Source organism: Monodelphis domestica, chromosome 1, assembly GCF_027887165.1.
Source record: "Monodelphis domestica isolate mMonDom1 chromosome 1, mMonDom1.pri, whole genome shotgun sequence".
Taxonomy (NCBI): domain Eukaryota; kingdom Metazoa; phylum Chordata; class Mammalia; order Didelphimorphia; family Didelphidae; genus Monodelphis; species Monodelphis domestica.
This window is the reverse complement of record NC_077227.1, coordinates 757,964,588-758,026,191: the sequence shown is the minus strand read 5'-3', so window position 1 is coordinate 758,026,191 and position 61,604 is coordinate 757,964,588. Positions and strand designations below refer to the sequence as shown.

General features: G+C 48.2%; 1 pseudogene; it reads right to left on the bottom strand.

Annotated features, from left to right (window-relative positions):
• Nucleotides 1–12,448: 12,448 nt before the first annotated feature.
• Nucleotides 12,449–33,776, bottom strand: LOC100619951 (WD repeat domain phosphoinositide-interacting protein 2-like; annotated as a pseudogene).
• Between the last annotated feature and the right edge of the window lie 27,828 nt (nucleotides 33,777–61,604).

Here is a 61,604-nt window from a genome sequence, read left to right as displayed (position 1 = left end):
CCATTTAAGCCATAAGTCACTGACAAAGCTGTGTCGAAGTCCAGGGCCATCCGGAGACCCCTGGGGTCTTCCATTGGAGACTTCTGTCCAAGCTGATATAAAACTACTAATAATGGCCAATTAGGACAAATCATTCAACAAGTTCTTATCCAACAAATTAGACTCATTTCTCACAATAGTAACCCAAGAGACGTGTCAGCTGCTTGATTAGAGCCTGGCATCCCCATGACCTGCCAGCCACAGCAGATTACAGAACAAGCAATGAAGTTAGCCCAACATGGCATGATTTTGATGGAGCCGTGATGGTGCTTTGTGACTGCTGCTTCCCTTTCTGGGCATTTGCTAATCAACCCTTTGATGATGGCTTCTAGGACGCTGCCCAAGATCTCTGGTCCGTTAGCCGCAGGACTCCTTCCTGGAAGTCAAGATGGTGTTGGCCTTTCTCCAGTCCTGGGGCACTGCTCCTGTCCATTGGTGGGCCAGGTAACTCGGCTCTCCCATGTTCCAGGTCTGTGGGGGGATTCCTCCTCCACGCCCGCTGCCTGAGGATGTAGCTCATCTCTGTCTAGTGGCAGGAACTCACTAAAGGCAGCCTGTGCTCTCTTACCATCTGCTGACTTCCCTTAGCTACCGGTCACCTATTTTCCATGATCCTTCTCTGCTCTCCAGCACAAGAGCAGAGCAGCTCTGTGCCCTTCCATGACGGGTCATCCCCCTCTAGGCACACCAAGCAGTGCCTCTTTGGCCGAAAATTCCGTCACTTCTCTTATCCGCTTCGGCTTGTAACCCCTTTAGCATGCCTGCTGCTATGGGCTTGCCTCTACCTTCTGGACCCGCCTTTTTGACGTCTGCACTGCTCATTGAGCTCCCCGGCGTCCCCATCAGCCTCTTGGGCTCGCTGGCCCCTTTCCTGCTTCTCAGAATTCTCTCTTTGTCTATCGGAAGTGCATTCCAGATGGCTTCCTCGCCTTCCTGGGCAGCCTCTCCTATGAGATGTCCATCAGCTTCTCAGGCATCGTTTCTCTGAGCCTTTGAAAGCTGCTCCCCCCAAATTCAGGGGCCAAGGCGGGTGAGGGCTGGCGCTCCTCTCCTTTCTGTCACAAGTGGGAGAGGGAGGGAACCCTTCTGCCTCCCCTTCATTTCCACTCTGGCACCCCATTCCTCCCTGTTGTCATAGGCAAAGGCAGAACAGCGTGTCACTCGCACTCGTAGCCTGTCGTTCACGTGAGCTAGAGGAAGCAGAGGCTGGCAGGAAGATAGGAACCAAAGTCGGGAGCTGTTTGTTCTCTTCCCAACTGACTCGTCTCAGACCGGCTCTGACATTCAGTCAGTTCCACTCCTCCGCATGGCTCAGGGTTCCAGCCTATAGAGGGAAAGGCTGGATCAAGGCGTCTGGCATGGGGTGAATTGAGCCTCCTGTCCAGGATTAATGCAGAGACCTGGGTCTGGGGCTTCATGGGCGATGGACGCTGGGGAAGCCAGGACAAGGACGAGTTTTATTGGGATGAGCCACAGCAACAGGGAACAACAAGAGCAGACGTACGCCATGTGGCAAGACAGACGGACGGAAGAAGTGCAGCCCCCCAGATGCAAAGAAACTCACCCACCTGAAGGGGTGGAGATGGGTGCAAGAGCAGCCCAGAGCTTGGGGAGACTCGAGAAGGGCGTTGAGTCAGAGAGGTTCTATGGCATGGAAAATGGGGAAACGAAGCCAGGTTGGAGGGGCATTCTGACACTGACCCGGCCTTGGGGAAGTTCTCCAGGCTCCCCACAATGCCCAGCTTTCAGAGTGAGTCTCTTTACTGGGGCCAGAAACTAGGTCGGGGTTTGAGCTGGCAACTGGAGAGCCCAGAGATGAGTACGGCTTACTGGAGTGGCAATCCAGCCAGGAGTCTCACCCATCAGAAGGGGCAGCTGGGCTACTGCTCGACGCGGGGTCAGAATGATCCTGTGGCTTATGGGTATCAGGAGCCCTTACCCAAAGGGGCTCCATATCATAACAACCGTCATGTCAAGCAACATCTGTCAAAGAACCCAATTATCAGGATACTAATACACTGTTGGTGGAATGACAATCCGCTCCAACCCTTCTGGAAAGGAATGTGGAGCTATGTTCAAAGGGCTCTAAAGCAGGACCTACCCTTTGCCCCATCAGTACCATTACTAGGGCTGTATCTCAAAGAAATTTTTTTTAAAAGTTGGGGGGCCAAATTCAGTTTAGATCAATATTTCATACCCTATATCAAGATAACATCCAAATGGGCATATGATTTCAACATAAAGAGTGCTGTTATAAGAAAATTAGGAGGGGGCAGCTGAGTAGCTCAGTGGATTGAGATCCAGGTCCAGAGATGGGAGGTCCTGGGTTCAAATCTGACCTCAGACACTTCCCAGCTGGGTGACCCTGGGCAAGTCACTTCACCCCCATTGCCTAGCCCTTAACACTCTTCTACCTTGGAACCAACACACAGAATTGATTCCAAGGCGGAAGGTGAGGGTTTAAAAATAAGTAAATTGGGAGAATATAGAATATGCTCAGATAGAATACCTGTCAGAGTTATGGAGAAGGGAAGAATTTAAGACCAAACAAGAGAGCAACAAGCTGGGAGGAAATTTTATAACAAATTTCTCTAAGAAAGGCCTCATTTGTCCAATTATAAAGAACTAAGTCCAATTTATAAGAATCGAAGTCATTTCCCAAGTTTTGAGTGGTCAGAGGATATGAATAGGCAGTTTTCTGATGAAGAAATCAAAGATATAAAAAATCATAGAAAAAATGTTCTAAATTCCCCTTAGAGATTAGATAAATCCACATCAAAACAACTCTGAGGTATCACCTCACACCTATCAGATTGGCCAATAGGACATGAAAGGAAAATGATAAATGCAGGAGAGCATGTGGCAAAATTGGGACACCAATACGCTGCTGGTGGAGTTGTGAACTGAGCCAACTGTTCTGGAAAGCAATTTGGAATCATGCCCAGAAGGCTATAAAACAATGCATCCCCTTTGATCCAATAAGACCACGACTAGGTCTATTTCCCAAAGAGTTTAAAAAATGGGAAAGTACCTGTTTATACAAACATATGTGTGTATGCATATATGTGTGTGTGTGTGTGTGTGTGTGTGTAGCTGCTCTTTTTGTGGTGGCAAAGAATTGGACACTAAAGGGGTGTCCGATTGGGGAATGACTGAACACATTGTGGTGTCTGATGGTGGTGGAATACTATTGTGCTAAAAGGAATGATGAACTGGAAAATTTCTTTGAGAACTGAAAAGACCTCCATGAACTGATGCAGAGTGAAAGGAGCAGAACCAGGAGAACATTGTATACAGAGACTGATACATTGTAGCACAATTGAATGTAACTGACTTTTCTACCAGCAGCAGTACAATGACCAGGACAATTCTGAGGGATTTATGAAAAGGAATGTTCTCCATCTCCAGGGAAAGAACTGTGGGAGCAGAAATGCAGATGAAAACATATAATTGATTACTTGTTTGTTTGGGAAATTGTTGTGGGGTTTTGGTTTTATGAGATTATTCACTTATAAAAATGAATCATAAAGAAGAAATTAAATTGTGAATTAGAAGATCATCCAACAAATAAAAAATAAATTAAAATGGGGGGGCAGGGAAGGAATCTGTTTCTACAAAAAGTATTTCTAGCAGCTATTTTTGTGGTAGCAAGAATTGGAAATCCGAGGTTGTCCATCAATTGGGGGGTAGCTGAACAAGTTGTGGTACATGATAGTAATAGAATTCTACTGTGCTATAGCATATGAAATATATAGAGAAATATAACATATAAGAAATGACAAGCAGGATAATTTTAGGAAAATCTGGAAAGACTTCCATGAATTGATGCAAAGTGAAGTGAGCAGAAACAGAAGAACTTTGTACACATGACAGCAATATTTCTTGATGAACTATGCACACCCTAATTATTTTCAGCAAGGCAGTGATCGAATGAACAATGCCATCTGTCCTCCAGGAAAGAACTGATGGAGTCTGAATGCAGACTGAAACATACTCTACTTCATTTTCTTCCTTCTCTTTTTTTTATTTGAGATCTCTTGCACAAAATGATGAATACAGAAAAGCATTTTACATGATTGAAAATGTAAAATCTATGTCAGATTGCTTACCATCTCAGGGAAGAGGGAGGGCAGGGAAGGAGTGATGAAGGGAAGGTCAGAAGAAGGGAGAGAACTGGAACTCAAGACTTTAAAAAATGAATGTTAAAAATTGTTTTTATATATAAGGGGAAAAATAAAGTACTATTTTAAAGTCCCAATTGTCACAGCAATCCTTCCTTTCTACATGTTAGGTGTGGTATAGGCAGGACTTTAGATGAGAATTAAGTCACTGGGTTGGTCAGTGAAAGCAACATGGAGAAAGTTGTGCCAGGACTGGGCACTGAAGGATGAGTCAGATTTCCAGAGACAATGAGAAAGTCAAGAGAGGATAGTACTGGTAGCAGCATAACCCCAAACCCATAGACAAAGAAACATAAGGGATGCTCAAGGGATGGAGACGACTAGCAAAGCTGGAATAGAGGAATTCTCTAGAAGAATGATAGTAGATGAGTGGGATGTGCTGGGATGTTAAAAGCAATAAGATCAGAAGTCCTGGGCTGGGTGGCCAAGTCTTCCCTCATCTTTGCTATTCTCCCCAAGCAGTGAAAGCTCACAAATTCACATAAATTCAGACTTTCTCTTTCTTTTCTTCTTTCTTTCTTTCTTTCTTTCTTTCTTTCTTTCTTTCTTTCTTTCTTTCTTTCTTTCTTTCTTTCTTTCTTTCCTTCCTTCCTTCCTCCTTTTCTTCCTTCCTTTCTTCTCTTTTTTCTCCTTCCTTTCTTTTTTTTCTTTCTCCATATGCTTCCTTACTTCCCTCTTTCTTTCCTTCTTAGTCCCCTTTCCATCTATCTCTCTCTTTCTTTTCCCCTTCTCCTTCCCTCTCCATCCTTTATCTGTAGCACCTCAGGGCTTGATGTAGTCAGTACAGTCATTCTCAACAAGAAGATCTGAAAAATGTCTCCTCCTCTCCATAGATTTTCCCCTTCCTTTCGGACCCTGCCTTGGACATGCTTTAGGACAGTAATAAACACTATCGGCCAGCTCACGTCTCCCTCTTTTTTGCCTTGACTAATATTAATGGTAAGAGGGACACTAAAACAAATTATCTTTATTGTTTCACCTTCCAAGCATTTGGGGTATCTCAGTGTAATGCCATGTTAGGCCACGAGCACTGGGCTTCTCACTTCTTACGCTTTCTCCGCGTTCTGTGATTCAGTTTTCACTAGGCTGCCCGGAGCCCCACTCTGCTTTGTGATCACAAGCATTCAACTGGATGCTGACTTAATTGGAGAGAGAGCCTTGGTTGGATGCTTGGGGTCCAAGGTGGCTGTTGGTGCACAAGTGACCATGTTTCCCATGGGGGCCTTTTTGCAAATACTCCCATCCTGGGAAATGATGGTTCTTGGATGCATATTAAACTTATCTCCATGAGCCTTTTTTCTCTTTCTCTCTCCAAGGGGTAGCTGGGAGCCAAGGCTCTCAGAGAGCAACAGCCCTCTTTTGGCTCCTAATTCCAATTTTAGCATGTGTCCAAGATGAATGTTATGCCATGTAGCTGCATGTCCCCTATGTGGGTCACCGGACAGGAGTCTCCCAGTTAATGAACCAGCTTATGTTCCAAGTGCTCCAAAAATGGTAGGATTTCTCTTCCTTTCAGTCCCCCTTTGCCACCATTCTGCCCCCATCCCTGCAGACAAGAGAGGCTTCATGACTGGAGGTTTTCGGTCTATGGGCAGGCAGCATGCTTCTGCCTTTCTCTCATCCCCACAACTTAGCACAATGCCTGGCACACAGGCACATGCCTCTTGGCTGACCGACTCTTCACATTTAGCTCAACTGGTCCCTGGAAAGCTGACTCAGTACCTTGATGGGTTCACACTTGACCAGCTTGGTCAAGGTTGGCTCCCACCCATAATGAGGCATTAGAGCAAAGCTTTGGGGTCACAGGTGTAAAATTTAAATGAATATCAATAACTTGAGGTTCTTATTTTTCATCAAGTTGGATTAATAATCACTAAAGATAGAGAAAGCAGATTAAAGCCTAATGTCACCTAAGTAACCACTGCCTGGCTCTCAGCCACGCTCCCCAGCTGCATTATGAGAACCAGAGAGAAGGGGTGGTCCCACACCAAAACCTTTATCCTCCTTCCATTCCCGCAGCATAAGCACCCAAATGGGATGCTGGGTAAGATGAGCTGGGTTGGATGAGCTTTGGGGAGAGAATTCTAAATACACGATCCCCCCTGTGATTCTTTGGGAGACGAGCCTGTTGAGATCTCCCAGATTTGCATGCCTCATCTCCTGGATCGCAGACAAGCCCCCAGCCAAAATCTCCAGAGAAAAGGCCCAGCTTTTATACTCCTCCTTCTCCATGTCACGTCCTTTTCCTGTGTGTTAGTCTAGCACATCTTAGGAACCTATCAGAGTCTCTCTGTTTGGAGAGTTCCAGCCAAGCCAATGGGCAGGTGAGGACGAGCAGAAAGTTCACCATCCTAGAGGAAGGGGTTCCCTTCACACACATGGAATGTCATCCATGTAAGTCACATGAAAGGTGCCCTCTTCTCCCCTTCTTCTGGATCTGTCACGCTGCACTCGTACCACTATCTCCCCCATGTAATGGGAAACTTCTTGGAATGTCGAATCACAGGAAGCTACAAGATTATCAGTGCTCCCCAGGCCTCCGGTTCCCAGAGCCAATGTCTTTCCACTTAGCTACAGACATCCTCTGTTCAAAGTCCTGAGCTGGCGAGGAGGGGGGAGGAAGAGGAACAGAAATGAACCTCATGGTCAAGGATAGCTACAATGTGAAATAGGATCATGCGGCCTCTGGCTTCCGAGCTAGAAGGGAAACTGAGGCTGAACAGGATGTAGAGACGCCCTCAGGACGACACAGTAAATCTCTAAGGGAGCCTCACTGAACTCGGGCTCCCTGTCTGAACTAGGTGCGTTGGAGAGAAGTAGCCGTGAGAACTGATTGGGTGGCGAGATGGCTTCTGCCTGCGGGAGTGACGACAGAGGGAAGATGTCATGGCGGAGACAGCGTGTGGGCTGGCCTGCAGACTCAAATGAGTGACCTCCGAATGGGCAGCCAGGACTGGCTAGCCAGAGCAGAGGACTCCGAGGGAGGCGGGGACACGAGGGTGGAGGATAAGCAAAGCCAACAGCATCCCGTGGCTTAATGCCGTTGGCCAGGGGTCAGGGTCCTGCCCTCCCCCTACAGGTGTCCACTCTTACACAGAGAGCAGAGCCAGCGCCTCGGCGGCGAGGAGCACACTTGGGCTCTTCTGGTGGAACGGCAGCCATGAAGGCTCCGAGGGCTGCCCCCGTGGGCACACGCCGGACTGGCTGAGGAAAGCTCAGTACCAAAGTGGCTGCAGGACTCTTGGGGACCCCACTGGGGACAACGGCCTGGAAAGCCAATGGTCAGCTCAGGGCAGAAGCCCATTTCCTTTGTCCAGGAGGAAGGCCTGCAGCCAGAAGCAAGCATCAGATCAGCAGAGACGCCTCCTAGGAAGGCTGCAGGGAGAGCAGCAGCAACGGCCCTCGGATGGCCACGTCAGAAGCCAGCTGCTGCCTGAGGAGCTCGAAAGGCCAGGCTTTGTGTGCGAGGATTCTTTTTCCACATGCCAGAAGACCCCAAGTGTCAGACCTGGAAAGGACCGAGCGCGCAGCCCCATTTTACAGAAGAGACACGTGAGGCCAGAGAGGGTGAAGCTGGCAGGAAGGACAGGGGCCAAGATCTGAGCCCAGCCCTTCTGGCCAGCGCCAGGAAGCTGTGTCTTGGGCTTCTGAGCGGGAGACTCTGTCCCCCCAGAAAGCGCTCTGCTCCTGAGAAGCTGAGCTGAGTCGCCCGGCCATCACCCAAGCCAGGAGCACCAGAAGCGGTCCTGCTATTCCCCCAGGCCTTGTGGGTGATTGTGGCCCCCGTCTGAGTGATGAAGAGCCCGAGGGTCCGAGGGCTACCTCTCTGCCCATGAGCACCCAGCCTAGAGCCAGAATTCAAACCCAGGGCTCCTTCGTCTGCCCGGGGCCCTCGGCTCCTTTCTGGAACAGCGGCTACACCTTCTAAGACGAGGGGCCCGGCCTGGCTTCACCCTGGGCCGCAGGCTGTGCAGGGGAGGAGCTTGGACGACTCCCCTGGAAGAAGGGGCAGGAGGTGGGCCACATGCCCGCTCCCTGCCCTGGGCCACCTTTCTTTCTCCCGGGATGCCTGAGGATCGGGCAACTAGGAACGCCCAGCCATCGCCCTTTGGCCAGGCGACCCTTTCTGGGGAGCCCCAGTAAGGCCTTCCACAGGCTCTGTCCGGCGAGGCCCATCCCTGGCGAGGCCCACTTCGCCCTTTTGGAAGGCCTCGGCAGCCCCCAGAAGCCCCCCTCGCCCCCCCACAGCCCTGGCACCAGTCTCTTCCAAGGCCTTTTCTGAGCCAAACGGGCCGGGGGGGGGGGGGGGGGGGGTGTTCGAGCACCGGCTGGGGAGAGAAAATGGTGCACACAGACAAGGCCGGACGTCAGCGAGGGCTCGGAGGGGCTGGACCGCCATCACCTACGGACGGCTGCCTCGTTAGCCAGGGGGAGGCTATTGGTCGGGGCCAGGAAGGCCAGGAAGCCGCCGCTCGGAGGAGCCTTCCTCGCTGGCCAGAGCCTGAGCAAAGGGCTCTGTTCCCAGAGGGGAAACCGCTGCCGCTGCTCATCTTCCCATGGCTGGGTCATCGCGCCTCTCTGCATAGATCCTTGGGCCGCTGGACGGCGGATTATTCCCCTGCGGCGCTCCTGGGCTGCGGCCAAGGAGGACCTCTGGAAGCGCCTAGAGGGGGCGTGCCTTGCCCAGCGGGCCACGCCCCAAAGCCTGTCCCCTGCCCTTTGATGACTTTTGCAGCTGTCTTGGCCTTGGGGTGGGTCTTCTTCCGGCCTGGAGCTCTTCCCAGAGTCCATCCCTGGCTCCGAGGCCCCCCACGCAGTGACTCAGTCTTGGAGTGCTGTTTGAGCTATTTATCGCATGTGAGGATGCCGGAGCTGAGCCGGAACCCCGGCAGCAGATTTTGGGGGGAAAGGCGGAGGCGTGTTATCATTACAGGATGCCGCAGGCCACGGACGAGGACCTCAGGGAGCATCCCAAGGCTAGCACGAATTCGGGACACCCCCAGAACTCTCCTCTCCCACCCAGCAGCTCCGGGATTGCTGCTGACTCTAATCTGCATTCATTCTTTGAGAGGCGGAGGAAGTGACTAAGAAGCGCTTTTCTGGACCTGATCCTGATCATCAAGGAGCCTTTCCTGGGATGGAAATCGATACAATGCAGCAGACATTTATTAAGCACCTGCTGTGTGCCAGAGCCTGTGCTCAGCCCTGGGAACTCAAAGACAAAACCAAATAGAATTGCCCTCAGATGGCCACAGGAGCCCAAGGTTAGATCAGACCAAGTTCTCTGGGAGAATCAGCATTTTCACCCTGGGGCAGGGGGAGTGGAGGGAGGAAAGGTTCACCACCAGAAGGTCTCCCCCTGCTCTACACACTGCCGGCTCCCTTGGCTGAAAATCAAGCTAATGTTCAAGACCTGTGTCCAGACAACAGCCCCAAAGAGTAGTGCTGGCGGGCTGGCTCCTCCATCCCGACCTCCTGTCTCCAAGGCCTGGGGGCTGCACAGTCCTGCCCCCTTCTCCACTGCGACAAAAATATGAAGGGGTGGGGTGGGGGCTCTAGAAAGCAAGGGGGCTGCAGCTGTGAGTCCCAGCCCTGCCCATGGGCATGCCTGAATGTGTGCATGTCTGCAGGAGCAGGGCACGGCTGGGGGTGGGAGGCACCCACTCCCCACATCACCGCGTCTGAGACACTTGAAGGAGCAGTGAGTTGGGAGCTGTGCCTGTAATGGCCTAAATTATCTTCCCTCTTACCATGAAATGATGGGAGAGGAGGGATGTCAATAAGCCGAGAGGAGTGTGATTCTCACATTTGCATCTCCCTTCTACCATCACAATGGAGCAGGAAGGGCCGTGGCTGCCTTCCCTGATTACCATATGACAGCTCCAGCTCCCATCTCACTCTGCCTGGTTGGCAATTTATTTATTCCATTTCGCTCTTCCAGGAGGAAGGAGAAGGGGCCTGGCCGTAAATGAAGTGAGACTGTAAATGACAAACATTTCTGAAAATGAGATTCCGGAAAACGAAGCCCCTTCCAGTCCTAATGGAAAAGGTGGGCTCACACCTGGGGGCTGACCCAGTTGACAAGCTTCTCCCTGAAACCCCCACCTCCACCCACCAGTCCTCAATCACTAGCCCTCCTTCAGGGTCTCCAGGTCCCGGCTCAGGCTCTGCCCCCACATTTTCAGGCTCCGTATCCCTCTGCCCTCCCAAATGCCTCCCATACTCCTTCACTCCACCTCAGCTGCCTGCAGGGATGGCTGCCATCCCCCATGACTGCACCCCGTCACTGCTGTCCTCCAGTCTCAATGTCACCCCAATCCCAATGGCCCTTCACTTCAATTACACAAATGCTGATTGTCTACCTGCTCTCTGCTGGGGCCTGAGGAGACCCAAGAAAATGGCGCTAGAATCAAGGCTCTTACAGGCCATGGAGAATCTATGAACGTAAACAGCTAACGTTAGGAGGCAGCCTTGAGGTGGCAAAATACTGGGTCTGCGGTCAGGAAGAGCTGGGTTTGAATCTGGCTATGGGATTCCGGGCAAGTGGCTCCACTACTCCGGACCTGCTTCCTCGTCTGTAAAATGAGCAGACTCAGTGGTCTTCAAGGTCCCTCCTAGCTTCCAATCGATGGTCCCGGGCCTGATAAGTCTATAGAGGAGGATGTTCTGGAGTAGAAAGAGCTCTGGATTTGGACTCAAGCTCCGTGAGGTCAAGAATGCTTTCGTTGTCGTCTCTGGACGCGCAGTGCCTGGCCTATCGCAAGCATTTCCCAAATGCCGGATCCTTAGAATGTTCCTCGACTGATTACATGGTTCATGCTCACTGCCACTGTGCCCATCTGAGCTCCTCCCCAGCCGGCTTCTCTCCCAGCCTTCCGGGCGGAGACCATCCTCCTCCATCATTTGCTTTTGTCTTGGAATCGAGAGCTTGGTCCTAACCAGAGAAGCTGCTCCATCTGACCCAGGCATCCATGGAGCAGTGGAGGCTGCTGTGTGCTGCGCTGGAAATGAGCAGAGAGTTCTCAGCCACGAGGGAGCCTAGGAGGAGCCCTGGGACAACAAGCATGGCCGCCAGCAAGGACAGGAGTGGGCTTCCTTCCTTCTGCCTGCCGGCACCTGGAGCACTTTGTGTTGCTCAAAGTGGGGAAGGGACTTTCCGAGCTGCCTGCCTCCGGGGCACCTGGGGACTTGGCTTCAGGCGGCCCCATGAAGGTCCGCATCCTCTTTGGTTCTGGAGAGATTTCTCCAAACAGCAGAGCCACCGAGGCTTTCAAAATAGCACCGACTCTCTTTTCTCTGGAACTTGCCGGCTTACAGATTCCTTTCCTCACCGTCAGAGGAGGACGGGAGGGAGGTCCAGAATGTCGAGTCATTTCCCCATTTTCCAGCTGAGAAGACTTGCGGTTAAGCGTTCAAGTGACCGATTCCCCACAGTCTGATGAAGGCCACACAGGTCTTGAGACTCCAAGTCCAGTCTTCTTTCCAGGGGGCCAATGATGAGATGCAAGAAGTCATCAGGAACCACCGAAGTTCAGTGTTGAAAAGCCCCAGCAACGCTCTCCCGCAGGAGGTTCTTGAACCCTCGCCTGTCTTAGAAACAGTATGAAGTGTCTGTTCAAAGGCAGAAGAGTGCTGAGGGCTAGGCAATGGGGGTGCAGTGACAAGGTCTCACTGCTGGGAACAGCCTGGGCCAGACTTGAATCCGGCCTCCAGATCTGGATCTCTAGCTACTGAGCAACCTAGCTGCCATCATGACGCTTCTTGATGCCTTACTCAGATGTTCAAGTGTTCATTCTTCTCTCTCTTACAGCTCGCTCCCATGGTGCAGCTCTCAGCCCACTTCTGCTTGGCCTCCTGGAGGACTCCAACTCGTGCCCTCCCACAAGTTCACCAGAGGAAAGGAGAGGGGAGGGGCGGGGAGGGGAGGGGAAAACAAAGCCAAATATAATATGTGATGATAATGAGAGCATCTACAATTTTCAGGATAGAAATTAGATCTATGATTCTCAAAAACATCTGTCCCACTGACTACAATCTGGTATTAGGAACGCCTGCTAGGAAAGGACTCCAACCCCTCCAGAACCCCACAGAATGACATTGTGTTCAGAATTATTCCCAGCCAGAGAGGGGGGCAAACTTTTAAGGAAGTAGAGTAAGAATATAATGGGGAGCCCAGCCAGTGAGTGTCCCATCCATGGTGCACATGCAGTATGTTTGTCTGGTGGTAATCACTGGGGAACCTGTTTCCAAGTATGTGATGTCAGCCCTTGTACTCTGGTCTTTTTGGACACGAACACATGGGCTGCTCCTCTTGGGTGGGTGTAGTTCATCCTGATCCTGAGTGAATTTGTGTTGTTGCCCAGCATGCCCTCCCCTCCTTCCTGCAGACCTAGCTTGCACATGCCTAAGTCCCCATCAGAAGCTCCCACTAGCTACTGGGGAAGCTTCCAAGTTGTGGCAAGTGAACAGACACCCTTGTGCCTGCAGAATGGCAATGGGCTCTACCCTGGTCCGAATATCTGTTCCCTGAGAGGTCCCATAGCTGGGAGGGGCCCTAAGCACTTTCCCCAAGTAGCCAGTGAAGATAGTGGGTTCCCCCTGAGCTTTCCCTTTCATAGTCTCCTGTGTGAAGGTGTGCCCTGCTTCAGCGTTACAGGATGCATAGAGGAACATGCCATCCATGCAGAATGCCCAGTAGAGATGCTCACATACCTCTTAGCTCCTCTGTGGAACTCTAAGATTTCCTGATCTTCCATGACGTAAATATACTCATCCCAGTTCCCTTCTCCAAGCAGTGTCAAGTTCTGGACCACTTCCATAAAAAGCCACAGCTGGGAGGGCGCTATCCTGAGCTGGCACCTTGCTAGTGGCCCTCAAGTTACTGCTGTTGAGGACTTTGACTTCTCCAATAGTGCCCTGCTGCCACCACCATGATAAGCCAAATGATAATTATCATTGTGGACAGCACACCCAAACTTGCAACACCGGGGGGAGTTGCAGTGTCTTCACATAACAAATATGGTGAATGTTTAGGCATTCTTCTAGGTCTACTCTCAGTCTCTGCCTATTCACTGTGACTGCCAATATGGCACCAGGATAGCTATAACTGCATATTTCAGTCCCCTTCTTAAAGTGACCCACTTGAGCTTTCATGGAACTCAGAGGCTAACAGTGGCCACCAGGCTATCTGAAAACAATCTCTCCACAATACCCACATCTTCTGAATTGGTCCATTCATAAATCTGATCCAGCTTACTCCCAGAGGAAAGAGAGAAGAGTTTGTACCCAGATTGATCACCAGCAGCCTTATAAGGGGATGTTGTCCTGGCTAAAGCTAGAAATGAGCAACTGGTTAGAGCTGGCCTCCCCACTTTGACTGACCAGATTGATGGCTGAGAGGTGTAAAAATTAAAATTAAATTTTAATAATAAAAATATTCTATTTTAAGGGATTTATTCATGATCATTAGAAACCAAGGAATAAAGAAGATACCAAATAAAGACCATGTGCCCATGGCTGATTAGTCCATTTAAAATCCTGAGCTTGATGGGGGCCTTGCAGTCCCAGACCTCAAACTATATTACAAAGCAGCAGTCATCAAAACAATTTGGTACTGGCTAAGAAACAGAAAGGAAGATCAGTGGAATAGACTGGGGGAAAACGACCTCAGCAAGGCAGTATACGATAAACCCAAAGATCCCAGCTTTTGGGACAAAAATCCACTATTCGATAAAAAGTGCTGGGAAAATTGGAAGACAGTGTGGGAGAGACTAGGAATAGATCAACACCTCACACCCTACACCAAGATAAATTCAAAATGGGTGAGTGACTTAAACATAAAGAAGGAAACCATAAGTAAATTGGGTAAACACAGAATAGTATACATGTCAGACCTTTGGGAGGGGAAAGGCTTTAAAACCAAGCAAGATATAGAAAGAATCACAAAATGTAAAATAAATAATTTTGACTACATCAAACTAAAAAGCTTTTGTACAAACAAAACCAATATAACTAAAATCAGAAGGGAAACAACAAATTGGGAAAAAATCTTCATAGAAACCTCTGACAAAGGTTTAATTACTCATATTTATAATGAGCTAAATCAATTGTACAAAAAATCAAGCCATTCTCCAATTGATAAATGGGCAAGGGAAATGGATAGGCAGTTCTCAGATAAAGAAATCAAAACTATTAACAAGCACATGAAGAAGTGTTCTACATCTCTTATAATCAGAGAGATGCAAATCAAAACAACTCTGAGGTATCACCTCACACCTAGCAGATTGGCTAACATAACAGCAAAGGAAAGTAATGAATGCTGGAGGGGATGTGGCAAAGTAGGGACATTAATTCATTGCTGGTGGAGTTGTGAACTGATCCAACCATTCTGGAGGGCAATTTGGAACTATGCCCAAAGGGCGACAAAAGAATATCTACCCTTTGACCCAGCCATAGCACTGCTGGGTCTGTACCCCAAAGAGATAATGGACACAAAGACTTGTACAAAAATATTCATAGCTGCGCTCTTTGTGGTGGCCCAAAACTGGAAAACGAGGGGATGCCCATCAATTGGGGAATGGCTGAACAAACTGTGGTATATGTTGGTGATGGAATACTATTGTGCTCAAAGGAATAATAAAGTGGAGAAGTTCCATGGAGACTGGAACAACCTCCAGGAAGTGATGCAGAGCGAGAGGAGCAGAACCAGGAGAACATTGTACACAGAGACTGATACACTGTGGTATAATCGAACATAATGGACTTCTCCATTAGTGGCGGTGTAATGTCCCTGAACAATTTGCAGGGATCCAGGAGAAAAAAAACACTATTCATAAGCAAAGGATAAACTATGGGAGTGGAAACACCGAGAAAAAGCAACTGCCTGAATACAGAGGTTGAGGGGACATGACAGAGGATAGACTTTAAATGAACACTCTAATGCAAATACTATCAACAAAGCAATGGGTTCAAATCAAGAAAACATCTAATGCCCAGTGGACTTACGCGTCGGCTATGGGGGGTGGGGGGGAGGAAAAGAAAATGATCTTTAACGAATAATGCTTGGAAATGATCAAATAAAATATATTTAAAAAAAAAAAAAAGAATTGCAGAGACAAGTATAAACCTAACTTCAATACTAGCTATTGGGTGGGTTAGGAAACTCTATGACTACTTGCCTGGACCAGAGCAGGTGCTCTGGTTAATTAAGGTCTCTTTCCCATCTGTCAGCCATACCAGAGGGTGGTCTGGTTCAAGAGCCAAGCTCTCTCTGGATCTCAAAGGTCTGATTGTCATTCTCCTCTAAGCTTTCCCTTTTGTGGGAGGTATCACTTTTTATTTCACTGGCCTAGAGTATAGGTGTGGTTTTTCCTATCTGTTCATGGCTTGCACAACCATTTAAAAATGTTTTCTTTTCCCAATAATATGTAATAACAATTTTCAATATGCATTCTCCAAAATCATAAAAAAAAAAAAAATCCTGAGCTTAGCTTACCACACCACCATGCTGGCTGCAAGCCCAAGAAAGAGACCCAAGAGGACTGCCCACTCGCTAATATCCTCTGCCTGCAGGAAGTACATAATGACAAGAAGTCAGTGGGCTCCAGGGAAATGTAGTTCTTTTTTAGGGTAACAGATTTTCAATTATACAGAGGGAGCACTTCCTCCCATGCTCTACCTCCCAGACCAAGAGGGCCAACTTTAGGCCCCACTCCCCACACCCATCTTCTCCTCCAACTGCTACTGCTGCTACAACTTTTGTCCTGGATGCCTCTTTGAGCTTATAACCAATCCTGCCCTCCAGGGACTCCAAGATTCTGGTAGATATTTGTACCAGGGTCTGCCTTCATGGGCCCTGGGTCCTGTAAAGACTTAGAAGGCTAACCCCAGCTATCAGATTGATGGGCAGACAGTCATTAAAAGGGACTTACCCTAATCCTAAAGTCATGCCCTTGCCCTTTATCTGGGAATTTCAGAGCACTGGGATCTCTCCTCAGTCCTCAGTCAGACTCCAACATCCAGGGATACTCTTTCTGTCATCCTGGGGTCAGATCCCACCTCAGCAGGAAGCTCTCCTTCCTATGGACATCTGGCTTTCAGAAGCATATTCCAAACTGTGATATTGAAATCACTTAAAATATTAATTTAAGGTCGCCAAGGAATTCACTTATGTAATTCCTAAATGAAAGACTCAAATCAGCTACCAAATTTTTATGGTGCTTTAATTACAACAGGAGAAAGAAAGTATTAGAGGGAGAGAGAGAGAGAGAGAGAGAGAGAGAGAGAGAGAGAGAGAGAGAGAGAGAGAGAGAGAGAGAGAGAGAGAGAGAGAGAGAGAGAGAGAGAGAGAGAGAGAAAGAGAGAGAGAGAGAGAGAGAGAGAGAGATGGAAAAAGGGAAAGAAGTTTAACTCAACCACTCTGGCTCAGGCTGAGGCAAAACAGGCTTTAAGGCCTTGGATAGCCAAGGCAGGGAAAGGGATCAGTCCTTATCACTCATGGGACCAATCTGAAGGAAAGCAGTCCATGGGGCTCCTCCAACTCCAAGCACCAGCCTCGAACTGACTCTAGCCCTCCTCACAGGAAGTCCCGAGAACTCCAGAGGCTGTTCTCTACCTCACTTCCTGTGTCTCACATGTGCCAATGGTGGCTCTAGCTTGACCTAGGACCACCCAGAGGTCTATCCTTTTTTTGCACATGTCTGGTGAAGGCCATATTCTCAACTAATTAAATCTTGAGTTTGCTGCAGCCCTTCCTAATCTTGTTACACTGAATAGGGTGGAGAATGTAGTTTCCAAGACCTGATTCTGTTATTCCAAGTGTCTCGGTTGTTATTGATCAGGAAATAGCTAACGAATGGTCTGAATAGTGTGGAGTAGTTTTGAAATTCACAATCCCCCCCTGAGGCCCAAGGAAGACTAGTCTCTCAGATGGGTCTTGTAAACATATCAGCTATGAAATTACAATAGTAAGAGATAAGGGAAAAATAGGAGAGAGAGAGAGAGAGAGAGAGAGAGAGAGAGAGAGAGAGAGAGAGAGAGAGAGAGAGAGAGAGAGAGAGAGAGAGACAACAAAACCAATGTTTTGCTGGGTGCATTGGCAAAAGCCAATTAGGGGGAAGTCCCTTTGGCAGAAGAGTATACATTCAAAATAAATTCAATCAACCTTCAGTTCAATCAACCACACCCCAAGGTTCATTCTTGATCTTGATGTAATGTAGGTTTTCTGGCATCTTTCTGCAACACTCCCCTTAGTGCTGAAACCAGGTTTCAACCAGGTCCCAAACATCTTAAGGGATATAGCCATACCCTAAGAGGTAAAGAAGAACATCCCTCACCCTGCACCATCTCAGCCCTTCTCCAGGCTCTCCCAGAGCTGGCCCAATCCTTTGCTTTATTGATTATTCTGTCCCCTTCTTTCATCTTGCCTACCAGTACAATCTAGGTCTGTCTTCCCTAAGCCTGTCTGCTTAGCCACCCAGCTCAGACCTAAGTGGTCCAAGGGCATCTTTCTTCAGAGTCATTCAATCAACATCATTTGTTCAACATTTATTTATTCAGCATTGCCATAGGCAGCCAAAGGACCAGACAAACCCAAGATGAGAGAGTGCTGCCCTCCAGCACATTCAAACTGAGGAGAACTCAGAAATAAGGCCAACCCAGGGAGAAACCTAAAAGGAATGGAATAGAAGAGGTGCCTGAGAGAAGCAGGGAGTCAGGTGGGTCCCCCATGGCCCAGGTTTCTCAGACTGAGGACTCTCATTTCTATTCAAAAGCACAACTGAATAGTGCGGGTTATTATGGGAACTTAAAGACTGTCAATGGCATGAAATGGATGAGCTAGGAGAGCATTTGGGGATATTGATATGCAAATGTGCCTATCAACTGCCCCACTTTGCCTCAGACTCAGAGATAATTAAAGCATTATGTACTTGTGAATCAAGGTGGTCTCGTGTCTTATTTCCCTTTTCAAATGCAGGCTTTTGCCAAAAAACAAGAAGAATTTCTCATGTCTGTAAATGGCTGTCACGAAAGCCATTCGGATCAGGGCAATGAACGGTACTTATATGGACCTAAGCATGAAAGAAACCATATAGAATAATAAAAGCCAGCATTTATGTAGCACTTACTAAGTGTCAAGGGCTGTGCAAGCACTTATAATTGTCTCATTTTATCCTCACAATAATCCTGGAAAGAAGATGCTATTATTAGCCCCATTTTGCAGCTGAGGAAACTGAGGCAAATAGCAATTTATTGATTTGCCCAGGGTCACACAGCAAGGAAGTGTCTGAATCTGAATTTGAACTCAGGTCATTCTATCTCCAGGTCTAGTGCTTTATCCATTGAACTGTCCAGCTTAAAAGGGCATCTTTGAAAAAAGATTCTCAGGCATTTGTGATCATGCCAGACTTTTGATCTTTTTATATCTACTGTGAATAATCCTCTCCCCTTTCTTCTCTTACTTACATCCTCTCCTCTCGGCTTCTTTCCACAATGGTTGGAGCTTGGTCTTGTAATAAGTCAAAAATCTCAAGATGGAGGAGCTTAAGAGCAACTAAGTAGCTCAGTAAATAGAGTGCTGGATTTGGAGTTAGAAAGACCTGAGTTCAAAGTCAGCCTCGGAGACTTACTAGCTGTGTAATCCTGAGCAAATCACTTAACTTCTGTCTGCCTCAGTTTCCTGATCTGGAAAATAAGGAACATAATGGCTCCTCCCTCCTGGGATTGTCGTAAGAATAAAATGAGATATGTAAAGTGCTTTGCAAACCTTTGAAATGCTAGCCACTATTATTACTCTAACTGGGGATGGCAGAGCCAATAGCCCTTTTGCTCCTTTGCCCATCGGAGGCTGCCCCTTACCTAGAACCCAACAGAACCCAGCAGAAAGGTGAAATCCTCTTGCACTCTTTCTCTAAAGGAAAAGTGAGATCTGTGATTCTGCCATCGAATGAAGAGAACATTTGCTGAGCCCACTTTGTGATTGGCTCTGAGCTACTGACCAAGATTCTCACACATCTGGGGATTAGTTCAATGATGAGATGCTGATTAGGCCTATTTCATTCTGAATGCAGCAGGACCCCCATCACGACTCTCCCTTTTGTCCTCTGCCCTTCCCCTGCAGAACTTCATCTCCCCTTGCCTAAACCAGTGGCAGACTCCCAGCTGATCCAAGAGCCCTGGGACTTTCTCCCTCTCCAACCTATCCTCCATGCAGCTGCCACCAACATAATATTCCAAACGCTCCGTTTGGGCCATAACACTGCCCACCTATTTAGAATGAAAAACAAACTCCTGGACTCAGTCCACAATCCAGCTCTTGCTTAATATTTCCAACCTTATCACATTCTATTCAATGAAATTTGGATTCCAGTCAAACTAAACTAGTCGTTGTTCCCAGAACACAATAGACTATCTCCCACCTCTAGGCATTTGCATAAACCACCTCCAACCGTCATCCATCCCTGACCAAAGAACAGTCCTCACATCAGCCATTCATAAGCCATGCCTTTAAGGCTAAGTTCAGGTGCCACCTCCTCCATGATACCTTCCCTGATTTCCCCAGATAGTATCACTCTTTCCTTCTTTCATTTTCTGGGTATTATACTTAGTTTTCTGCTCCTGCCAATAGAAGGTAATCTCCTTAAGGACAGGAATGCATTTGTCTTTGCATCCAGAGCCTGGCACACTAACAGGCACAGAGAAGATGATTTGGGAGTTCCTTGAGTTGCCCTTTGGCTAAATTGACTTCCTACAACACCTCAGGATAGCTCTGGGCTCATCCGTCCAACAATCAGCTGTATATTGAACATACCCCATGGAATAATTTGGCCTGAAGCATCAAGAGGATGGGCAATGATTCATGCTAAGTGGCTGGGGAGGAAGGCTGATAGGTCATCAGTGTCAGGGACCCAGAAGAATGGACATGTCCTGCCCACATCTGGTGCAATGGCCATTTTCCAATGAATATGAGGAAGAAATGCACACTTGGGGCTGCTATTTGAAGAACTAAAGGGCTGGATGAACACTAAAATCACAAGGTCCCAAAGTGACCCTTCACTCTGCCTCCCCTCCATCATGGGGATTCGGTATCTGCTTCCACTTGGAGACTCCTAGATGTCAGAGAAGGAAGAGGCATGGCAAACCAATGGGACTAACCAAAACAAGCAGCATCGCTTTGTATCCCTAGTGCCAGACACAGCATAGACATGTAATTAAGGCCTCTCCATTTGGCCTGGGGGATAAAGCAGAATTCTGTTTGCAAGATGGAAGAGCACTGAGTCCCCTGACCTAGACACACAAACACGAGCAGGAATAAAATTGGGCAAAATGGGGAATTATGGCTTTACTCCCCATATCAATGAACCAATTGACCAATGAGCACATAACATCCAAGAAGACCTACATTAAGTACCTATTCTGGACCATGGACTTACTGGATTGGGTGGTGGGAATAGAAATGAAAAGACCACCAGCCCCAGACTTGCCAGAAGTTTCCATTGAGGTTCACAATCCTATGAGGGGGATTGGTAAGAATGATCCCCCCCCATCTCTTGGACAAGGAAACTGAGGCACACAAAGGTTATATTACTTGTGCATGGTGGTACAGCTAGGAAGTGTTGGAGATGCAACTTGGATGTAGAACTCTTGAGTCTGAAGCACAGTATAATTTCTCTGACATCACCTTGCCTTTTCAGGGAAGCAAGGACAGCCCAAGATCATACATGGAGTTACCAATCCAAGACTCTGTGAGCTCTTCACCATGAAACGTGCTTGCTAAGTTGGGTAGTAGCCAGGAAATTGCCTGGACCTGGACACATGGAAAGAAGGTTGATTTGGGACCAGTTAATGCAGATCTTCTCATGCCAAGGTGATGCATTTTCATGCCTGCTTGATGGCAGCTACCATCTGTACTACACCCCATCTGGAGCATTGGATTTGGTTCTGGCCATCATTTGAAGAAGGATATTGGCACTGACGAATGTCTGGAAGAGTCCAGCTAGGATGGAGAGGGGCCTATAGCCTATGTCATAGAAGAAATGGTTGAAAGGCCTGGGACCAGATAGCCCAAGAAAGAGATGTGCTGACTATCTTCATGTGTTTGAAGGGCTGTCACATGGAAGAAGGTTTAGATTTGTTCTTTGGACCCCAGAGAGAAGAATCAGAAATGATGGGGGAGAGTGGCATTGAAGGAATATATTCAGGTTTGATGTCACATCAAGTCAACAGACATTCATTAAGCACTTAGTCTATTCCAGGCACTGTACAAAGAGCTAAGGTTACAAAGAAATGCAAAAGACAGCCCCTGCTCTCAAGGAACTCTCAGTCCAAAGAAGTAGATAGTATGCAGACACCATACCCAAAGAAGATATACACAGGATGAATTGGAGGTGATCAATAGAGAAGTCCATTAGTGTTTTGTGGATTAGAAAAATATTTTTACAGAAAATGAGATTTAATTTGAGTCTTAATGAAAAGCATGGAATCCAGGATAGAGACAATGAGGGAGAAAATTCTAAAATGAGGAATAATCAACAAAAAGGTATGGATTTTGGAAGGTGGAGTGACTTGTGCAAGGAGGCTAGTCAGGAAAATGCCTAATAATTAAAGTTATCCAGTAGCAAAATGGTTTGCCTTGCAGAATCATGGGTCCTCACTCTTGGTAGATCTGAAAGCAGAGGCTGGAGCTAGTAGTTCATTGTGTAAGATGAACATGACTTAGACTAAATGGCTTCTGTGCCCTCTTCCAACTCTAATGTATGAGGGGAAAGGGGGTTAATTATAAAAAGGTTGGACTGGATTATTATAAAATAGTCACTAGGAATTTTAATTAATTCCAATAGATTTATTTACAATTTATTTACAAAATATAGAAAGAATGAAGTTGGAAAATCAGAGAGAGGTTAGGGCTAGATATCTAGCCTAAGCACTAAGTATTTTGCTCCGACCCCTGGCTCAAAAACAGGCAGGAGAGTTTAGTCCTTAACCTGAGAGGCCTCAATCCTTGTAGCCAAGGACCTGGGGATTCAGGGAGCCTCTCTCAAGAGGATAGGTCTCTCCTGAGGTTAATCTCTTCAGAAAATCCAGGAAAAGAGTCAGCCTTTTCACTCACCACATGTCAGTCCAAAGGGGAGAGATTCAGGACAATCTCACCATGTACAGGGTCTCAGGTCCAGTCAGCAGATTCTTCACCAGCTTCCAACTTGAACTCAGAACTCCAGAAGAAGTCAAAGTCCTCTCCAAAGAAGATCTTTGAAGATCTCTCCACAGGAAGTTGTAACTCCCTTTTAAAGACACTTTCTTTTGCATCACTTCCTGTGCCTTCCTCCACTTTTTACTTGGACAAATCATAGTCTAAATCATTGCTTAGGACTGCCCAGGGGGCAGTCAGTCAATTCTGATTCATCACCCACTATTGAACACATAGGTCACAGACCTCCCCCACTCAAGTGTAAATGAGGTGTTTACACTTCTGGTGGTTAAATGTAAAAATGGGAAGGGGAGTTAATTCCATTTTCACAATCAGGGGAGAGATTGAATTTAATCTTAACACTAAAATCCCATGATTCTGTGAATTATCATAGCCCTGGAAATCTGGCTATTTACTCAAATTCTACTAGCACAGGCTCCAAGGCTTTCGGATCATTCGGTCTCCTCAAGTCTTCTGAAATGCTGTTGCATCATTTTTTCTTAAAAGGGGAGGGGTGAGAAAGAACAATGGATTCAATTCACTTATAATATAATTGAGTCTGTGCTGTCGGCAGGGCCTTGTTGTTGGGATTGTCTAAGGGAAGAATCACCCAACATCCCAGCTTCATGGCCCAGCAAGATGGTTCTCTCTGATTCATAGAGACAATTTGGCTACTCTAGAATTTATCTCAATAACTCTAAGATTTTCTGTGCCCAAGAGGCTCCTGGCCTTCAACCAACTTGGTGCTAAGGGTATCTGCCAATGCTCTAGTTCTGGAATGGTGGTTGGTTGCAAAGTTTGTCAGCAGCAGCTCCAAACTCTTAAGATTTTCAGCCCTGGGAGGGCCTTCCAGGACTGTGCCAAAACTATGAGTTCTGTCCTATATCTTATAAATTCCGAGTTTATGCAGCAAATGTATTTTAAACTATAATGCAAGGGTGTTTTCTTTTGGGTCAAGAAAAGTTGGATAAAGATAAGAATCTTAATGGGAAATGGAGCATGAGCTCTATTTGGAGTTGTTCCCAGAGCTTAACTCAGGGGTGGGGGCAAGTGAGCCAATCTGTGATAAATTTATGAAAAATTGCATGTGAATGATTTTATATTTTAAACCCTAGACTGAGCAGAGAAGAAGCAGCATCGTAGCCAAGCCAGGAGAAGGGTGTTTAGAAGAGCATCTGCCCGTTCAGCATCCTTCCTGCCCTTCCTCCTTTTATGCCCATGTAGAGGGCAAGAACCACTTAACAACTGAGAAAACCTCTACCTCAGACTACCTTTCTGAGAAATATCAACCTCTTCCAAATGGTAGGCATCTACCTTCCACATGAATTAGGTACATAAGCAGTATAGACATATTTAATACCAATCAAATCAGTGGGCAGTGATTAAGCACCTACTATGTTCCAGATACTATGTGAGGTGCAGAGGAAAAAAGATAAAAAGGAAATGTTTCTTCTCTTTGAAAAGCATAATATCTAGACAGGAGGTAACAATCTTTGTATGTGCATACATATGATGCATGTGTGTATGTGTGTGCATGTGCTTGTGTGTGTATTTATACCATAGATTGGAAATAGGTACAAAGTCATTTGTTAAGAAGGCTCTATCAAAAGATCAAGAAAGGCTTTGCATAGAAGGTGGCCCTAAGAGGTGTCTGGAGGGGAGGAAGGAGAGCATTCCAAGCTTAGGAGGAAAACCACTGCGAACCTTTGGAGATGGGCATGGGAGATGCATGTGTGATGCATGAGATGGAGGTCAATTTGGTTAGAACACAGAATATATGAAGGAGAATGATGGGTAATAAAGACTAGAGGAGGGGGTTGGGGCCAGGGTGTCAAAGGATTTAAATGACTAATAAACGAGTTTGCATTTAATCCTGGAGATGATAGATGATAGGGAGTCAGTGAAGACTTTTGGGTGGGGTTGAGGGCTCAGGAGCTAGAGAGGCCAGTGACAAGTTCAGGCTTTAGGAAAATTAGTTTGACAGCTGACTGGAGCATGGACTGCATCAAGGAGAGACCTGAAACAGAGAAATGAATTTAGAAACTATTACCATAGTTTAGGCATGAGGTGATGAGGACCTACCCCAGGGAGAGGGATGAATCAGAATAGAGAAAGGATTGTATCAGAGGATTTGGCAACTGGTTGATAATGGGGAAGTGAGAGAGAGTGGGGAGTAGAGAATGACCCAAAGGTTGCAATCCTGAGTGACTGAAAAGACAGAGCATAAATAGGGAAGCTTGGAAGAAAGATGGATTTAGAAGGGGAAATATATGCATTCCATAGCGTGGAATTATGTCTCCAAATAGTACTCAAATGTACATGGCATTTGTGCCAACAATACTACTCTAGACCTATACCACAAAGATCAAAGAAGTAAAGCCCACAAGTAACAAAAAATACAGAAACTGGTAGTAAAGAACTGGAATCTCAGGGGATGTCTATCCACTGGGAAGTGGTTAATATACAAACATGCCATTGGGCTGTTAAAAAAATGATGAAAGGGACTTCTATGAACTCATGCAGAAGTAAAGTGAGGATCAAATGTGATTTTATAAAGTACTCAGAACAATGCCTAGAACATAGTGATCACTATATAAATGTTTGTTATTCTTCTTCTTCTCATGATTGAAGAATTCTTCCCCTCATAGCAGGATCCTATCCAGACACCAACTTGGGCCCCCAAAGACAAGTATTCAAAGACTTGTGATCAAATAAGAAAATATTTGTAAAACACTTAACACAGTGCCTGTCATATAGTAGTTGCTTAATACTTCCCATTTTGCTCTTTTCTTCTTTGATCTTCAATTGCTATTCTGTGTAACTGGAGGTTTAAAAATTGTTGTAGTTTTAGGATTTTTTCAGTTACATATCAGTTCACTGATCTGCTCTTTCTCTCTTTTATTGATGTAAATATTTAGGGATATAAAATTTCCCCAAAGGGCTGCTTTTGCTACAACCCGCAAATTTTATATGTTGTTTCATTGTCATTATCTTTAATGAAAATATTGTTTTCATAAATATTTTGACCCACCTATTTTGAGGGTTGAGGTTATTTAGTTTTCAAATTAATTTTTAATCTTTGTCTCAAAGGTCTCTACTTCACCTGTAGAATTATGCTGTTTTGTTTGTTTTATTTGAATTTTTTATTTAATTAATTGATTTAGAATATTTTTCTATGGCTACATGATTCATGTTATTTCTCTTCTCTCCTTCCACCCCCTCCCATATTTGAAAATTTTTATTTAATGAATTGACTTAGAATATTTATGCTCAGTTTTGTTTAGCAGGAGTCTCTTGTTTGTTAGGCTAGATCCTTTATTCTAAGCTCTCTGGTACTTTTATGTTTTGACTTTGAAATTTTATATGATCCTGGTTGTGTCTCCTTGGCACACAGAATCTTTCTTTCTGGCTGCTTGTAGTATTTTTCCCTTGACCTGAGAGCTTAGAATTTTGACTATAATATCTCTGAGGGTTTTCATTTGGGGTTTTCTTTCAGTAGGTGACTAGTAGGTTCCTTCACTGTCTAGTTCTGAGATATCTGTACAATTTTATTTTAGGATTCCTTAAAATATGTTGTCTAGGTACTTTTGGTTATTATTGTTCATGACTGTCAGGTAGTCCAATCATTCTTTTTTAAAAAACCTTTATCTTCTGCCTTAGTATCACTACTATGTATTAGTTCCAAGGCAGAAGAGTGATAAGGGCTAAACAGTGGGGGATAAGGGACTTTCCCAGGGTCACACAGCTAGGAAGTGTCTGAGGCTAACTAGAACCTCCCATCTCTAGACCTGGCTCTCACTCAATCCAATGAGCTACTCATCTGCCCTCCTAATCATTCTTACGTGATTTCTCCTCAATCTGTTTTCCACATCAGTTGCATTTACTATGAGACATTTCACATTTTTTCTATTTTTAGTCATTTTGGGATATTCCAAGGGATTATTAGTTTTTATTTAGCCAATTCTAATTTTTGAGGAGTTATTTTCTTCAGTAAGATTTTCTGCTTCTTTTCCAAATGATTTCCCTTTTCATGTCTTTCTTTCCTTGCCCTTGCCTCATTTCCCTTCCCATTCTTTCCTCTACTCTCATTTGTTTTTTATAATAATTTTAACTATTTCTATAACTCTTCTAAAAATTTTGTTGGACTTGTAGAAAGAAGTTGAGCAACTGGAAAAAAGGAGAATTATTGTTTTTCTTTTTTAATAGAATAATGGAGCTAAAATAAAACTTCAAAAGTAATCCAATCCAATGATCCTTGGGAATTCCCTCTACAGCACCCTAACAAGTCCTAAACTACCCTTTGCTCAAGAATCTTCACTGAGGGGGACCCCATTGCCTCCCCAGAGCCTCTTCCACTTCTAGCTAGTTCTTATTGTGAGGAAATTTTTACAGTTGGCCTCTTAGCAGCTTCAATTCATTGCTCTTTATTGTGTTCTTGGAAGATGACAGATTCCAAGACTCAGAATGAGTAAATGTAGCCCCAGTTTTCAAAACAAAGAAGAGAGTATAGACTGTAATTTCTAGGTCCTTGAAGATAATCACAATTCCTGGGTAATATTTAGAATGTGGTATTAAAGAAATGGATAGTGTGAATCCAGAAAAGGGATGTGAAACATCATGGTTTCCCCAAAAGCCAGTCATTCTGGGCAAGCTCCATTTCTATTTTCTTGACATGGTTCCTAGACTGTCAAGTCAGGAGAATTTTGTAGGCTCAGGACACCGGGATTTCAGCAAAGCATTTGATGAAACTTTCATGCTATTCTTGAGGACAAGACAGATAGATGTCAGCTAGATGACAGTACAGGCAGATGTGTTCAGCTCTGATTAACAAGCAGATCCAAAGAGCTGTCATTAACGTTGACAATGTCGATCCAGTGGAGTGCCCCAGATACATGACTTGGGACCTGCCCTGTTTAATATTTTAATCAATGATATGAATGAAGGCATAGGTGGCAGTCTTAGCACATCCACAAATGACTTGAAGCTAGAAGGGACAGATGACACACTTGACAGAAAAAGGCAAGATATCTGGTCAAACTTTCTACCAATTAGAACTGCCAAATACGGACTAGGCTGCTTTGTAGTAGTAATGGTGGCCAAATCGTGGGAGATATTTATTGCCACATTCAAGAATTGGAATCCAAAGTGAACAGCAAGAGGGAATTATCAGGGATGCTTGAGAGAGTCTTTCCTCTCAGACTGCCTTATGCTTAATTCCCTGGCACTTGTTTTATTTAGTCTCTTTACATTTATCCCGTGTGTTTGTTCCCCTCTTGTTTCCCCCTTGTGCTTGGGATTCGTTTTATGCCATTGTCTTGGTATCTCTAGCACTGAGCACAGTGCCAGCACACACCTAGTAGAGGCTTCAGAAAATCACTGATCAATGACTGCTCGTGGCTTCTGTAAATAGGCCAGAGATGGTTGGTTTGAAGTGGACAGGGACTGTTCAAATTCAATCCCCTCTTTTTATAGATGAGGAAACTATTCCCTACTTTCTATTAAAATGTCAGCTGAGCTGGCTGGAAAATGAATTGGCCAGGGAGACCCTAAACAATTGCCCCCTCCCACCGAGATCACAGCACCCCATAATAACTGTCTGCTTTAAAGCAGTTGGCTCAGAGTGGATTTGAGTCTTCTCTTCCCAGTACCCGCATCAGAGAGGAAACCTGCTGTCCTAGAGATGGATAGGAGACACCAACGTGCCTAGATCACTGGGCCTGAGTCAGGAAGACCTGAGTTCAAAACCAGGCTCAGATATTTACCAATTGTGTGACCCCCGGAAATCACTTAACCTTTTCCTCTAATGCAAAATGGGGGGGGGGGGTAACAATAGCACCTACATCCCAGTGTTATTGGGAGAATGAGATGAGGTAATATTTATAAAACATTTAGCACAGTGCCTGGCATATGGTAGGCTCTATAGAAGTGACTAATCCCTTCTCTTTCCATTTTGTTAAACCCTCCCTTTCTATCTTAGTAACAGTTCTAAGAAAGAATAGGAGCAAGGGCGAGGCAATTGGGATTCAGTGGCTTACCCAACATCAAACATTTCTAAAGTGTTTGGGGCCACTTTTGAACCCAGAACCTCCCATCTCCAGGTCTGGCATTCTATCCATTGTGCCACCTGACTGCTCCCCCCTTTCCTTTTGTATGAGAAAAAGTCCCCTCCTTTCATCTCTGGGTTTGCAATGGTTTCTTCCAAAAGTTTGAGAACTTCCATATCGTCCACTGTGGCCTCCTCATTTTCCCAGTGAGTAAATTAAGTTTCATATATGGGATAAGACTTACCCAAAGTCACACAGAAGTTGGCGTCAGAGTCAGAACCAAATTTCAAGCTCCCTTGAGGCCCTTTTCAGAATGAAGAGAGAACAGCAGAACTCAGGGATTGAGTCACAGAAGCTATCCAAAGCTCAGTGGCTTCTGCCCACAAGGACCAAGGACTAAAGTAGTGGTCAATGGCAAAGGAGCAAGGGAGGGCAATAACCTAAGGCCAGGAAGGCCATAATGAACCCCTTGTGTGTCCTCCCTCTGTACTTCCCCATTGGTGCTCCCAGAATGCCCACACACACTGGGCTCTAGCCAATCAGCCACATCTGCCCATATCTGTCCTTAGCAGAAGCATTGGCGCCATCTCCCCGCCATCCTTTCTCAGGACCAGGGACAGGTCCAAAGGAGGCACAGCCTGCTGGGCACAGCCCCTAGGCCAGGGGGCATTCCCTGGAGCCTTTCCCAGCTGCAAAGCAGCACATCTTTAAATGGCCATGTACTGTCAGGAGCAATGAAACGCTCATTAACTTTAATTGTAAACACTTTGGGTTCTGATAGTTATAATGAAAGGTTGATGGAAAAATCAAAATGCTTAAGTAACCTTCTAAAAATTCTTCTCTGTTGGAAGCACCTGGTTTTCTAATCCAAAGTCAGACTAAATGATGATCCAGCTCCTCCATCAAGCACAGCGGCTGACATCCTACCCAAGAGCTCTCAGAAGCACGGCCAGACGGGACCTCAGAGGCATTTGATCCAACCTTTCCCTGACCAAGAATCCCCTCAAAAAGATTCTTAAGCAGTGGCCTTGTCCAGTCCCTTCTTGAAGGCCTCCAGTGCTCACTACTTCCTAAAGCAGCCCATTCCACTTTGGGGCAGCTCTCATTTGGGGGAAGTTTTGAACATTGTCACAAACTAATGTTGTTTACCTTTCTCATCTGCTCCATCCATTGTAGATTCGTGTAGAGTTTTCAGGCCACTCAGACCCTCAGATCTTTTTCACATAAACAACTGACTAAGTAACCTTCTTCTATCATTCACTCAGTTAAGTTCCCTTTTTGAACCCAAGTTCAAATCTTCATAATTTATCTCCCTATTTCATAGAGTTGTTATAAGGAGACATTTTTAGCAACCTTCAAGCACCCTATAAATGTCAGAGGTTGTGGCAACCATCATCCACAACATTATCATATTAGATTCTACCCCGTTGAGTTACGATGGCTCCTGATTCTGTTAGAAAGAGGCCAGCTCTCTCCTCCAGCTCATCATTCTGGTGAGGATTGCCATTTACTCTATTATCTAAGGCACTGATCAAAACATTAAATGACCCAGGGCTAATTCCAGGCAGGGAGGACACTCTGCTGGAGATTGCCTTCCAAGCTGTCATGAAGCTATTAGTGACAACATTTGGGTTGAGTCATTTAACCAGTGCTGACTGCACCTTCTAGGTTTCTCCCATCTCTTTACCTTACTCACAATATGAGAGACTGTCAAGTGTTTCTGTGATATTTAGGTAAAGTATTGCTACATCATTTTCCTTCTCTACCTTTTCGGTTTCGAGGCCAAGAAGGTCAGAGGAATCTGCTGGGTTCTGCTTCTCAAATACCTAGTCCACCATTATGTTGCATTCACAATCAGACTCCCCCATGGAAACACTGATGGCCTTGTGGTCAGTCAAGAAGTAGGGCTCACAAGAAGAGGTAGCTGACACTCTAGTTTGTCCTCCCCTTGTTATGCATGCAAGACAAGTGGATAGCCATTTCAATGAACAAAGATAACTGTGTAAAATCTGTCAAGGTCCAGTTTTTGTCAAACTCCTCAGAAATGGAGCTTTCAAAATCATCATTCTCATTGGCCTTAGAGGTCATGTTTTCCAGAGATTCATGTAGCTGAAATGACCCACAGGGTGAAGAAAGGGGGGAACCTTCAGGTGTAAAAGCATCCCAAGGAACATGGCAGAACTACCTTTCAGCATAAATCAAAACTATCAATAAGCACATGAAAAAAATGTTCTAAATCCCTCCTGATTAGAAAAATGCAAATCAAAACAACTCTGAGGTACCTCCTCACACCTAGCCCAATATGACATCAAAGGAAAATAATAAATGTTGACGAGGATGTGGCAAAATTAGGACACTAATGCATTGCTGGTGGAGCTGTGAATGGATCCAACCACTCTGGAAAGCAATTTGGAATTATTTCCAAAGGGTTTTAAAAGACCACATGACCTTTCATTCAGCCATACCACTGTTGGATTTGTACCCCCAAAGAAGATGATAAGAAAAAATATTTGTACAAAAATATTTATAGCTGCACTCTTTGTGGTGGCAAAAAATGGAAACTGAAGGGGCATCCCTCAATTGGGGAACGGCTGAACAAATTGTGGCAAATGATGATGATCGAATACTATTGTTCTCAAAGGAATGATGAACTGGAGGGATTCCATGTGAACTGGAACAACTTCCAGGAACTGATATAGATTGAAATGTGCAGAACCAGGAGAACTGATACACTGTAGCACAATCAAATGTAACTGACTTTGCTGCTAGTAACGATGCAATGACCCAGGACAATCCTGAGGATTTATGAGAAAGATGCTAACCACATCCAGAGAAAGAACTGTGGGAGCAGAAATGCAGAAGAAAGCATTATTCATCACTTCTTTATATGGATATAGGATTGGGGGTTTGGTTTTCAAAGATGACTCTATTACAAAAATGAATAATATGGAAATAGGTACTGAATGATAATACATGTATAACCCAGTGGAATTGCTTGTTGGCTCTAGGAGGGAGAAGAGAAAAGGAGAGGGGAAGAACATGAATCATGTAACCATGGGGAAATACTTAAAAATAAATAAAGAAACAAATAAAAAATTTTTAAAGAAATGCCTTTCAGCAGCTTTGGGTCTACTGTGAGATGCAGAAATGGGAAGAATGATGAACTGCGTCATAGTTCTCCCCATGGTCCAGAGTCTTCAATGACAAGATGCAGCACTCAGAGAGTCCTTTTGGGATAGCAGGGAATGGAGTCAAAAGACCTGGAGTGAAGTCCTTGGGCTTCTTCTTACTGCCCGTGTACCTTTGGGCTAATCCCTGAGCCTGCACTGACTCATTGGTAGGAAGAGGGGCAGAACAGACAAGTTCTCAGGTCCTCTCTAGCTCCAAATCAATGACAGAGCCGGGAAATGATGCTAATGATCGAATGATCTTACACAAAATGCCTTTCCCCTACCAGCCTATAACCCATACCTATTTCCCATGTCTATAATCTTTCTGATTGCCCAGAAATGACTGCACAGGGCTAAGAGAGTAAATATTTGCTGACTGCTGAGAGAGGGCTTTCATGATAGCAAAACTCCAGGCTCCCACTGCAGTAAGAATGTGTTTCCTTACTGAGGGCTAGGATTGCACCTCATTTCTTCGTCACCCCTCTTTGCCCTCACACTAAGCAGTGTCACCTGGAGGTAATGTGTGTCTGTGGAAAAGAGACTATACCAAGAATCAGAGGGGCAGCTGGGTGGCTCAGTAGATAGAATAGAGTACCAGACCTGCAATGGGGAGGACCTGGTTTCAAAACTGGTCTCAGACACTTCCCAGCTGTGTGACCCTGGGCAGGTCACTTGACTCCATTTGCCTAACCCTTACCACTGTTCTGCCCTGGAACTAATACTTAGTGTCAAGTCTAAGACAGAAGGTAAAGGTTTAAAAAAAAGAATCAGAGACTTGGGTCTGAATGTGGATGCACACTCTGGGCTTCCTCGGTTTCCATCATCACTAAAATTACTTTGAGACCCCAATCCCAAAGTTTAATAAAATGTAGGATGAATTGAATAGAATTTCTTGCACTCTCAGCAGACTTAGTAGGTAGCCAGGGGTATCTTAGTAATGAATTAGTGCCTTTAGCTGATCTGCAGAATTAGCTCTGCCTATCGCTCTGTAGGACTTGAGGATGGTGCAGAGCATGCAGCCGTCCCTGCGCATACCTTCCATGGCTGAAGCGATGAAACATTTCCAGAATTGAGATGAGTCCCAGAGCCTGGCAAGCCTAACTTTACTGGAGCACTTTCAGTCTCCCTTGCTGACACCCCAAATGATTCTGAATGGAGGTGTCCAAGCTACACAAAAGATGGATGCAGCCTAGGAGCCCTCCACCAAGGAGAAGTGGAGGCTTGAGGTGGCCCTTCAGAGCAAAAGGATTCTGTCCAGCCTTTGCTCCCTGACTCAACTGTGGCAGAGGCTACTGAGACCCTCAGACTTTGCTAAAAACAATTATATTATTATTATTTATAATCTCTACACACACACATAGTCCCCACTGTCCAAGAGCTCCCTCTTCTACTCTTCTCCTCATCGCACATCACTCAGGTGTCTTCCTTCACTATATCTTCCTCTCCATGATTTGAACTCAGTACATCTCCCTTTGAACTGTCAACCTGCCCATTCCTACAGGCCTGTTGGAAGAGCCACGGCCATGTTCCCTCTGCCATTTGGCCCCCAACTGAATGGAGAAGGATGGCGTCCCTCTTCAGGCTCAGTGCTTACAGACTAAATGAGTTTCTTTCTCTCCTCTGTCCTAGGAACGCAGCTTTGTCATCCCCTTAATCGGCAGGGCTTCCCCCCCCCACCTCCCTCCACCCTCCCAGACTTTGTCTAATTCAACAACTGTCTCGATGCTAAGCTTGTGGAAGATAGCGCAGAGACAATGCTAGCGTGTCGTGAGAGTCCATATTTGATTGGCGTGTCCTGATGCCAAGCTCCAGGCTGGCACAGACCTGCTGTAAGCTTCCATTGTCCGTAACATCTGAAAACTCACAAGAAGTGACAGAGAGGGGGGGGAGGGCAAGTGAACTGGCCCAGAGCCACACACCCAGAGGCAAGACCAAAGGCCACTTCCGGGGCTTGAAGATGCTCTTCCTCCGCTTGGCCACACCACCTTTGGGAACATGTTACTAATGGAAGTGACAGAAAGATCAATTGGCCCATGAGACGTTCTCCTCAAATAGCATAGCAATAGCAAAGAGTAGCGCTAAGCGAGTGGAAGCCAAAGGATGCCCGGTCAGCCTTGGGTAGCCGTGACTCGAAGCTCCTGCTCTCCTCGGCCGACATGTGCCCTTGGCAGACCTTTGCATGTTCTCACATTGGCGAGCTCGCCCTCTTGGAGTTTGGCTGGCAGCCTGCTCGGGCCTCATCTTCGATTTTTCAGGTCATCTCCAAAGGCAGAACCCTCGGGCAGTCCCCTCCCTGGGCCCCTTCTGCTTCCTCACTCTCCCCTCTCTTGGCTACGGCCACGGTCCTTCGTTGCCCACACGGTATCCTCCGAGGTCCGGAGCTGCATCTCCTGAGGCCTCAGAGCCGGGGCCCAGAGGAATGTATTTCCCAATTAGGCCGTGGTGGGCATAGCCCAGGACCCCGGGAAATGCCCCCTTTCCCTCCCCTGCCCCCTGATGCATGAGAGGGCCCCGAGGAATGGCAGCGAAGGATGATTATTCAGGCTGCCACTGGAGCTCTTCAGCCAGGCAGCGATTCTTCTGGAAAAGCACCCTTCATCAAATGCCATTGTTCCCCCGGAAGCTGCATTGTCTCCAGGGCCAGGCGCACAATGGGGGCTTTCCAATGGCGCTAACAATGCACACTCTCTCCTGTAGAGAATAATCAAGGGGCTTGTTTCCCGGCACAAAGGGATTGGGAGAGCAAGTCCCCAGAGCTGGCAGAGCAGCGCCTGCACCTGAGAAGCCCATCAGGCTGGAGGGGAGCCTCCTTCCACTGCGCAGTCACCCGGAATGGCCCCTGGGCTCCTCCAAGGACAACTTTGTTTAAGTGTCCCGTCTTAACTTCAAGCAGAATCCATTCATTCTCAAGGTAGGCCAAGGACACTCTTGTAGGGCCAAGCGCTTATTGGGGCTGGAGAGGGGAGACCCAAAGAGGGTGGGCAGACTGTTCCCCTGCAATGTCCCAATCAAGGGACAAGCTGAGAACTGGGTAAATTCAGTCCCGACATGTGTGTGTGTGTGTGTGTGTGTGTGTGTGTGTGACAGAGAGACAGAGGTAGAGACAGAGAAGCAGACAGACAGACAGAGACACAAGAAGAGAGAGACAGTCAGAGATACAAAGAGAGACAGAGACACAGGAAGAGAGACAGAGAGACAGAGAGAGACACAGGAAGACAGAGACAGAGACATAGAGTCAGAGACACAGGAAGAGAGAGACAGAGACATAGAGTCAGAGACACAGACACAGGAAGAGAGAGACAGTCAGAGATACAAAGAGAGACAGAGACATAGAGACAGACAGACAGGGACAGAGACATAGAGTCAGAGACACAGACACAGGAAGAGAGAGACAGAGACATAGAGTCAGAGACACAGACACAGGAAGAGAGAGACAGTCAGAGATACAAAGAGAGACAGAGACACAGGAAGAGAGAGACAGAAAGATAGAGACATAGAGACAGACAGAGACACAGGAAGAGAGAGACAGAGGCAGAGACAGACAGACAGACAGACAGAGACACAGGAAGAGAGAGACAGAGACATAGAGACACAGACAGACACAGGAAGAGAGAGACAGAGAGACAGAAAGACAGAGAGACAGACAGACAGAGAGTGCACCTAATGTTCTTTTAGGTGCAGGACATGGAAAAGAGAATGGAGCAGGAAGGGCAGAAAGGCAGGAACTAGCATTTCCTAGGAAATAAAATATGGACATGGTAAAGCCCATCCTGGCATCCCGTCACAGAAACTCCTTGTGCCCCCAGATGCCTGTCTGGCTGCCACATCTCTCTCCTCCTCTGCTACGTGTCCACTGAATGGGGCCCCATCAAACCAACTGCTTCTCCCTGGGGTCCAAAGCTGAAATCCCCATCCCCAAATCTGAGAGGATCCTGGCCATTGGTCTGTGCTCCACTTGATCACAACTCCTCAGGTTTGCCCCAACAGTCACACACACACACACACACACACACACACACACACACACACACACACACACACACCCCTAAAATCACTGTCTTAGAAACTTAGCAATTGAATTCAGGCTCCAACAGCAAGTTTGGAACTCCTTTCTCTGACACTTAAAGCTCTTTGCAGTGGGCTCCAGGATACTAGTCCCTTGAACCATACTCCTCTGTCCAGACAAAGGGGCCATTTGCTTTTTCTCACACACAAGATGCCCGTCCATCCTCTCTTCTGCTGCCAAAATGACCCTCTTACAAAGGGCAGGTCCCACTAGGTCACTCCTCTCTTCAATAACCTCCAGTGGCTCCCTATCGCTTCAACAAGCAGCTGTAGCATCTTCTGTTTGGTAGCCAAAGCTCTTCCTAACTGGCTCCCCCACATTCTGGACTTCTTACAGCTGAAACCACATCTCCACATCACCCAGTGACACGGGGCTCCTGGCTGCTCCATGAACAAGACCCTCCATCTCAGCTTTGGGCTCACCTCTAGCCATCCCCCTTACCCAGAACATTCTCCTTCTTCACCTCTGCCCATTGCCTTCCTTGGCTTCTTTGGAATCCCAGCTAAAATCCCACCTTCTGACAGAAGCCCCCCCTCATCCCCTTAATTCCATAGCCTGCCTCCGAGACATTCTCTCCCACTTGTTCTGTCCATCGTGTGTCTCCCCCAGTAGACTGTGAACCAGCAACTATCTTTTGCCTCTCTTTGTATCCCCAGGAATTAGGACAGGGTCTGGCATGCAGGAGGCACTTTATAAATGTTTAGTGGAGGGACAGCCAACTCAATGGATTGAGAACCAAGCTTAGAGGCAAGAGGTCCTGGGTTCAAATCTGGCCTCAGACACTTCCTCGCCATGTGACCTGAGCGAGTCATTTCAGCTCAGTTGCCCAGCCCTTACCTTTCTTCTGCCTTGGAACCATGTTTTTTTGATGTTTGTGGACAGCTCCCATATGTGTGCCACCCTTGGGCATGTCTCATTGTCCTTCAAAGCTCAGCCTAAGCACCTCCTCCTACAGGAAGCTCAGCCCAATCACATAGTGTTTCCTTTGTTTCTCTACACTTCACACAGTTACTCTGACCTGACCAACCTGGGCTTGAAGGCTTCCCAGGCAGGGGCCCCCACTCTTCTCAGCAAGCCCATCCCCCTCAGGGCAGCTCCAATAACTGAGCCTTGATGTCTCCCCCTATAGAGTGTCAGTGTTTTGAGAGCACCAGCTCGTCGTCCAGCACACACAGTAGGTGCTTAATGAAGGCTGTTTGGCTGATGGACTGGCTGACCGATCTGACCAGAAGGCCGAGTATTTGAGGTCTTGGTGTCTGTGTCCCCAGAACTCTGGGCTCGCACTTTCAGCGTCTTGCAGGGGACCCCAGGGAGCCCATGGCATCATGGTCCTGCTTACCTAGACTGAATTCTCTCTTGTTCTGCGAGGTGAAGTTGGCGCTCTCTCCATCTACAAAGGTGGAGAAGAACGTTAAGCAAGCACAGTGGGCCTGGCAGACCCCATGGCAGAGGGCATCAGCTCGGGGAGAAGAGGCAGGAACCGTCCCTCTGAAATCCTCCAGGCTCCTTGTCCTTAGGAGGGGCTCCAGCAGCCCTGAGTGCCAAACCCCCCAGTCCAGGGCAACAAGCTCGTTGTCCTTGGGCCTGAGCTCTTAGAATCAGTCTTCTCCTCTCCAGAGGAGAACATGGAGACCCGGGAATGCCACTGTCCAGTGACACGGAGATAAGATGGAACAGACCTGGGTTCCCAAAGCGGGTGACCTGGCCCCAAATCTTCTACTGACCAGCACCCCAAGGTCCCCCAATCCCCAACCTGGCAGAGTTCAAGTCCCACCCAGACCTGAATAAGACTCCTCTCTGTGACAGGACCAAAAGGTGGGATCTAGACTGATTAGGGACCTCCGGCAGGAGCAGTCCACTCCAGTCTCCTCCACTCTGTCCACATGAAGTGAACTCTTTAAGGGAACAGACCAAGTTCCCTGGACCCAGGGCCCTGCTGGGTGTTGTCTCCCCTCACTTTGGAAGGTGAGCTCCTTGAGGACGGGCCTCTTTGTTCTCTCACCTCAACATGGGAAGGGTTTTTGTTCTTTGTTCAGTCCCCCACCAGCACCAAGGGCGAGACTTGGGTACTCAGTAGATGCTCAATAAAAGCCCCCGCACTCATCAGGTGGTATCAGGAGAATAGACATTTGCTAAATGTTACTAGCTGCATAGATTTGGCTCCCAGTAGCCCACAGAAAGTCCCATGGGCACCTGGCCATTACTGACTATGGGGGATACCTAGACAAAGCACAATGGCCAGCTGGGTCTTATCATCAGGAAAGTAAAGCTCCGTCTCCCTGGCTGGTGGGAAAGTGCAGCCACCGCAGCTGGCCCCATCTCCTGCCATTTAGCATCTGACATAAGAGCCCGGTTTGCAAGCCTGTGCCCAGCCAGAGAGCCGGCAGTCTGGGCGGACACCCGGGTCAGAGGTTCCCCATTAGTCTCGCTGGAGTCTTAATCATTGAGTTGCTACAAAAACACTGAAGCTGCCGAGGGCGGAAGGTTAATGATGCCATGTGTGGAAAGCCAGCCAAAGGGAGGCCAGGCCATGCCCACAGACAGACACACCGATGGGGGGCTCACCAAGGGACTGCAGCCACCAGAGTCTGGGCTCTCCAGAGCAATGGCCCCAGAAAAGGCAGGAGGATGAAGATGCTCATTAAGAACACTCTCTCCTCCTGAAGCCTCTACCTATCAGCCATGTCTGCTTGTTCATGGCAACCCCCATGGGATGGAGGAGCCTGGAGGAGGAAGACAGGAAGGAGAGGAAGGCAGCCCAATATGTAGGAGCACAAGCATGGTGTGTACGGAAGCAGACCTGGGCTGGAATCTTGGATTTGCTCCATTAATTAGAGCCAGTTAATTGGGGCAGGAAAGCCCCCACCCAACAAGAACCCATCTAGTGCCTCTAGTCCAAGGTACTTGCTAAATGCTGGCAATAAAGTGAAGAACTTGCCCTTTCCTCAAGGAGCATGTGTATACCTAGAGAGACCTGGTGAAACAGTTTAACCAGCAGGTGGTGCTGCCAGCCCCTAACCTGATCCTGTTCTCCAAGAAGACTCTGGGCAGATTCCACACTCCATCTAGAGATTACACCCCTTCTCCAGCACTGAGCTAAGGGGCACTGGAGAAGTGTTTGAACAAGTGAGGCTGTGGAGAGGAGGAGTGGGGATGACTTTCACTGCACATGAAAGGGAAGGAAGGGTCAGGTTGAGGTCTGTATAGATGGAAGACCTCTAAACAGTCAGCCTATGCCAGGCCTCCTTCCTGGGTCCATCAAACATCTGGACCCTGTTCATACCCCCCTTGGCTTCTCCCCTTCACAGCTAAGGCTCCTTCTTGCAGCACTTTCTGCCCCACCCCTATCTGCCCACTTTCTCCTCTTCCTGTTGAAGGGAGCACCGATTCCTGAGGACAAGGAAAGATTTGGTTTTCTTATGTTTGACCTATTATCACCCATGCCCTGGCACATAAGATACAATTGATAAATGTTTCTTTAACTGAATCGAAAGGCCAAGAGGGTGAGGGAGCCCATTCAGGGCAAAGGGAATTTTGAACAAAAAACCCAGAGTTAGGGAGCACATTGAGCTCAGGGGCAGAGTCATCAAGCTTGGTTAGAGTCTAGGGCATGTGTAGGGGAGTAAAAGGAGATAAGACAGAAAAAAAGGAGATGTCAGACTAGGGGGCAGGGTTCGAAGGCCAAGTAAGAAGATAAATGTTAGAACTTTGAAAAGAGTAAGGTGACCAGATCCATGGCTGGGAAAGATGATGTCAGTGTGGAGAATGGGCTCCAAAGGGAACAGCAGAGGTGAGGAAGGCAATGAAAGAGGCTCAGGAAGGAGGAAATGAGAACCTGTCCTGGGAGAGGCAGTTTTTTAGAGGCAGAGACATATAGGATGATTGATATTGGGCAGATGGAAATGAAAGGATGGGGTACCATAACTAATTGGATCGAAGAGGTAAAGAACAGCAAAAGTCAAAAACATGGGAGAAGATAACCAATCAACCTGGATAAGAGCAAGGTGAAAGGGAGACTCCATTCAGTAAATTCCAGGAGCTTTTGGCAATGGGGCTGGGAGGGGAAATAGGACCATTTAGAGAAAACTCCTGTCAGTGCAAAGAGATCATGTGCTCACTGGTATAGCAGTTATACCCCCTCTTTAAAAGCAGATATCTGCAACTCCCCTAATAATTATTAAATTATAAATAAGAAATATGTAAATAATTATCAAAGGGGCAACTAGCATGTCCCAAACATTGTCTCATTTTACCTTCACAACAATTCTGGGAGGCAGATGCTATTATTATTTCCATTATATAGACAGAGAAATTGAGATGAAATGGCTCGTCCAGGGTCACACAGCTAGTCAGTGTCCAATGTTGAATCTGAACTCCGATCTTCCTGGCTCTTGGCCCAGTGTTCTATCCATTGTAATTCCCTGCCACTTCGTCTACCTTCCCCCTGAAGGGGTACCCCCATTTCTCACTCTTTCACACTTGAAAAAAGGCTGCCCTATCAGGGAGTTGGTGGGTGGGCACTCCATCGGGCTATGGCTTCATTCAACCATGCTCCATCTTTGGACAATCCTCCCTGTCCAGTCTGGCACTCCCTGTCCACAGAAGTGTGGGAAAGAAGATCGCTTTAACCCAAATACCATGGACAGCTCCAGGAATTGTCTCTGGCTTCCCCCTAGCCCACTCAGATGGAGATTCACTTCAGCAAAGGGGATTCCACAGAGCTGGCTGGTTATTGAGTTGAGCTCAGAATCTCTCCTCTCTGGCTGCTGCTCTTCTGGGCCAGGTCCCCCAGGGGATGAAAGCAGGCTGCTCCTCAGCACCCGCCCCCAGCGCCTTCTTTGTGATGTGGTAATAATGAAGAGATTAGAGTTTAATCAGATCTTCTCAAATCCCTCCCTGGCTCTCCCTTCCCACTACACTTTCCCAGAGCCCAGGTTTCCAGTTAATATGCAGAGAGGCTAGAAGGAGCTGCTGCAGATGCTTTAGCTCAGACTTTCCTGAATTTGGGATAATCCCAAAGATAACCAAGGTGTCCCAGGGCCTGCCTGGGAAAGCTCCTCCACAAAGGCTTTCCCATAGGGAAAGGAGGCCTCCTCCTTGATGTGTGTGTGAGAGACAGAGCCTAAGGGAAACAAATACAAAGAGAGGCAGGGATGCCCATCCCTAAGCATCCAGCACAGACCTGGCCTTGAGCTCTTTGCTGCCAAATGAAGGCACCACAAGGTCTTGGGAAAGTCTCACCAGGCTCCATTGGCTGGCACCAGGTCATTTATTCATTGCTTCACTCATCATAAAAACAATCCAGAAATATATGCGGAATAAAGGCCACAAGTCCAGGCTGCACATCAAAAGAATCTCCACTACAATATATCAGACAAGTAGTCGTGCAGCCCCTGCTTGCAGGCTTCCCAAGAAGGGGAGGCCAGTTCAGCTCAAAGCAGCCATTGCACCCAGGGACAGCTCTTATGGTTAGGAGGTTGGCTCCCTCCTTATGACAACCTTGAAGACTGCTCTTGTCTCCCCTGAGGTTTCCCATCTTCAGGTTAAACCTGGTCCCTTCCTCCAGCTGGCTTAGCTGTGGCCCATCACACTGATGATGCCTCGGGCTGAGACAGGGTTTTCTTTAAGACAAGCCACTCTAATCAGACTCTCCATTGGACCCAAGCAGTGGACTTACACTTATGCTAATGGAATTGTCTCATTAGCTTTAGCCCAGTAAGGGTCAAACCCAGCCCTCCTGGGTTCTGTACTGTTGGGGAGCAAAGAATGTTTTTGCATTTTCAAATGCAATCAAACTTTATTTTAAAAGATGAAAGCCCTTCTGAGCTCTCAGATGTTCAAAAACGGGGCTCCATTTGGCCCCAGGCATAGTCTGCAGACCCCCTACTCTCCAGCTTGGGGTTCCTAACTTTTCTGTGTCCAAATCCCTTGGGAGTGTTCAGATGCCTGAGGACCCATCTCAGAATCATGGTTTAAATGCACAAAAGGAAATATGGGGATTACTAAGGAAACCAAGATCTTGAAATAGTTATCCCCAAAAAAATGTTTAACCTTTACCTTTCACCTTAGAATCAATACGATATACTTGTTCCAAGGCAGAAGAGTGATAAGAGTTGGGCAATGGGGGTTAAGTGAATTGTCCAGAGTCATGCAGCTGGGAAGTGTCTGAGGTCAAATTTGAACCCAGGTTCAAACCTAGCTCTCCAGCCGCTGTGCTCCCCCTAAAACATTTTTAAACAAGTTTGTCAACCTGAGGTTAAGAACCTGGGCTTTAAAGTATCCAGGCCTTTTTGGATCATGGTGCTGAGCCCTATTGTGGGAGTGAGCCCTCTCAGCCTTGTGTCCTACCCAGCACACTTCCACAAACACATACACTGATTCACCATAATTAATATTCCTACAGTTTGCAAACATCCATATCCTATTGATTTCTATCTTTCTTTCCCTCTCTCTCTCTCTCTCTCTTTCTCTCTCTCTCTCTCTCTCTCTCTCTCTCTCTCTCTTTCTCTCTCTCTCTCTCTCTCATCCTCTGTCTCTGACTCTGTGTCTCTGTGTCTCTGTCTCTCTATCTCTGTCTCTGTGTCTCTCTGTGTCTCTCATTCTCTCTGGCTCTGGCTCTCTGTCTCAGTCTCTGTCTGTCTGTCTGTCTGTCTGTCTGTCTGTCTGTCTGTCTCCCCTCTACTACAACATTCCATGACCATCCACGGTAGGCACTTAGGAAGCATTCCACCCTCTATCCCAATTACCCAGGGGCTTCCTTCCTAACAGGCTCATTCCATTCATTATCTGATTACCAACATCAGGAAAATGTTGTCCTGATCATTCGTAGCCTGGGGGCTATCAGTCACCAGAGACAGCTCTGAGCCTTCCTCATACTCAGACAGCTGCGCCTCTTCAGTCCCCATCAGTCACCGCGCTTCCAAACAGACCGGAAACAATGAGAGGGATGTGGAGGGTGGGGAAGGGAAGGCCCCGCAGCACTTCTGCTCTCTTTGGGGAGCTCCTTCCCTCTCCTCGCAGCCACTTCAAAGGTCCAACCCTCTCTTTTCTCTCTGGATCCTCGCAGAAGTCTCGCCATTCCCTCTTTCCAGGAGGCAGCCCTGACGGCCAATGGACAGCTCCCGCTCCCTCTTCCTTGGCTGAGCGATGATAACCCACAAAAGGAGAGTCAGAGTCCCTGGAGGGCCCAATACGATTCCAAGTCAAGTCAACAAACATGTATTAAGTGCCAACTACGGATCAGGCATCCCCTTTAGAGCTAATCGTGTGGAGAGGATGAGCGGCCCAAGAGAGCCTTTTCCTGAGATCCCAAATAGGGCCATGTGGAGGTTTGGGGAGCCGCCGCACCCCCTCCGCAGGAAGGATTGTGTCTGTAGCGGGAGACGCCCAAGAGAGCCCTGAGCGTGAATGTTTGCTGATGCCTGTTTCCAGGCGAGCATGACAGAGAGCACGCTGTGCTTCAGAGTCCGAGCAAGTATTCTATGGGTACTCCCAGTCCACCTCGGGAGAGGTGAATGGAGAACCAGAACTGGGAGTGGAAACAGAACAAACGCCTCCCTCCCCTTCTCGCTTGGGTGCACCTCATGAGAGAGGAGGACAAACTGCTGTTGGGGGGGGGGCGGCTCTCTCGCAGGGTCCCCCTGCTGTCTCTGTCTCAGGTCTGTTCTTTCCTGCTCTTTTGGAGATGGCAGCAGCCTCGCGCCAGACACCCCCGAGGGACCGGAAATGGAGTCTGTGTGGGGTCGCTAAGCCTGGGAAGGCCACCCTACTTCCCCCTTTTGAGCCGTAGGGAATGGCTGAACGAGTTGTGGCTGGGGCTGTGATGGAATTCTCCTGTGCTTTAAGAAATGACAACTGGAATGGTTCCAGAAAGACTGCGCAAGACTCCCATGGGGGAGCAGAGCACCCAGCACGATGGCCCAGTAAGGGCAATACTATAGCCCAACCACTGGGAGAAACCTGCCTCCTCCGAAGACACTTCCCGATGCCCCCCACCCTCAGGGAGAGAGCTTGTGGCTGGAGTCTATCTCCAAGATTTCTTTCTCTTTCTTGCCTTTCGGGGAACATCCCCTCAACAAAGGGTGCCTGTTTTGTATAACTTCACCGGATACCCGGATCCATTCCTGGACTCCTCCATGAGTGGAGGAAGGGCTGGAGGGAGGGAGAGAATTTGGAACTCAGAATGTAAAGGAATGTTAACAATTAATTTAATATAAAAAAGGAAAAGGCAAAGGCAGCAAATGGACTGCTGTGAGTGTGCTAGGATTGTTGAACTGGAGACCTGGCACAGAAAGCAGAATCAAGGGTAAAAAACTGAAGGAAAAAAGTGGGGGGCTGGGCAAGACTTGGACTGGTCTAGAAGATTGTAGGGATAGACATAAAACTGAAGTAAAGAATTTAGAGTACATTATGCTTTTAGGTTAACAATTGTTAGTAAGAGAAATTTTCCTTAGTTGAATTTATAGACATAAGGGGATAAGACAGTTACATATTCAAAATACTGTTGAACTTGTTTAAAATTGTTACATGTTTGTCACTATGTTGAAAAACTATTTTCCTACAAAATCCCTGTGTACCTAAGCCATTTTCCGATGCCCAAACTTAGCATAGAATTGGATAGACGAAATAGTTAGGATAGATTAGGATTCATTATTTTGGGAGGGTAACGGAATGTTACCATAGTATAGGGTTAAGAATTAGAAAGGTAGAACATTGACAAGATATAGCTAAAAGGTAAGTAACGTCAATACAGGATGCTGGTTGCATCCTTTACCAAGACTAAAGGGGGGAATTGTAATGTTGTGGAAGAGAGAAAATGGAAAAGTCTGCAACTGAGATGCAATAGCTGGGGCTGCTGAGCTGTCACTCAAGGAGAACATTCTAATTGGAATGAGGACCAGAAAAGACTGCTGAGAAAGGAGGAGACAAACTGAAATCTTGAGGGGTTTTTGCCTTGGAGACAGAAAGGAAGAAGAACAAAAGTCCAGTCCTCTCTGATTTCTCTGCTGTGCTACAGTGACTGAATTTCCAGACCTGTTAAGCAATTTTCCCATTCTGAACTATATTCCACCATCCTCCAACCTAGGAATTATTCTAGTGTTAGGAAAACCCCAAACCCTCTCTCCCTCCATTTCCTTATCTTTCCCTTCTTCCCCAATAAACACCTTACTTAATCTTAGAGAAGACAAAGAGTATTTTATTTGAGACATCATAAAACTCGCCAACAGAAGAATCAACTGGAAGGGGAGGGAAGAAGGGAGGGTGAAGGGAGGAAGGAGGGTAGAGATTAGCAGATCTGGTTTTTAGTTATCATTTATCACTCAAAAATTCCTATTACAAAATTTGATATTTCTCTTATGGATCATGAAGGCCCTCCCCTGTGCATCTATCCTGAATCCCATCTCATCTTCTCCATCCGTCAGGCCTTCTATCATCTGCACTCATTCTCTTTATCCACTGGGTTCTTCCCTAAGACCTGCAAACATGCCCAAGTCTCCCCAGCATGAAAAAATGATCAGCATACCCTCAGGCCATTTTCCTTCTCTCTTTTCAACCAAATTCTTACAGAAGGCTAGAGATTCATTACTTCCTCTTGTTCCCTTCTCAGCTCTCTTCCATCTGACTTCCAGTGTTTGAGTTCAACTAAAACTGCTCTCTCCAGAGTTAAAGGCAGTCTGTCTCTTAGTGGCCAAATCTGATGACCTTCCACTTGTCAGTCCTCATCCTTTTGGATTTCCCTGAAGTATTTGACAGTAGCGATTATTCTCCCCCTGCCCCCCACCCCCACCCAAGACTCTTTCCTCTCTAGGCTTTTTGCCACGCTATTATCTCTTGCCTGTCCGATTACTTGCTCTCATTATTTTTGCTATATCGACATCCATATCAGCACCACTAAAAGGGCACAGCTCAAAGCTCTAACCAAGTGTCTCTTCTCTCTCTCCCCTCTCACTCATCTTTCTTATCCTCTTTCTGTAGACACTCCTCCTCCCAGGTCTATCTATCCAGCCCCACATTATTGCCTGCACATTGGATATTTTGAACTGAATTGTCCTGTAGCTATCTCAATCTCAACATATCCGAATCAGAATTCATTCGGTCCCCCCAACTTCCCCATATCTACTGAGAGCACCTCCATCCAGCCACATGGTCACTCAGGTTTCCAACCTTCCAGGCTCACTCTGGATTTCTGTCTCTCACTCATGCTGAGTAGCCATTCATTTGGCAAACCTTGGCATATCTACCTCTACAGGGTCTCTTCTATGTGGTCCTTCTCTCTACTCACACAGCCCTGACTTTGACTCAAGCTTTCGTTACCTCTCCAGTAAAGTATAGCCTTCCATTTCTTTTTCCTGACACCCTCTCCAAGCCATCTTCCATCCAACCCCCAAAATGATTTCCCTTAAATTTGGTATTGCTTCCAGCACTCATCCACTCTCAATAAACTCTCCTGGATCCCTAGCACCTCTAGGATTAAACATCCACTTGACATTTAAAGCTCTTCATGGCCTGACTCAATCTGACCTTTCCAGCACATTACTCCCCTCCCTGAACTCTCCAGTCCAACCACACTAGTCTTTTCTGTTTCACAGACTCAATAATCCACATCCTCTCGCTGTAGCTTTGCACTGGCTTCCCCCATGACTGGAACACATTCCCTCCTTAGCTCTGTTTCTTGAAATCTTTAGTTTCCTACAAGATTCATCCCAAATACCACCCCTTCCATAAAGATTTTCCTGATGCCCTCTGATGCTAGTGAAAATATCCCCAGGTTACCTTTGAAGCTGTTATGTGTATTTTGTATAGGTTTTGTGTGTGTGTGTGTGTGTGTGTGTGTGTGTGTGTGTGTGTGTTAGAGAGAGAGAGAGAGAGAGAGAGAGAGAGAGAGAGAGAGAGAGAGAGAGAGAGAGAGAGCACGTTTCAGTATCTGGAATTCTAGGATTTATAGTACAGAGAGACAAAAGTTCCCTCTGAGCCCACAGAGAGACTTGAAGTATTTCATTCTTTGAGCTGGCAGATAAATTTGAATCCCACCCAGGAATTTAGAAAATCAGTAAGCACAAGTGGTGAGAGGAATGGCTAAAGGAAAGGTTTGTGGAGGTGTCATTCCTAGCCCCACCAGGGATTTTTCAAGCCAATCTAGAAAAATCTCAGAAGCACAAGGGCAATATCTGATGAGAGAAATTGAAAGGGGAAAGGATTTGTTGTAGAGAAAGAGAGATCAAAGTGGACAATCAGGTCTCTGCAGGTTTCTTGGAACAGAGAACTCAGGCTACAGTTGTCCTATTTCTCCTAGGACTGAGGTATGTTCTATTTTAAAGGGTCACTCTTTCCCAAACATCTCTTAACATATCTGTCCAGTAACAATTAGAGTATACTAAGTCACTTGCTTACTTCATTATTTCTGTTATCCTGACACTACTTCAAATATAGAAAAGCCATCAGTTATATGGTAATTTCAAATATTTAAATTAGGGCAGAGAGACCTCTGTCTAAAAGTGAAGGATTTTCCTAACTGGGGGCTCTGAGCTACTATGATTATATTAATGAATTGTGTCTGACATTAAACACCATAAAATAACAAGGGAAGGAGCCAAGTAGACCAGAGGGCTATCAAGTGAATTTTTTAAGTTAACTGTTATAGGTGTGTTGATGATTAAATCTTCATCTTCTAATGTAAGAAAGAAAGTGTGAAAGTGTGGGGAGAAGAAAGCCATGAGTGAAATTAAGCTCTGCTCCTTCCAGAAGGAAAGAGGAAAATGCCTATTGTCAGAAATGACATATATATTTTTATACCTACTATCGCTTTCTCCCATTAGACTCTAGGTGCCCTGAAGACAAGTATGCTTTCACTTATGCCTTACCATCAAAGTTATCCCAAAATGAAATGAGAGGCTTTCATAAGAGGAGGCTTCCCCATTCCGAAGGGTGTTCAAAAAAGTATGATTGATTCTTGTGTACATCATAGAAGGGGGCTTCTTCAGGTCCAATTTGAACTGGATGGCCCCTGAGAACCCTTCCAGTCCCCAGATTCCATGTTGAACAGAATGAGATCAAACTTGAAGATTACTATGGGGCCATTAAGTATGGCCTGGAAGGAACCATAGAGATCCTCTCATTCAACGTCTCTCATTTTATGGAGGAATAAGTGGATACCTGTGAGATGGGCCATGCCAATTGAGTGACAGCAGCAGTACTCCAAGTTGGGGCCCGTGACTTCCAAGATGGGGCTTTGCCATGCTCATTCCCTCAGTGACAACAAAGTGACAATAGTGGAGTCAGAAGAGAGCTTTTCTCTTTCCCTCTCCCCAGAGCACCTCAATACTGACAAGGCTTTGATCATCAAGTGGCTGTCCTTCCTAGTAGACTGTGAACTGGAACTTCCCTAATGATCATAAACCTGGGAGGTGCCAGTCATACAAAGCATAGAGTGAGCCTGTCAATCTCCAGAAATAAGTTAGGAACAAGTCCCTCAGCCTAAATCAGGTAACTGAACCCTCTCATCTCTTCTCACATACACATTCTGGCTGCAAATAGGATCCCAGCCCCAGCCCCATTCCCTGAGCTGCTCTGCTAATTGGATCATTCGTTGTGAGACAGTCAGACTTACTTAGCCTCTCTGAGTCCTATCTACCCTTCAAGACCCAGATCTAGTCCCACTTTCTGCAAAAATCAGCATCAGCATCATCAGCATCAGCATCATCACTCCACTGAAGAAGACAAGGATGAGAAATTATTCATATAAACAATGGCAATGAAACCGCCCATTTCAGTGTCATACGTGCAGGATTGGCTGCTTAGTGATACACCAAAAGGTCACTAGTCCTTTCTTCTCCCTCCTCTCCTTTGGAAAGAGCAGAGCTAAATTCCACCTATAATTCACCTGTTCAAACTTGGCTCTTCCAGGTAAGCCTGCCACTAGAAGAGCTGAATCCTAGCCATCCAGGGACCATCTTGTTCAACCCATCCCATCTCCCATCACTGGTCCATGATTCTAGAGCGAGACACCCCAGAAGCTATCTAGCCCACTCCTTCCTTCACTCACAGAGTCAGAACTGAGACCCAGAGGGGTTAAAGAGACTAGCCCAAGGGCACATAGAGAGTAAGAACCAAGGCTGGATTTATTACTGGTTTATTGCCATTTAATTATCTTGTTAGCCCCCTTCACTCCCTCTCCTTGCTCATTTATGTATTAATTTGAGTTCCAGAGCCTCTCCCTCCCTCCAAGCCCTCCCCTACCCTGAGCAGGCCCACAATATGACACCCAGTATATATGTGAAGTCATGAAAAAGGCAAGAAAAAATAAAGAAAATGAGAAACAATATGCTTCAATCTGTCCTCTGAGTTGGTTAATTCTCTTTCTGGAAGCATTTTTCATCAAACGTCTTTCAGGATGACCTTGGATCATTGTACTGCTGAGAACTGCCAAGTCATTCACAGTTCTTCATCATACAATACTTTTTAAACCCTTCCATCTTAGAATCAATCCTGTGTATTGGTTCTAAGGCAGATGAGTGATAAGGGCTCGGCACTGGCGGTCAAGTGACTTACCCAGGGTCACATGGTCATGGGCATTCCTTCAATTTCCAATTCTTTTCCACCTCAAAAAGAGCTGCTGGAATATTTTTGTACAATAGATCCTTTTCCTTTTTCTTTGCTCTCTTTGGGATATAGTGGCATTACTGGGTCACACAGTCTGCACCGTTTGATAGCCCTTTGGCCATGGTAGAAGTAGGATTTACACCCAGGCCCTCAGCCTCCAAATTCCAAGCTCTTTTTCCCTCTGTTTGCTGCCTTACACTAAAAACAGAGGCATGAGACCAGAACCTGTGCTTTTTCTTCCAGAGGCAAATAAAGGCACTGCACTGGTGCAGTTGGTTGTTATCAAGTGACTATAGGCATGACTAAGTCTTTCCTGGGCTATTTGGCCATCTCTCCTTGTAGTGCTCACAAGAAATCTTCAGAAAGGCCATCAGAGAAATAATGCTAGCTCATGCACTCTCATCAGCTGTAGAGGATGAAGAGGAAGAGAAACTAGGAATGACGTGAGAAGACTGTGAATGAAAGCAGCATCTTTCCCTACTCGGTCAGGAGAGGCAAAAATGCACTAGAAAACACGGATGGGGAAGACATGAGAGCTACCCAGGCTCGGAGCGCCGCTCCTTCGTGTCGTGAATAGCTTTCTTTATTGCTTTAATGGGGGGAGTGAAAACTTGGAGCTCACACACTGTCGATGGAGTTGTGAACTGATCCAACCATTCTGGAGAGCAACGGCAAACCGTATCCAAAAGGTTAGCAAACTATACATGCCATTTGGTCCAACAGTGCCACTACTGGGTCTTTTTAAAGCGGAAGAAAAGGTGCTTATTTGTATGAAAAATGTTCTAAGAGCTCGTTTGTGGTGGCCAAGAATTGGAAATCAGGAGATGCCCATCAATGGCAGAATGGCTGAACAAGTTGTCCTACGTGGTTCTGATCGACTACTCTGGTGCTGTAGGAAATAATGATCCAGAGGATCCCAGAAAAACCTGGAAAGACTTCTCTGAACTGATGCAGAGTGAAGTGAGAACCACGTCCACAGTAACAGCGCTATTGTCTCATAACCAACCAACCGTGAACCACTCAGCTATTCTGGGCAATACAATGACCCAAGACAATCCCAAAGGACTCGGGAGGAAAAATGCCGTCCAGCTCCAGAGAAAGAACTGATAAAATCTGAATGCGGACCAAAACATTATCTTTCACTTTCTTCATTTTTGGTTCAAGTTTTCTTCCACAAAATGGCTAATAAGGAAATGAGGTTCGTATGATAGCGCATGTGTCACCTGTATCAGATTGCTTACTGTCTCAGGGAAGGATGGAGAGAGAGAGTTTGGAACTCAAAACCTTAGAAAAGAAATGTTAAAAATTGGTTTTACATGTAATTGGGGGAGGAAAATGTTCCTTAAGAATGATGATCAGAAGAGGTAGAACATGGCAAACACCAATTAACACCGCGAAAATGAAATTCATTCTGCTTGAATGGCTAGCAAGTCACAGGTTCATGATGTGGGAGTCACTCCCAAAGCTGCCTATCCTCAGAGTACCAACTTGTTAGAACAAAAGTCAGAATGGATATCAAACCAGACGAAAGAGTAAAAAGAAGGAGACATATGGTAGCCAGGAACAGACTCCAGTGTGATCTTTTTATATCATCTGTTGGTGCCAAAAAAAGGGAAATGATGAAAAGAACATGCGGATACATTCTCCATTTCCTAAGGAAGTTTTACTGATGTAAATCCATCATTAAAACAATGAGGCCAAAATAGCTTCGAAACTCCTTAGCCAGAAAAGAAGTGATCTCCCTGCCAGGCAAGAAGTTATGGCGTCCAAGGGAAGCCCCATTTTGGAATACAAACTCATTTGTAAAATGTTATAGCCATGTATGGTAGGGGCGTGGGAGCCATTTCAACTTCGTATGACAATTAGAGCTAGTCAGAGAAAAATTAGCGGAAAGAAAGTTTGGTGAGAAATCCAGTTAGGAAAAGGTATTGCCGTGGCACTTCCAGTTACCTGGAAGGAGAGCAAGAGACCAAAAAGTGGGAAAGACCATCCAATGGAGCAGCAATCACGTGGGCACCTGAGCTCAGCCATCAGAGTTCCTGGGCTCTGTCTCTTCCCTCCCGGGGCATGGGGGTGGCGCTGTCTGTGCCAGAGAAGGCCAGCCCCTCGCTGACAACGGATCACTCAGATGGATTCCCGGCGTCTTGACAAAATGTCACCATTTTCATCGTAATTATCAAGCAATGAGAACGTTCCAGAGGCCCAGGCCGCCTCTAGAGCCCCCCATGATCCACATGGCCTGTTTCCAGAAGCTTTTCAGGTCCCCGAAGCGGCCCCGAGACGCTGGTCAGCTGAAGGCATCCCAGAACAGCTGCAGAGATTGAAAGACTCCAGTCAATCTCCAGGACTCTGCCTGGGTGGGTCCGTCGGGCTCCCATCTTACCCCCAATTCCTCGGAGCCTGATCATTTGAGGAAAAGGGAGAAACAGCTGATTTTTCAGATTTGGGCAATGAAAGCCCTTTTAATCCAAGATTCCATTCGGACTCCCTATCTGAGATCAGGAAATCCCTTCAAAGCGAGATTGCAGAAGCAGCCATTAAAACGCCATTGAAAACTTGGAAATCATCTACTTCCAGAACAAACCCAGGATGGTGCCTTTGGGGCCTGGGGGGGGGGGGGTGGGGCTGGACAAGTGCTTAAGAGCCTTTTCTCTTCCTTTCTCTGCCCTCCAGGGAACGCTCCTTCCTGGGCTTGGCCAGAGGAAAATGGATGAAGACCGAAGCCAGGATGGGAAGGAGAACAGGAGCATTTGGGATGACTTCATCAGCCAGCAGCTCGCCACAAGCATTGCCCAGAGGCTCATGGGAGGGGATGAAGCTAGAGAAGTTGTGATGATCAGGACAAACAATAGTGAGCTTGTCCATATTGCTTCAAGCTTGGGGAAGCCCTTCCTGTAATGGCTTCTTTGACCCCCGACAAGCCTGGGAGAAAAGGGCTCTTTTATGCCCACTTTCCAGATGCGGCAGAGAGAGGTCGGGGTCACAAAGCCAGGAAGTATCTGAGGCAGGATTCCAACTCAAGTCTATGCTATGTAGGTACCCCAAAGCTGCCCCCCAGGAGCACTTTCCAGGAGGGAAAGACATTTCCTTGACCAAAGTGAACAGAAAAGCCACCTGAAATAAGAGCCAGGCATCTCAAAGATGGAAGAATGGGTGGTGCCTCCTCAGGTCAGGACAAGGACAGATGTGGGAGCAAAAGGAATGCAGACGCAGAGATGGGTCCTGGGTTCAAATGTGACCTCAGACACTTTCCAGCTAGCTATGTGACTCTGGGCAAGTGAGTCACCCCAAATACACTGCCGAGCCCTTGCCTCTCTTCTGCCTTGGGTCCAATACACAGCGTGGATTTGAATATCGCCTGTGAGAGGGATGGATGGCCCAGGGTGCTGACAGAAGGGGAGGCTCAGAGGGGCTGCTCCGGTCAGATCTCAGTGTTAGAACCCAACATTTGGAAGCCCGGCAGAGTAGAGATTGCAGAGAGGAAACACGAGGCGGGAACCCACTTACAGGGCTACTGCAAAAGCCCCGGGACCAGAGGGCTCCTGCTCCAGTGAGGCACAAGAGGGAGAAGAAAGCTGCCCTGGAGGGGAAATTAGAGAAGCAGCAAAGACCTGGAGCAGAGGAGGAGACGGAAGTTGGGACCCCGGCTGACTCCGAGAGAGAGAGAGAGAGAGAGAGAGAGAGAGAGAGAGAGAGAGAGAGAGAGAGAGAGAGAGAGAGAGAGAGAGAGAGAGAGAGACAGAGAGAGACAGAGAGAGACAGAGAGAGAGAGACAGAGAGAGAGAGACAGAGAGAGAGAGACAGAGACAGAGACAGAGACAGAGACAGAGACAGAGACAGAGACAGAGACAGAGACAGAGACAGAGACAGAGACAGAGACAGAGAGACAGAGACCGAAGGGGCATCGTCCCTGGGTGGGGAGTCTGGGTGAGAAAGGGAGCCGGAGAGAGTCCTCCAGACTGAGGAGGGGAGTCCAGGAAGCTCATGAAGCACCTACTATGTGCCAGGCATTGTGCTAAGCCCCACAGATGGGAAATCATGAACAGAGGGACACCACTAGAATGAAGAGGGGCTCAGGAAGGCTTCCTGGAGGAGGGGGGATTTTCATTGGGACTGAAAAGAAGCCCAAGAAGATGAGGGAAGAGATTCACCAAGTCCTTAGAGTTAAAGAGATTAAAATGGGTGAACACTGAATAAAGCCTCCAGAAAGGCTGCCCTTGTTAGTGCCATCATTCCCCTCCCTCCCTCCCTCCCATCCAGCCTGCACTCCCGGTGGCCAGCCTCCCAGGGGAATGGGCCAGTTGGGGCATTTGTCAAGGTCTTATCAGATTGGCTGAGGGCACAAAGACAGGGAGTCAGCAGGGTCCCCGGAGCTCATGGCAGGATTTGGCGCTTGGGAGGAAACAGAGGAAGATTTGAAAGCTTTGGGGGCCCTTAAAGGTTCAAGCACAGAGAGGGGCAGTGGGAGGAGCCTGATGAAGAGCACGTGCCGGAAAGGGCTTTCAGAGGATTTCTGGGAAAGTCAGCAAGGAGCCAGATTCCGGGCTGGGGGAGGGGAGGGGAGGTGTGCTCGCCCCTGGTAGAGCGCGCCAGGGAGGAAGGGCCAGGCTGAGGCGCAGGGCTCCAGGGGAGGGGGACCAGGGTGGGGAAGGGCCCAGGGTCCAGCCAAGGCAGTGGGACAAAGGGCAGCAGCCAGGAGGCCCCCACAGTCGGCTCTCTGACTCCGAGTCCGCCAGGCTCTCTGTCCTTTTTGTGACTGAGCTGGGAGAACTCGGAGGAGCCTGACCTCAGCTCTGGAACAGAGGCCCAGGGGAGTGGCCAGAAGCCGTTGGAGAAAGGGTTCGAGGGGCAGAGTGGACCCCAGCCCTGGAGCAATCAATCCAACAACAAACACTTAGTAGGCACTTGCTGTGTGCCAGGCACCGGGCTGGGTAGGCAGACACAAGGCCAGAGAATGGAGCAATCCCCACCCACAACAGGCACCTACTATGGGGTGACAAAGAACATACACCCCCCCCCAAAACCCTTGTGAAGTAGACAAAGACCAAATGATTTGGGAGGCAGGGAAAGGGGGAAGGAGGGCACTGGCAGCTGGCAAGGGCGCAGAGAGCTTCATGCAGAAGGGTGTGCTAGAGCTGTACCTTAGACCCAGGGAGTCTTGGGAGGAGGATAGGGAAGGACGGCATGTCCGGCATGAGGGAAGGCCAGTGCAAAGGCTTGGAGGTCAGAGACCAGAGGTGAAAGGTGGGAATGAAGAGCAAAGAGGCCAGTCTGGCTGGATAACAGGCCTGGTGGTTAAGGACATTAAAATGTAATCCTGGAAGCGAGGGAGCCGTTTTATAGGAAATCTCCTTGGGAGCAGGATGGAGGATGGGCTGGAGTAGAGGGAAGCTGGAGGCAGGGAGGCCAAAGGGAAGCCTGAGACAGTCGGGAGAGCTGGGGAGGGGGAGGGGAAGGAGGGGAGGGAGGGGAGGGGAGCTATGGACCCTGTTGGCGATCTAGTGCTGCCCTAAGGGAAAGGGGCCACTTTCTGCGGCCGGGAGGGTTCGGTGCGCCCAGCCCAGGATCCTTGCGCTCAGGTCGGGACTAGAGCTGAGGGAGGCCGGCGTCCAGTCCGAGTCTAGTAGCAGGGAAGGCCCCGGAATGCGCCCTCTGGGAGGGTTATTGGGAGCTTCCCGGCCATTCAGCCTAGAGAACCAGGGTCGGGGGCACCCGAGGGCCGCCGCGTGGAGGCCCGGGGCGTGCTCAGTCCAGCCTCAGAGGCCAGAGGCAAGAGCTCGAGGAGGGAACGTTTCCCCCAACTGTAGGGCGGCTGCCGCTGCGCTCCTTCCTAGCAGCTTCCCAGAAGGGGCTCGGCTGGGGCGCTCAGAAGGCCGGGGTTCTCCCCAGCTCCGCCTCCTGAAGCCTCAGGCTCTTTCCCGGCTCTTGTCCAGTCACAGCGCGGGGACCTGAGATCAGACCAGGGACCGGGCTGAAGTGGGTGGGGGTGGGGCTTCCCAGCTCGCCCTGGAGCCCCGCTGGATTCTGGGAGGGGGGGGGCTTTCACCCCAGCGCTCCAGCCTGTCGAGATCTTGTTCCTGCTGAGGCTGTCATCGGGCACATTAGCTATTCCTCCCACCTCGGGCGGCGTCAATCTGAGTTTGATGAGCGCACCAGCTGGGCGTCTGTTAGCCGCCTGGTTCCAGGCTCAATCTGGGTTCTGAGCCCCCACCCTGGGGAGCAGAAGAGAGGGGGCTGTCTATGCCGGGAGCAGCCCAGCCCACAGAGGGGGGGATGGGAAATGGCCAAATTACTCCCTGACTCATTCATTCTCCTAATGGGCCCGAAGTGCTTTCTGTGCGACCAGCTACGAGCTGGGGCTCCAGACAGCCCTCTAGGGGCTAGAGGCACGTCCTGGGATGGCTTGCCTTGGCCTCCTATATGGCCTCCCTGCCTCCAGCCTCTTGCTTCTCCGATCACCCTTCCCACAGCCACACCAGCAATCTTCCTGAAATACAGATCAGCCCATCTCACTCTCATGGTCAAAAACCTTCTGGGGCTCCCTATTACCTACAGGGTAAAATTCAAACTCATTTGCCAGCCTTCAAGCTCTCCACCATCTGGCTCCAATCCATGCCACCAGCCTCTACGCTCACTCCATCCATCCAGACCAAACAGCTGTTTAACACCCTTCTACCTACAGAAATTCAAACACTCCATTCCCTGGTGCTGCAAGGCCATGTTCCTGTATCCCTTCCTCTAGGAAGCCTTCCTAGATTACCCCCACCTCCCTCATCTTAGCCTCCTCTCCTCTCCCCTCTCAAGTCACCTCAGCAGTCTGGGTGCATTCCCAAACAATGATGGAGGGCACACCTGGGCAAAGGGCAATGTTTGAGTGTCCAGGTAGAAGGAGGAGGTTCCCTAATGAGCTTCAGGAATGCTGGGGAAGTGTTCTCTTTGGGCAAAGAAAACAGTGAGGGAGGGAGGAAGGGAGGGAGAGAGGGAGGGAGGGAGAGAGGGAGGGAGGAAGGGAGGAAGGGAGGAAGGGAGGAAGGAAGGAAGGGAGGAAGGAAGGAAGGAAGGAAGGAAGGAAGGAAGGAAGGAAGGAAGGAAGGAAGGAAGGAAGGAAGGAAGGAAGGAAGGAAGGAAGGAAGGAAGGAAGGAAGGAAGGAAGGAAGGAAGGAAGGAAGGAAGGAAGGAAGGAGGGAGGGAGGGAGGGAGGGAGGGAGGGAGGAAGAGAGGGAGGGAGGAAGAGAGGGAGGGAGGAAGGAAGGAAGGAAGGAAGGAAGGAAGGAAGGAAGGAAGGAAGGAAGGAAGGAAGGAAGGAAGGAAGGAAGGAAGGAAGGAAGGAAGGGACAAATCAATAATCAATAGGTCAAGGACCAGAGGGCTAGGAGGGGCCCTCGCTGGTCAGTTTCCATTGAACGCCATCCCACTGATTTCAGAAGCCTGAGGGCTTCTCTCCTTTTCCTGGCCCAGGTGACCCCTCCCAGGGGCTCTGGACCCCAAGGGAAGCCAATGGGAGCTGAGCCAGCTTTCCCCCCTCTCCCTGCACGTCCTAGTCTGGGAAGTTTGTGTTCAAACCTCCCTCACCCATTACCAGGCCTTTTTTGGCGAGCTGCCCAAGATAAAAATGCCCGACTTTCTGGGCGATTCTCTGAGATCCGAGACACTCGTGATCTGTCCTGAGCCAGAAAGGCTCTTGCCAGGGAACAGCTTAGCAAGCTGGGTGCTCTCTACTCAGAATGGCAGCCGGTGCCTGGCGAGAGGAGGCCAGCCTTTGCCAAGCCACTAAGCTCAGCCGCACAGAATCCATCTGGCCCAGCCTGGGTGGGAGGGCCAAGATGTGACCCGAGCAGAAGGCAGGAAGGGGAGGTAACCAGAGCCCAGAGGGCTAAGTTTCCATGTCCTGGGGAGGGGTGGGGGGGCACTAGGGTGGCACCCAGAGAGACCAGCTGCCATCAAGCCACAGGAGAGCTCAAGTAAGGCCCAGGCTGCAGGGCCCTCCTGCATACCCATTTTACAAATGAGATAACTGAGGGTGGGGAAGTTTAGTTGCTGTTTATGGTGGAAGGGGGGGTCTTGAATCCTGCATTGGACCCTCATGAGCTGTTGGCCCCAAACCAAGTCTCTTCTATGGAGCAGGCCCCAGTGCCAGCCCTGAGGGGAGGTGCAAATAAATGAGGCAGGAGGTCTTCCTGGAAGAGCCTTTCCTCTTGTGGGGTACAAGGTCTAGGTCCTGGGCTGGGAGTCAGGAAACCTGGGTTCTGGTACCACCTCTACTGCCAATGAGTTGTGGAGACTCGGCTGAACCCCTGAACTCTGAGCCTCAGTCTCCTCACCTGTAAAAAGGGGAACAAAATGGCCTTGTGGGCTGCCCAGAAGTGCCCCCATGGTATAGTGGGCAGAATACTGATCCAAGAACCAATGTGGGCACTTCCTCGCTGAGTGACCCTGGGTAAGTCACTGCTCTGTGCCCTTGTTCTCCCTCCCTCATCAAGCTGTGATGAAGAAAGCCCTTTGCAAACATTAAAGCACACAGGAAGCACTCTTGTGACCTGGGAACTGAACAGAGATGTCAGGGAAGGAGGCTGGCACACATGGGCAGAACATGCCCCAAATGCCCATGTGTCCATGGCCACAACTACCCAGAGACACCCCCAGAGGGGCACATGCACCCCTGACACTCGCCAGGTAACCCCTTGGAAGTCATCTCAGCTTCCCCATCTGTAAAATGGACCTTGTGCCCCTACCAACTCTCAGGCATCCAGCATTCCCAAATCAAGGGGCATCTTCAGCCCCAGATGGGCATCTGCTTGGTTCCTGAGTCTTTGTTACCATGAAAAGGATCTGAGGCGCATCTTCCCAACACATCTCTCAGCCTCCTCAATGCCCGGGTCCCCAGGTGGGCCAGGATCCCGGCTGCGCCAGCTGGGCACTGAAGGTCTCCAACCACAGAGCCTGCTCCTGAGGCGGGGCGCCTCGCTGAGGATTCCTAACAGATCCCCCAGAATCTTTGCAGGACCAGACGTTAAGCAATAAATCAGCAAATGCTTAACGGTTTCCTACTGGGCTCCAGGCACCATGCCAGGCGGCTGCAGTGAGGGTACAAAGACCAAGAAAGGAGCTGGCCCGAGCCTCAGCAAAGCATCTGCTCTAGGGGGTGAGACAGCGCGTGTGGGCAAGATATAGTCTGTGTGTCTGTGGGCATGTATGATGAAGAGGGGAGGGAGAGGCAGAGACAGAGACAGAGAAGAAGAGAGACAGAGAAGGGAAGACAGAGACAGGCAGAGGGAGAGAGACAGAGACAGAGAGAGACAGAGACAGAGAGAGACAGAGAGGGAGAGACAGAGAGACAGAGAAGAAGAGAGACAGAGAAGGGAAGACAGAGACAGGCAGAGGGAGAGAGACAGAGACAGAGAGAGACAGAGTCAGAGAGAGAGAGAGAGACAGGGAGGGAGGGAGGGAGGGAGGAAGACAGAGAGACAGAGACAGAGACAGAGAGAGGGGAAGACAGAGACAGACAGAGGGAGGGAGAGACCAAGAGACAGAGACAGACATAAGGATGCATCGGACATCATAGGGCACCAGCATGAAAACAGACTGGGGAAGACTTCTTGCCCCAGGTGGGATTTGGGGAGTGGTCTCAGTGCTCCCACAGCCCACCCTGCTAAGACCCCCCTGGGGTGGGGTGGGGGGAGCAGCGACCTGTCCTTTCACTAAGGTTTCCTGCTAACCAGGTGCCCAGCTCTGAGGTTGGTGTCCTCTGAAGAGCCCTGAGGAAAGAGCCAGCTGGCCCACGTCTTGGGGACCAGGTCTGGCAGCAGCCTAGCAGGACCCAAGGGGGCTTGTGACTAGCAGGAGGTCTCACTGGTCATCGTGTCGCTGCCCTCACGTTCCCCCTCACACCGGGGAACTTCCCAAAGCGGACACCGGACCCTCGGGCTGCCTGGGATGGTGGCCAAAAGCCAAGCAGCTGCCAAGCCCGGTGGGCTCCGCCCAGAGCTTGGCCCCTGAGCCACTGGCCTTGGGAATGGGCCCCCACAGGTCCCTTTTCCCATGTGTCCATGCACATGGTAGGCAGGGAAGAGTGTGCAGCTGTCTGGGCAGCCCAGGTGCCGGGGGTGCAGGGCGCTGCCTGTCCTAGAGCTGCCCTCTTGGCCCCTGAGCCTGGGGAGCCCTCAGGCCACTCCCTGCAGACAGAACACCCGGCCGCTGCTTGCAGGGAAAGGGGGGGGCGCCATCCCCAACATGTCCTCAGATGGCAGCTGGCGAGCCAGCCAGGGGACCAGGCAGAAAGGGAAAGGGAAACAGCATGTATAGAGCTCCTACTGTGTACCAGGCACTGTGCTCATCCCCCCTTCAAGCCTCACAACACCCCCAGGCAGCAGCTACTGTTGTTGTCCCTACTTTGCAGATCAGGAGACTGAGGCACAAGTGAAGTGACTTACTCAGGGCCACCCTAGCAGGATGCCCAGCTGTCTAGATGCAGGCAGTGGTGAGGGTGTCCCAGATGGAGGAAAGGGCCAGGGAGGAGCCGGGAGCCGGCGGGTGGCCTCCACTCTGCTCCTGGCCAACTGCCTGACCTGTTCTTGGGGGGGAGATGAGGAAAGAAGGGGCCGAAGCAGTGAGGAGCCAGCTGGGCAGCCCTGAGAATGGGCCGGCCCACTCCCCGGACGCTGGAGCAGACCCTGGAACGCTCCATTCCCTCGAGTTTGGCCGAATATTAAATTCAGTGTTAAAAATCAATCCTGTGTATCTACTCCACACAGAAGAGCGGCGAGAGCTCGGCAATGGGGGTTAAGTGACCTGCCCAGGGTCACCCCGCTAGGCAGGGTCTAAGGCCATATTTGAACCCAGGACCACCCATCTCCAGGCTTGGCTCTTAATCCACTGACCTCTCCAGAGGAGGGGAGGCTGGACGATTCTTCTCACGCTTGGAAAGAGGAATACAGAGAAATGGGGGAAGCATGAAAAGAGGCAGACGGAGGCCCTCCAAGCAAAGCCTTCCTGACAACTGGATTTAAACAAAAGGGAAATGAACCGCCATGAGTGTGAGTGAGCTTCCCATCGACAGAAGTCTTCAAGGAAAGGCCACAGACTGCACTTCTAAGGCGTGAAGGAGACGCCCTTGTTTAGGAACTAAGGCTGCACCAGAGAGCCTCTCCCAGCTCTGAGATTCTCAGAGGAGGAAGGGCATCTCAGGCATGGAGGGGACGGACTAGGCAAATGCACAGAGGAAAGAGATGACCAATTGCTTGGAGCATAGAAAGCCAAAGAGGAGTCCAGTGCACCAAGGACAAGCAGAATAATCCCTGAAGGGACGGGGCGAGGAGAGAGGAGATGAGGGTCTCAGACCCGTCACCCACCCTGCTTAGAAATGGCCCCCTTTGTACAGCTGAGGAGGAATGGCACAGGCCCAAAGTCAGTGGGGGGGGGGGATTGTGGTCTGAGCCTCGGGGGCTGCCCAGAGCAGGGGAGGGGGGCAGGAGAACCTAGAGGGTCCCTTGGGAGTCTAGCCATGGATGTCAGCAGCACCAGCAGGAGGGAAGGCCCTGAGCAGAGAATCGGGAGATCCTTCGATGCCTGCTTAGGTGGCTGATGCCAATGTGGGTCCCACTGTTAGCAGCAGGACAAGGAGCGAGTGCAACTTGGAGGGCAGAAAATGCTGCCACCACAGCCCGATTCTCCTCCTTCTCCTCTCTTTCTTCCTCCTCCTCCTCTCTTTCTTCCTCCTCCTCCTTCTCTCTTTCTTCCTCCTCTTCCTCTTCCTCCTCTCTTTCTTCCTCTTCCTCCTCTCTTTCTTCCTCTTCCTCCTCTCTTTCTTCCTCTTCCTCCTCTCTTTCTTCCTCCTCCTCTCTTTCTTCCTCCTCCTCCTCCTTCTCTCTTTCTTCCTCCTCTTCCTCTTCCTCCTCTCTTTCTTCCTCTTCCTCCTCTCTTTCTTCCTCTTCCTCCTCTCTTTCTTCCTCTTCCTCCTCTCTTCCTCTTCCTCCTCTCTTTCTTCCTCCTCCTCTCTTTCTTCCTCCTCCTCCTTCTCCTCTCTTTTTCCTCCTCCTCTCTTTCTTCCTCCTCCTCCTTCTCTCTTTCTTCCTCCTCTTCCTCTTCCTCCTCCTCTCTTTCTTCCTCCTCCTCCTTCTCCTCTCTTTTTCCTCCTCCTCTCTTTCTTCCTCCTCCTCCTTCTCTCTTTCTTCCTCCTCTTCCTCTTCCTCCTCCTCTCTTTCTTCCTCTTCCTCCTCTCTTTCTTCCTCTTCCTCCTCTCTTTCTTCCTCCTCCTCTCTTTCTTCCTCCTCCTTCTCCTCTTTCTTCCTCCTCCTCCTTCTCTCTTTCTTCCTCCTCTTCCTC